The sequence below is a fragment of the Panicum hallii genome, chromosome 6 (assembly GCF_002211085.1).
Source record: "Panicum hallii strain FIL2 chromosome 6, PHallii_v3.1, whole genome shotgun sequence".
In the NCBI taxonomy this organism is placed as follows: Eukaryota; Viridiplantae; Streptophyta; class Magnoliopsida; order Poales; family Poaceae; genus Panicum; species Panicum hallii.
In genome coordinates this window covers 44,319,916-44,371,697 of record NC_038047.1, presented here as the reverse complement: position 1 = coordinate 44,371,697, position 51,782 = coordinate 44,319,916, and the positions used below count along the sequence as shown (strand labels likewise).

General features: G+C 46.8%; 8 protein-coding genes across 8 annotated transcripts; 5 read left to right on the top strand and 3 right to left on the bottom strand.

Moving 5' to 3' along the window:
• Positions 1 to 3,659: 3,659 nt before the first annotated feature.
• LOC112896787 (large proline-rich protein BAG6-like) lies at positions 3,660 to 10,887 on the bottom strand. The gene is made up of 17 exons (XM_025964919.1): positions 10,757 to 10,887; positions 10,221 to 10,350; positions 9,916 to 10,033; positions 9,241 to 9,336; positions 8,911 to 8,954; positions 8,409 to 8,477; positions 8,183 to 8,326; positions 8,032 to 8,101; positions 7,808 to 7,959; positions 6,979 to 7,143; positions 6,826 to 6,897; positions 6,601 to 6,742; positions 5,518 to 6,030; positions 5,145 to 5,398; positions 4,399 to 5,010; positions 4,155 to 4,310; positions 3,660 to 4,059 (listed from the first exon to the last, which is right to left on the bottom strand). Exons 2-17 carry the CDS (start codon positions 10,347 to 10,349, stop codon positions 3,985 to 3,987), a joined length of 2,811 nt encoding a protein of 936 aa, XP_025820704.1. The 5' UTR covers position 10,350; positions 10,757 to 10,887; the 3' UTR covers positions 3,660 to 3,984.
• Positions 10,888 to 13,984: 3,097 nt separating this feature from the next.
• On the top strand, positions 13,985 to 15,408 carry LOC112897326 (putative pentatricopeptide repeat-containing protein At5g59200, chloroplastic). The gene is made up of 2 exons (XM_025965603.1): positions 13,985 to 14,623; positions 14,727 to 15,408. Exons 1-2 carry the CDS (start codon positions 14,307 to 14,309, stop codon positions 14,752 to 14,754), a joined length of 345 nt encoding a protein of 114 aa, XP_025821388.1. The 5' UTR covers positions 13,985 to 14,306; the 3' UTR covers positions 14,755 to 15,408.
• A 607-nt stretch (positions 15,409 to 16,015) lies between these two features.
• Positions 16,016 to 18,560, bottom strand: LOC112897324. The gene is made up of 7 exons (XM_025965600.1): positions 18,355 to 18,560; positions 18,087 to 18,156; positions 17,830 to 17,989; positions 17,453 to 17,534; positions 17,162 to 17,378; positions 16,912 to 16,976; positions 16,016 to 16,490 (listed from the first exon to the last, which is right to left on the bottom strand). Exons 1-7 carry the CDS (start codon positions 18,430 to 18,432, stop codon positions 16,236 to 16,238), a joined length of 927 nt encoding a protein of 308 aa, XP_025821385.1. The 5' UTR covers positions 18,433 to 18,560; the 3' UTR covers positions 16,016 to 16,235.
• Positions 18,561 to 19,081: 521 nt separating this feature from the next.
• Positions 19,082 to 20,687, bottom strand: LOC112897325 (60S ribosomal protein L7-2-like). The gene is made up of 4 exons (XM_025965602.1): positions 20,271 to 20,687; positions 20,022 to 20,159; positions 19,819 to 19,921; positions 19,082 to 19,453 (listed from the first exon to the last, which is right to left on the bottom strand). Exons 1-4 carry the CDS (start codon positions 20,600 to 20,602, stop codon positions 19,238 to 19,240), a joined length of 789 nt encoding a protein of 262 aa, XP_025821387.1. The 5' UTR covers positions 20,603 to 20,687; the 3' UTR covers positions 19,082 to 19,237.
• Positions 20,688 to 20,930: 243 nt separating this feature from the next.
• LOC112897708 (methionine aminopeptidase 2B-like) lies at positions 20,931 to 25,797 on the top strand. The gene is made up of 13 exons (XM_025966098.1): positions 20,931 to 21,122; positions 21,923 to 22,019; positions 22,478 to 22,601; positions 22,728 to 22,767; positions 22,849 to 22,956; positions 23,481 to 23,580; positions 23,676 to 23,821; positions 23,931 to 24,022; positions 24,143 to 24,237; positions 24,617 to 24,713; positions 24,804 to 24,947; positions 25,158 to 25,375; positions 25,462 to 25,797. The coding sequence occupies exons 2-13, from the start codon at positions 21,951 to 21,953 to the stop codon at positions 25,570 to 25,572; spliced, it is 1,344 nt and encodes a 447-aa protein (XP_025821883.1). The 5' UTR covers positions 20,931 to 21,122; positions 21,923 to 21,950; the 3' UTR covers positions 25,573 to 25,797.
• Positions 25,798 to 26,146: 349 nt separating this feature from the next.
• On the top strand, positions 26,147 to 28,260 carry LOC112896289 (60S ribosomal protein L38). The gene is made up of 3 exons (XM_025964221.1): positions 26,147 to 26,317; positions 27,053 to 27,236; positions 28,009 to 28,260. The coding sequence occupies exons 1-3, from the start codon at positions 26,315 to 26,317 to the stop codon at positions 28,029 to 28,031; spliced, it is 210 nt and encodes a 69-aa protein (XP_025820006.1). The 5' UTR covers positions 26,147 to 26,314; the 3' UTR covers positions 28,032 to 28,260.
• A 3,925-nt stretch (positions 28,261 to 32,185) lies between these two features.
• On the top strand, positions 32,186 to 37,808 carry LOC112897968 (PHD finger protein rhinoceros-like). The gene is made up of 5 exons (XM_025966377.1): positions 32,186 to 32,548; positions 33,617 to 34,599; positions 34,835 to 35,107; positions 35,299 to 35,390; positions 36,639 to 37,808. Exons 2-5 carry the CDS (start codon positions 33,643 to 33,645, stop codon positions 37,552 to 37,554), a joined length of 2,238 nt encoding a protein of 745 aa, XP_025822162.1. The 5' UTR covers positions 32,186 to 32,548; positions 33,617 to 33,642; the 3' UTR covers positions 37,555 to 37,808.
• A 4,336-nt stretch (positions 37,809 to 42,144) lies between these two features.
• On the top strand, positions 42,145 to 50,532 carry LOC112898531. Its single transcript, XM_025966869.1, has 7 exons — positions 42,145 to 42,346; positions 42,426 to 42,628; positions 42,781 to 43,222; positions 43,303 to 43,662; positions 43,747 to 43,925; positions 44,091 to 47,360; positions 47,812 to 50,532. Exons 1-7 carry the CDS (start codon positions 42,145 to 42,147, stop codon positions 50,392 to 50,394), a joined length of 7,239 nt encoding a protein of 2,412 aa, XP_025822654.1. The 3' UTR covers positions 50,395 to 50,532.
• Positions 50,533 to 51,782: the final 1,250 nt, after the last annotated feature.

Below are 51,782 nucleotides of genomic sequence, written 5' to 3'. Positions count from 1 at the left end.
CAAGATGATTGCGACTAGTTGCATCCGGTGGAGGATGCATAGTGAGTGGAAATCATCAGAGTTTGAGAGTTCCATGAGCACTTTGCTTCCTCGATGGCTCTCCTCTCCTCTGCTCCATGCGAGGGAATTGAAGACATCATCACGAGCAGTCGAGTCGAGCATGCATGCTGCCACCTGCCAGTTATGGCTCCATGGAATTCCACGTACGGCTGCCTCGAATTCATTCCTCGATCATCTCATCTGGAAGCTAAGCTTACTGGCACGCAAAGCACGTGGGGAATACAGGATACAATCATACAAGGCCGTATTCTCCAGAGCAGAGCTTATTGTAAGTTATTTGTCACCGCTAAGCAAAGTCAAAGCTGCGCTGCTTCTTCGTTTGCTTCCCCGGTCGATCGATTGGCGAACGAACACTCACATAAACAGGCCCGAACCCAATCCAAGCCCAGTCCATCGAGCCCTGTGCCGAGGTCGTGTGCTCTCCGTGCACCTGCTGGGCTCGCCTACAGTCTTTTCTTTTGCTGCCAGCTCCAAACAATCGAAACGAATTCATCAAAGTTTGGGGCTCTTTCTTTTTCCACAAATATTATTCAAATTTCAATCCTGCGCGACTGAATAAGGCAGGCGGAAGTAACACTGAGGAATACAAACAGAATCAAAATTTTGTTGAAAATCCATATGGGGGGATAGGCACAATTTCAAAGCCCACCGGGAGTGTACCAAAACATTCTCCTGTGACGCGTCCGCGAGAGGCGCGAGGGCACCGGCGGCGCGGGGCCACCGCCGCCAGGGCCCGGCGCCAGGATCGCTGTCCCCGTCCTGATGCGTCGCATCCGAGCGCGACGGCGACGATCTGCTCAGCCCCGTCTCCTCCCCATTCCATTACTAACTCTCTTTTCTATTCCCCCCTTCCGCCAAGTCAACTTGCTTGCTGTTCGTTCCTCCGCTGGCAACTTTCAGGTTGATCAATCCATCTCACGATCTGGAGCAGAAGCTAATCTCGATGCCCTTCGCCGTGCAAGCGAGCTTATCCCCCACAATGCAGATATGACAGCCTTGTAACTTGTCTGCAATCTCAACTGGCGATGCCTCTGGGTCTCGGCCTCTCGAGTTGGGTGGCTTGATGATCTGCTGCACAAGTGCAGGTCACCATTTGGTTGCACACGAAAATGGTTCTTTCTTGTTGTCTGCTGGATTAGTATTGTTAGCGTGAGACGCAGCGCCCGGGCTAACGGCCTTGAGCGAGTCCTACGCTCGCCATGCACGCCACGGCGTCCACTCGCTGCGCTCGCCTCCGTATCGCTCGCCCGTAGAGCTTCCTGTACGTGTATAAGTATGTAAACTGATGATCAATAATACAAACCTGCGGTTTTGATCTCTCGATTGCTTACTCTCTACAAGTATGGCAAGGCGGACAGCATGCCATCAAGAAGCACGAAGCAGAATTAGAATTCTGTCAGTCATTATGGAAGAATTGGAGCTTTAGAAGAAATCTGTCCAACATTTAGATTGTGTTTGGCTTCCCGAATTTTGGTTGGGATCAGGCAGATTGTTTAGGTGATGTCCTTGCCTGATGGGGGGTAACCAAAATTTTTGACAGAAAAAGAAGGATGGAATATGGATAGTGAAGGTGAATGCTGAGACTTTATGGCTTCGAATCCGACTCGCCGTGACAGCCACCATGCTTGCCGGCGCGCCAAGAGAGGACGCAGGAACGGCGTCAGGGCCGTCGATGACGATGAGGAAACTTTTCTGGCGGCTAGTGGCTTCGTCGTGATCCGGCCGGGCCGGTACCTCCGGGGCGCTGCGCAGGTCATGTGTCTCATGAAGTGTAGCCAAGGCGGGGACGGAATGTCACGGCGGCGCAGGCGGCTTCGAGTTCGCGTGGCACCCGGCGCCACGCCATCAGCTCGAAGTGGCTCTCGGCTCTGGGTCGTCGAACACCGTCGTCGCCAGCGAGGACTTCCTTGGTCGGCCCTTCGTCGTCGTCCCGGCGGCGGCGATGAGCAGCATCCGCACGTTATTGTGCTGCTTTCACTGGTCGTCGCGTCGAGAAGCGCCCGCACCACCGCCTCCTTGTCCGCGTCGTCTCTGCCGCCGGGCATCTCCAGGCAGTGTCTACCGCTCACCAGCGAGCGGTTCTCCCGGCGGGGCAGCGTGGCGAAAGGGGGTGCTCGGTGGCAGCGTGGCGCCGTGACGGGAATGGGATCAATCGAGACTGACCACAGACGAACACGAAATCGACGTCGATGGACACTGGCGACGACAAGGATCGTGGACCGTGGCGCGGCTGCACTGCCACTACGTTTTTATTTTTTTAACCTACCAATGATTTTTTTCGCGAACGTGGCTCGTCACCTATTTCATTAAGAGAAAAGCAATACGAACAATACAAACCAACTTAATAGGCAGATGCTATAAGGCGGATACAACCACCAAGCAAGTGGGGTATCCGCCAAACGACGACCGATACAACCAATACGATGTAGATGAAACAAGCAAAGGCAGGCGCAGAGGTGGAAACTCTCCAAGGAGAGCAGATGACCACCGCCACCGCCAGGACCAGGTCAAAAGGATCGGTGCACGGTAATATCTTAAGAATGGCAACAACAACCAACAGAGCTTCCAAGACAACGTCTCCAGGGAGGGAGCGACACCACGGGCGCCATCATCGTCCGACCAACATGGTCAGGGTTTCCACCCGGAAGACTCACCGGGGGAGAGAAAAGGTGGAAGAATGACACCTTCAAAAAGGTGAACGATGCCTGAGAGCGTCATCATCATTGGCTCGCAAGCAGACCCTAGGATTCCGCCGTCACCCCAATCCCTCCCCAGAGCTGAAGAAACGGTTAGGCACCACCAATTGCCGCCACGGGCCGAAACACCACCACAGCGCAGGCACTCCCGCCGTAGAAGGCCACCAGAAGAGGGGTGACCGAAGGCCAGAGGCTGGCAACCGAGCGCCCCCCCCCCCCCCTCCCCAAATCCATGGAGAAGGAGCCAAGAGGGAGCACCCTTGAGCAGCGGCGCATCGTCTAACGCCTCGGGGCAGCAGCGCATGCGAGACGACGGACCGCCCTAGGGTCGCGGCGGTGGCTACGGCACAGCCACGCCCACCCAGGCCACTGGACACGCGCAAGACAACGGGCCACCCCAGGACAAACGGTGGCGGCGGCGCAGCCACAGGCCCACCCGGGCCGCCGAAGCCACCTAACGCGCGGGCCGCCCCGGGGCAAGCGGCGGTGGCGGCGTAGCCATGCGTCCACGCCCACCTAGGGCCACTAGCGCCACCCGGAGCAGGACCGACCGAGAAAGGGCACACATGACCCACCAGCGCCACCGGAGCAAGGCCACCGAGGGAGGGCGGCGACCCCCCACCGAGGGCGACCAGATCCAAACCAACCAGATCCGAACCAGGTGGGCCAGGTGGGCCCGGATCTGGCCTGGGCAGCTAGCGGCAGAGCGTCAACCAAGGCCTATGTTTGGAGGCCGGGGGAAGGGAGGGGAGGAAGGGAAACGCCGGACAGGGCCAGCTTCGACCGAGCCGTGGGCTGCCGCCGCCCACCTGACCGGCCAGCGGCGGGAGGTGAAGGTGACATGGAGTCAGGGAGGACCTACTAATAATTTTATATACAAGAGTCCAAGGAGCCATAAAATTAGGCACAACAGCAAAAACAAACAAATTTGCCTGAATATACAGATCCACCACCATTACATAGGTATCCATTGCCAAATTATCCACAGGATCTAGACAATTCCACCTTTGGAACTAGCTGTACGTACCACTAGCAAAATTGGTAAAAACCATTTTAACCACGGTATGCAATATGCTGCACCAATATCTCAGGGAAAATCATAATGCCACATTTACACCCACCGGGCGCCTCATCACGAAAACGCCGCCAACAACGCTTCAGTTCTGCTTTTCCATGTTAGCGAAAAAAATTAGCGGTGAATGGCTACACAACCTTGCCGGTCAATGCTTCAAGACTGGCTCCCTGGCTGCGATTCTGACTGTAACCTCTGCCGAACTTGTTCGACCAGGAGTTTCAGGTAGTCCTAACAAAAGCAGCGAGTTTGGGGGTTATTATATCCAGGTAACGTCAAATAGAAAACAGTGTGATAATGCAATCGAAGCAGAGCAGAATGCATACATTGGTAAGCTCGGGATCACTGGCAAGCTCTTCGAGCATGCTCTGAATGCTGTCATCTTCACCATAAGCCTGAGCAGCAGTCTCAAGGACGGCGCTGAAGATATTCTCTGGAGATTCATGTTGTTCAATGCTTTGTCGAGCTTGACGGAGATTAAGCTGCCCAAGGAATACAAAAGGTGAGGTTCATGTTATTCAATGCAAATAAAAGCTATTAATTTACTCAGCGCTCAACGGAATGACTTACCTGAGAGCTGCTGTTGTCTAATACATTTCCTCCTGCAGTGATACTTGACCGACGCTGTGATCTAGGTTGCCCATTATTTGCACCAGCAGGAGGGGCTCCTGCGCCACCAAGAACTTGGGATACAACGGGCATCATTTGCTGCAACATTCTAGACAAATCCATGCCACCTTGCCCCCTGCCTGAACCAAACATGGCCCCAAGGTCTTGCTCATCCACATTCTGCACAATATTGCTTATTGTATCTACAACAGCAGGGCTCTGTAATCCTTCCATCACGCTCCTCATGTCAGCACTTGAGCCCCCTGCTTGTGTTGCCACGTTTGACAATAGGTTGCCAAAAACTGGGTTGTTGAGCATACCAGATATCATGCTGCCAAAATCATGTTGTCCTTCACCACTCTGTCTTCTTGGAGGAACTCCAGTAGGCTGTGACCTAGAGGATGGAGGACCAGAGGTGGGGGTGTTGCTTCGGCTAGCGTTAGTATTTTGTGAAGCAAAACCTTGCAGAAACTGCTGGGCCACTGAAATAGCATCTTGGCTTTGGCTGACTGAAGATGAATCTCTACCAGAATCAGTTGTGCTCCCAGATGGCTTCGCTGCTCTGCTCCGTCTCTGCAAGTGTTGTTGAAAGAAGCAATTAAACAATAGCAAAACACAACAAACTCCTCAAACATATGACTTGTGGATATATTCAACATCAAAACGAAAACTGATAATAGAATCCCAACAGGCTAAAGAATTAATACCATTGGAATCAGACCTCCACCAAGACCTACAGGTTCTGAGCTACCACTTGCAGAATGCTCAAGAGATTGTGAACCCACTCCATCCGAGGATTTGTTCTTCAGCGCAGAATTTTCTGCTGATGTGCTCGAAGGAACATCAATACCACAGGGGCCTGTGGGGTCTCCTGATAGGTTGGTTCTACCTGCACTGGTATCTTCCAATTGTGGATGCTGATGTAAACCATCCTGAGATGGCAAAGTGGAACCGCACGTACCTAACCACAGGAATGGTGAATACCAGTAAGATGTCAAGAAAGAACTCACAACACCTTTGCCAAAAAGATCACTCATATCTAACTGCACTTTATTAATTAAGTCTGTCCGTGATTCTAACCTGAGGGATCATTCTGCTGTGGCGTAGTGGCTGGGGTTGAAGAACTCAGCACACCAGCTCTGCTGTCTGTGGTCTGGTTAAATCCCTGGTCCGCTGCACTTTGTGCTGATGAAGAAACCTGGCCTGGTGCATTGGCTACCTGTGCTGTCACCTGTGCTACTATAGGTGGAACACCACCTACAGAAGCTTGTGGAACAGCAGGTGTTGAATTTGGTTGAGCTCCATTGCCCGCTGCTGTCTGAGAACCTTGAAAGGAGGCTGACTGGTTAGGTACGGCAACTTGACCCCTCACTTGAACAGGCAGGAAAACACTTAGAACATGGTTTGGAGCCTCCACTGAGGACCGTGCTGGAATAGCTGCAACAACTGTTCTGGTTGGCAATCCACGTGTTCCAGCTGGGTGACCTGGTGGGTTACTTCCTTCAGTTCTTGCTGCATCTTGGCGGTTCCCGTTGGTAGCCCCTTCAGAAGTGGTGGTGGTACCAGCAGATGAACCACTTGTTGCAGATGCACCTAAGTTCGGGAATGAAAAAAGAAATAATAGTTAGGGGAAGCTGACTAGACACCGATGTGGAAGATCCAACAATCTGATAGAAACAAAATATAAATTTCCACGTGTGAATGAACTCCAGGATATACCAGAAGAAACTCAAGAACAGAGTACTGATCTAGCAAGTAGCAAGTACACTCATGACGCCTGTCAAATCTGACAGATACCGCACCCAACACTAATGTGAACTTCAAATATACATAATATTACACACTTCTGTCCAATTCATGCCAGCGGATCGGTAATATAGATTTACAAGGTAGATCCAATTCATGATATTAGGATATCAATTATGAGATGATAAATATCTAGCGTCTCAAACAAATTAGGAATAACTGTATAGTGTAATTAAGAAATACATTAAAACAGTTTTTAATGCTGTGAAGAGGCAAGTTTATTTTTAAACACAACTTATGATCATCTAACGATCCAATACAGAAACAATTTGTTCAGAGGAAAAAATTCTGGCAGCTTCCTGCTCTAGCTTGAGACCATAACAGGAGTGAAAAAAAATAGATGAAATGTGACCTTACCACTACTCTGGACATTAATATTCCGAAAAGGATCTCCGAAACCAGATGACCGAGAAGGATCAACTACACCAAAAGCACCAGAAACTCCTCCCAGAACTGGTATGTTCGAAACTCCAAAAGGCGGAGTGTTTTGAAAAGATGGCTGCACAAATAGAGAAATGTGTTGCTCTGATTAGAAGGCTCTGATCATCAAATTTAACATGGAAAAGGTGCAACAATTGTCACCTGAACCATGATTGGATTTGGTCCTGTGGAGTTTATATAAACAGCAGGCCCGGAATTCACAAAAGCTTCAGACTGCAAAATTAAAAAAAAATCAAAATGGTGACGACATACACAAAGTTACATAACACGAAGGAACGGAACAATTATGCATACAGGAGAAAGCCCTGTTCGAAGCATCATCATTGTCCGACCAAGCTCAAAAAACATAGCACCCAAATGTTGCATTGCAATTCCCAGCTGAACCGATTCAGTCTGGATCTCACGACGAATAGATGCATCCCCAGTGCTGCCATCTTGCCGAATACGTTGTGCGACGTGCTGAAATATAATATTATGTATACATAAATGTCACAAATATTTCCAAGGGAAAGTTTTCATCTATCATTCAGGAGTTCCTCAAAAAAAAAACAACTTAAAGATATCCAAAGAAAAGTTTGCATATATCAGTTAGGAAGTCCATAAGGCATCTTTCAGATAAATAAATAGTATCTAAAAATGTCCTAAAAACTGAACCGTGCTACACAACATCACCAAAGCATCCAAAAAGGAACAAACAAAGCCAACATGGAGAAAATGTTAAGGCATACTCAGAAAATCATGCAGACATTAAACGATAAATAGTCTTCGGGCTTCAAAATTTAACCTTGAAGCCCGGACATAGCTTATACCTTCACTATAAGCCAGGGTTGCTGTCCAAGGGTGGTCAAGAAGAGTTTTTTCACTAGTCCTTCAGTTTATATAGATTCCCACAGAATAGCACAAAAAGACAACAACCCAAAATATGTGAAAATTGTAGTAAATGTGTTTGCAACGACCACCCCAGAATAGAATGTGTAAAAAATGCAGAGTATAACTAGGGAGGCAAATATTTTAGATGAACAAGATATCAACCTCAAAGCGTCAAGAGGTAAATCATTTGATGATTGATTAACATTGCAAGGTAAAAAGTACATAGCACAGACACAGAAGAGAAGTAACATACAGAAAGAGCAGAAGATGCGCTGCCACTAAGAAGTTGTTGGGCTCGCTCAATAACTGAAGCCAAAACCTCAGGACTTGGAAATCTTGGGTTAACATTGGCATCATCTGCTGTTGGTCGTTGCTGGCCTTCTGAATCCCTGGATGGTGGAGTACCTTCACAGAAGAAAATATCAAGATCTTTGATGGCAAGGAATGAATTAACCAACTGTAAGAAAAATATGATACCATTATTCTGTAAGACTCGGTCTACGCGTTCCATGTACTCCGTAAGAGTTGTCAGAGAATCCGGAATAACCTGTTACCATTGGTTAAAGTCAACTTAATGCTACACAAACAGAAATACAGGAGCAAGAGCAAGAAAGCACAAAGTATCTACCATGCTGCGAGGAATAGCTCCTGGTTGAAGCTGTGTTACATGGATTTGATGATTCGGAACTAAGAACCCTGGTTGTGCTGGGTTTACTGGCTGAGTTCTTCCAGGGACATTATTCGCCCCTTCTGGTGCAGTAGCCAAAGGAACCTAATAAAGCAGCCATAAAATAACTAAACTCTGAGATGTCTCAGGTACCCAAATTAGATCATGAGAAGAACTGCCTTCTTACCGAAAATGACGTATTGGTAAGACCACCTGACATCGCAACACCCAAGGAACCAAGAAGATCCCGAACACTCTGCAAATAGGAGAAGAGTTAGAGGGCATTGTACCATTTGACAAGTCAAACAATTGGTTTATATTTTGGCAATATACAAAACGCTAGACCAAAGCATAAACCCTAGCCATGTCATCCATCATCCCATCAGAATGCAAAGCCTCTATGGTTTGTTACAAGAGAATTAATTAAAAAAAGGAATTAAAAAGGTACAGTACAAATGTAGACATAGGCCCCGTTTGCTTCAGCTTCTAGCTGCTTTTTAAAGGCTCAATTTTGAGAAATCCAAAAGTCCGATGACTCCTAGAATCCTGGACTCTCGATTCTCGGATTTGGATTTCTCAAAATCGAGCCTTCAAAATCGACCAGAAGCTGAAACAAACAAGGCCATAGCCATGAGCCAAGCAAATCAGGTAGTTTCATGGAGACAAACCCAACAATGAGAGAATCATACCCTGGAAATATCATCCAATAATCCTCCATTTGCAGCAAAATTTACTGCACAAAAAATGAAAAATGTTTTATCAGGCCCATGTCCAGCATCTTATTGTAGCTAAGCACTAACAGGGATCAATTAGGTTCAGCACCAACCTAAGCACTCACTATTCAACATTACTTAACACAACTAGCAAATTTTTGCAGCCCTTAGACTGAAGGTTTATTTTTCTAATGACAGATATGCAGAATAAGGCACCAAGTAGGCAACATATCATGGAAGCATATCCAAATTTTAGAACAGATGATGTAGCTCAGTAGCTGACACAGCAACTGTAGGATGACTTACCATTAGCATGTGTGTTTCCTTCAGAAGTCCCAGAAGAATTCTGGCCCTCAGCTGCACGACGAGCAACCAGATGCAATGTAAATCCATCTTCCAAATCTTGCGGTTGTCAAGGATACAGGTGACAGAATTCAGATAGAGAGAAACAAACACACAGGAAGGTAAACGACGCAACAAAGCATTTGAAAAGCTGGCAAGTAGGAAAATGGAAAAAAAAATGTTTTACACAAATCAAAATTTTCAATAGGAATTTATATGGAGGTAATCTCCTTTATGAAATAACAAATCCAACCACCAGATGATGGAAGACAATAATCTAGCACTAGCCTCCGCATAGTATGAAGCATTCTGCATAGGGTTGCATGAATTTCAGCTGAGAATGCACTTGATATGGCATTAAACAACCTACTAACCAGCTTACAAGCAAATATTCTGATTCTGCAGGTCAGCAAATCACCCTAACCTTACAGTTCAGAACAATAAATTATTTCATTACTAACCGATCATTGCACATAACTAGGCAATTAGGGGGGAAAGGGTAATAAGGAAACATGCACTCAGTACGGCTTACAAAGTACAACTCATCAAAACGATAAGGGTGACGGAAAAGAAGATGGTTCAAGTATATGCTTTATAGGCTTATAGCCTTGGTGCAAGATGCATAAGCTGAAAGGATACGGTATTCTGACAGGAGGTGATCATCCTTCAAGACCCTTCCTCTAAAAATCAACCGCTGCTGATCCAGAGGAACACCAGTTGCATCAACTATCTTCTCCTTAAGGACCGAAACAGGCGCCTAAAATTGTGACGGTAAGTTCTTCCGAAATATTGGCGCTCCTCTGATAAAAAGGAAGAAAGAAGCATCCTAATGCTAACTACATGAACTAAAGTTCAGCATGAAAGGTATGGCCTATTACTCCACAATAGTTCAAACAGACGGACAGACGCACACTAAAATGCCAAGCAGGTAGGAGAGTTCTCACATTCTTGTTCACGCGGAGCTTGTGGACTTGCGAATCCAGGGTCTTGATGTTGATCTCAACGGTGGTCTCCGGATCATCAGCTGGTTTCGCCGTCGAACTGCTGGCGCCATGGGGATTATCATCAGCCATCCTACACAGCAGGAGAGATGGACACACGGATCAGGCGCCGCAAAACCCACAAACAACTCGAATGCTCAGGCGTCCCGTGGAAAAGATCAAACTTTTCGCTAGGCTTCCCGTTCCCCCACGCTAACCTATGGAACCAGCTGCTCCCTGCTACGCGTGAGCGTGACCCCCCTCGAGCCTCGCCTAGATGTATCTAGAGCGCCGACGCAGAGCGACCCGATCGCACCACGGAGGAGCGGAACGGAGGAGATTCCCGGGGCGCCTCCGCGGCGGAAAACACAAAACCCAACGCAATGGAAGTGGAAGCGAGATTTGGATTTGGCCGCCCACGGACGCAGTGAAGAAGCGCGGCACCCTAGAACAAGCACGAGCTCCAGAACAACCCGTCCGAGAAAGGCAGGGCTACTCACCGAGGTGACGAGGGGTCGATCCCAGTCCGGCCGGACGGGGATGGGCGGCGGCGGGGAGGATGGCGACTCGTCTCGACGGGGGAGGACTTGGGCGGAGAGAGAAGAGACTGGGTTGAGACTTGTGAGGGAGAGGAGAGGAGTCAGCGAGAGGACATGTATTTGACAACAGCAGCTCTCAGGTAAGTCATTCCGTTGAGCGCTGAGTAAATAATAGCTTTTATTTGCATTGAATAACATGAATCTCACCTTTTGTATTCCTTGGGCAGCTTGATCTCCTTCAAGCTCGACAGAGCATTGAACAACATGAATCTCCAGAGAATATCTTCAGCGCCGTCCTTGAGACTGCTGCTCAGGCTTATGGTGAAGATGACAGCATTCAGAGCATGCTCGAAGAGCTTGCCGGTGATCCAGAGCTTACCAATGTATGCATTCTGGTCTGCTTCGATTGCATTATCACTCTGTTTTCTATTTGACGTTACCTTGATATAATAACCCCCAAACTCGCTGCTTTTGTTAGGACAACCTGAAACTCCTGGTCGAGCAAGTTCGCCAAAGGTTACAGTCTGAATCATAGTTGGGGAGATAGTCTTGAAGCATTGACCGGCAGGGTTGTGTAGCCATTCACCGCTAAATTTTTCGCTAACATGGAAAAGCAGAACTAAAGCTTTGTTGGGGGCATTTTCGTGATGAGGCGCAAATGTAGCATTATAGTTTTCCCTAAGATATTGGTGCAGCATATTGCATACCGTGGTTAAAATGGTTTTCACCAATTTTGCTAGTGGTACATACAGCTAGTTCCAAAGGTGGAATTGTCTCGATCCTATCGATAATTTGGCATTGTATACCTATGTAATGGTGATAGATCCAAATTTGTTTGATTTTCATGTTGTGCCCAATTTTATGCCTCCTTAGATTATTGTACATAAAATTATTGGTAGGTCCTCTCTAACTCCATGTCACCTCCGGCCGCTACCACCGGCGGCCCGCGGCTCGGTCGAAGCTGGCCTTGTCCGCCGTTTCCCTCCCTGCCCTCGCCACCCCCCCCCCCCCCCCCCCCCGCACCTCCCTCTCCGCAGCCTCCAAACCTAGGCCTTGGTCGACGCCTCTCCGCCGGCCGCCGAGGCCGGATCCGGCCTCCTCTTCACCGGATCCAGACCCCCTTGGTCCAGATCTAGTCGCCCTCGGTAGGGGTCGTCGCCCTCCCCTGGTGGCCTTGGTCCGGGGGCGCCGGTGGGTCATGTGTGCCCTTTCCCGGCCGGCCCTGCTCCGGGTGGTGCTGGTGGCCCGGGTGGCGTGGACGCGCGGCTGCGCCGCCACCGCCACTTGCCCCGGGGCTGCCCGTCATCTTGCGTGCGTCAGGTGGCTCCGGTGGCCGGGGTGGGCGTGGCCGCGCCGTTGCTGCCTCTGCTACCCCGGGGCGGTCCATCGTCTGGCATGCACCGCTACCCGGGTGCGCTCCCTCTTGGCTCCTTCGCCTCAGATCGTTGGGGGGGGGGCGCTCTCACGGCTCAGTTGCTGGCCTCTGGCCTCCGGTTGCCCGTCTTCTAGTGGCCTTCTGCAGCGGGGGTGCCTGCGCTGTGGTGGCGTTTCGGCCCCGTGGCGGCGCTCGGTGGTGCCTAATGGTTTCTTCGACCCTAGGGAGGGAACAGGGTGATGGTGAAATCTAGAGTCTGCTTGCGAGCCAATGACGACGCCGCTCTCGGGCGCCGTTCACCTTCTTGAAGGCGTTATTCTTCCATCTCTCCCCTCTCCCGGTGAGCCTTCCGGGTGTGTTGGTCGGACGACAACGGTGCCCGTGGCGTCGCTCCCTCCCTGGAGACATTGTCTTGGAAATTTGTTTGTTCTTGTTGCTTTGCCCAATTTTATGCAAATTTATTCTTGTTGCTTTGCCCAATTTTATGCCTCCTTAGATTGTTGTACTCTACATAAAATCTTTGGTAGGTTAACATAAACTTAAAAAGCTAGCGCTGTTGCCAGAGTCCATGGTTGGTCTCTGATCCCATTCCCGTCACGCTGCCACCAAGCACCCGTCCGCCTCGAACACCATAGCCACACACTGGAGCGCCGTTTGGTGGACCCGGACCTGGAGATCCTACGAGCCGGTGCCGAGAGGAAGGCCAGCACGAAGGGCAAGATTGACTGCGTCGAGCGGTGGGCGAGGCGAGCCGCGTCCTCGCTGACTTCCGGTGCCCACCTTATGTTCCTACTGTTGATTTACTTTCTAAATCTCAAAGAAGGTGACTTGACGTTCGCATATTACTATACATTTCCTCTCTAGGCGCTGTAGGGAGAACAGCCGCCAGGCGCCAACCCGGCGGAGAATAGCCGCCGGGTTGCGGAAGGGTGGGGGTGGAGGTGGTGGTCGGTATGGACGGCGAGGCGCCACTGCGCACATGGGCAGTGGTCGATGCTGGCGGCGGCGGGGCAGAAGGGATTAGGATTATGGATTTAGGTTTCCGGGGTCTGGGGCTCCAATCGACAGCGGGATTAGAGAGATGGTCGTCGGTGGCGGTATGCTCGGTGGTGGTGGCGAGTTGGGGGCGGCGAAGCCAGACGGCAACCCCGCCGCCGGCCGGGTGGCGGACGATAACCAGTGGCCGGGGTCGGCGGCGGGGGCGAGCGACCAGCAATATTAGCGGCGGTGAGCAAAGGATGAGGCGGTAGGAGGTGGGCGGCCAGCAAGGCGGAGCTGTAGATGCCAGCCGTGGTAGTGGTTCCATCAGCGGGGGCGAATCAGCTGCGCGAAGAAAGAAGACACTCCTGTTCACTCACCAATGTTAAGGCACTGCTCACCGATCTTTGCCCACGCGGGAAGGCTGCTATTAGGAAGGAGAGGTGATCGCAAGCAACGGGCACGATGTAACAACGTGAGACGTAAGCGGCTGGGCCTATAGCGATAGGATGCGGAGGGCTTCGCCAAAAAAATTGGCTTAAATGTTTTTTATTACAACTAGAGATACATTATGCAGATTTCGTACATGTATTCGTTAAAAAAAAACAATGCTCGCCAGCTCCACCTCCGCCGTCGCCGCTTCCACGCTCCTACCGCGGTGCCGCTCCCTCGCCACCGTCAAGCAGCTCCACGACCATTTCCTCTCCCACTCCAACCGCCCCTTTCCCTACTACCACTTCCTCTCCAAGCTCCTCTCTCTCTCCTCCGCCACGGTCGCCGTTACCAATGCCGCCTCCGACTATGCCCTCCTCCTCTCTTCCCACCCGCCCCCCACCGCCTTCTCATACAATGTCACGTTCCGCTTCTTTGCCACCTCGCGCCCGGGCACCACCCTTCGCCTGCTCCTCCGCATGCTCCGCTTCGGGCTCCGCCTCGACACCTACATGCTCCCCTTCTTGCTCCTCGCTGCGGCGCGCATCCCATCCCGAGCGCTCGCTCGCTCGCTCCGCCCACGCGCTTATTGAGAAGCTTGGGCTCAGGGACCATGACCACACCGTCCACTCCCTGATCACCATGTACTCCTACCTCGGTGATCATCTTGCTGCGCGCAGGGTGTTCGACGGAATTCCCCACCACTACGTCGTCTCGTGAAACTCTATGATCAAGGCATACGAGCGGGTAGTGATGGTGGCTGAGGTGGAAGCGATGTTCCGGTCGATGGTTGCAGAGGGTACGGTGGCGCCCAACGGGGTGACAGTGGCAGTTGTGCTCACGGCGTGCAGGGATGCCGGCAACATGGTTCTAGGGAGGTGGGTGGAGGAGTGGGTGAGGTCTGCAGGGATGGAGGTGGACTCGCTCATTGGCTCGGCGCTTGTGGGGATGTATGAGAAGTGTGGAGAGATGGCAGAGGCTAGGCGCGTGTTTGATGGCACCATTGACAAGGATGTTGTGACGTGGAATGCCTTGATCACCGGGCAAGTCTATGAAAACATGCTTATGTTCTTATTGCTAGCAAATATAAATCAATAATCACTTTTTTAGCTTGATAATTTACAAATGCCCTATCAGATGATGCAGGTATGCGGCAAAATGGCATGTCAAATGAAGCTGTTGCATTGTTTCATAGCACGAGGGAAGTGGGGATGATAAAGGAGATAGGGCTCCAGCCGGATAGGGATGGGGGAAACGAGGGGCTCTTTTCCCGGCCGTTTTGTCCCATGGGGAGGGGTGGGTTACGGCCTGGAAATGAGGTGTGCATCCGACGACATGCTTGAAGGCGTCCTCTGCTGCTCGTCGCTGCTGTTGGAGCTGTTCCTTTGCCGTCGGGGTCGGAGCTCACCGAGGCTATAACGCCGCTGCCTGCCGTCGGAGCAAGAGCTCGCGTGTGCATGGGGGCTGGCTCCGCTGCTTGAGGGCTTGGAGCTAGTGATATCCATTCCAACCCAAAATCGGTCGTGGGCGCTAGTGATTGCTGGACGACAAGATCGTATTGGGTTAACCATTAGAATTTAAATGTTGACGAGCGTAGGTGGTACTGGAGTTAGAGAAGGAGATAACCTCAGAAATGGCCGCAAGCTACGAACATAGGTGGTGGATTGAGGATAACGATGCGAGACGGTGCTTGTCAAATGGTACTGAACAAACGTAAAAGGAAAGGGAAAAAAACACATCACTTGTTGTCACTATATATTAGCGATGCGTGATCATTGTGCAATAGCCCTAAACCCTACCCCCACTCTTCTTTATAATAGATATATTATCAAAGTAAAATGACATAATTATATAGATATGCTGGAGTGTTTTTACATAATGAACTTACAATACCATGGGTCCATGTTTGAAGTGGACAAATCTCATTTACAGTAATTATAGTTAGCACAAATCTCAAAAAGCTCATTATTTAATCGCCTCTTTCATAACAACATTTTTGGTTTATCATTAACATTTTTCATCGTTTTCTGAAACAGAAGCAGATACCGTGATCATCACAATGCAAACAAGAAATCACCTGATGAAGGACAAACAGTGATTTTTAGTAATCTTAAACTTGTTTTGGCATTCAGTTTGGTCTTTTTTAATTTAAGCCATTAACCCATTTTCAGTTCAAATGAGACAATTTTAATTAGCATTGGCACTTGTTTAAGCTGTAGAGTTGCTAGGTCACATTCTTGAATCTTGAGAGACTGGAATACGAAAAGCTGCATGTTCGAGAGAAAAGAGACTACAAAGGAAAGTATAGGAAAATTTCCATCCTGGTTCCATTGTCCTGAAATTTATTCAGTGATCACATGCTAGTTGTCGTGCTGAACTGAAATAAGCAATGTTTCATTTGGATTATTCTTTCTTGAAAGTTTGACGAGAAACAATTAAATCTCCTTTCTCAAGCTCTTAACTTCATAGCATAAGTGCGTCCAGCTTCTATTGATCAAAATCAACGATTATCGAACAATCATGGCAATTATTAAGTACAGAAAGTAATGCCTCCAAGGGCTTTCATCCTCCTGCGACTCTTCCAGAACAGTATTTGCCTAAAATCACTTTCCGGTGTTAAGGGTGCACCCCAAAAGAAATAACTGGACCGCGTTTCTACCATGTAAATGAAGGCAAAACATATGAGGGATATGATCCATGCTTGCTACAGAGTGTATTGACGGCATCCTCCCCAGTAGTTTCTCCAGATTCACTGAGCCCAAGTTCAGCTGCATGAATCCCTCCAGTAATGAACGCAGATGCGATTCCTGATGCATTTGCCCCTTTGATGTCGTGGTGCAGTGAATCACCCACCATGACACATTCATGAGCATCAACTCCAGCTAGGGACATTGCTGAGTTATAGATCACCTGACAAAATCATAACACATTAATAGGTAACAAAAGTTTCTTCCCACCTACCACACAAAACTAAAATTTAACAGGGAAAAAACTATATGAGGCCACAATCATAAGTGCACTAGCTTGTGGTTCATCATATACTTTTGAGTGCCATTACAACTATGTATCATGCTGACAGTGGCTGAGCTTGATGACAGATGTAAGAGGGGGCCAAGCTATCATGTTATGTTTAACAAATTTGTTAACTTAAATCAAGTGATTTCTTAAGACATTTGAAGAATGAGGAGAGGTTGTGGTTTCCTTTGGCCAGGCTTAAGCTCCACTGCCGCATTCTGATATACTAGTTAATTTTTCGTTTTCTTTTTTCTCAAGTAGTTGAATTGTTCTTAATCTTCTACATAAAGTAGACATGCAATGATTAGTTGAATACCTCATCAGGCTTCCCCATCCATTTCACTTCACCACCAAGATTCTCATATTTAGCTGCCAGAGTGCCTAAAAGACAGAGTTTACCATTTGTGTGAATAACCAGAAATTTACGAGTGAAAGGCAACATAGGCTTACATAGTGAGCAAAAGCTTTATATAATACTCCAGAAATAAACAATATCTAAATTGGTAGCGCAGCCATACAGATCCATTTTAAGTTAAACAACCTAATACTTTATGTCATGATCATACCAGGCATGACACGTAGATCTCGAGCTTCGACAGTGACATAATCTGGATTAGCTACCACCATTGGAAGTCGCCTTTCTAGGCCAAGCATTAGAACCTGCTCAAGCTCCTCAAGACTTTTGGGAAGAGGGTCACCGGAAGGTGAACCAAGGGCTTCAGTACCATGGGCTAATATAAACTCTGCATCATCAACATTGTTCACAACTTGCAAACCAAGACCCTAGTAAGGGAAAAAGGAAATATTTATTAGATCGACCATTCCAATTCTGAAGGAGAAGTGGTAGGACAACACACCTCTAGAGAAATTGCGCCACGATTGCCCCAGGTGATATGGATACACTTTCTTCCAAGGGCAGCAAACCATGGATCATTCCTCCTATATTCATGTCATTGAATGAAAACATATTGTTTCAAGATCTAGTTTCCAACTAAGTAGAAGAAAAGAAACTCCTCTACTTGGTAGTACGCAATCATAAGCATTGCTTGCTCTGTGCAGTCCAAATAAAAAAAACCATAAAAAGACCAGTAAATGATAAAGTAACTCTAAGCATATCCCTTTCAAAAAAAAAACTCTAAGCATATCATGCTAATGTCATGTGTCGGATTTTACATTCATAGAGGAGACAGTGGGGAACAATGGTATCTGAAGATAGAGTCCACAGGAGGCTTACTTGAGAAGGTGTTGATGTGTGAGCTCCCCACTGGTGATGGTCGCAAGGAAACAAGATGTATCGAAACCCAGGCTCTTCAGCTTATCCATTGTCACAGACGACCGCCTAGAGGAATTGCTGATTATCACCATCTTCGCCCCATTCACCGCGAGCTTCTCCACTGCAACCACCAGCTAATAGTTCACGTAAGTAGCAGAACCTGAGCACAAAGGAGACAAACACGACAATACAAGCTGAAAATGCCTGTGCCAACATACATGCCAAAATGGCGCCGGGGTACGGCTTCTTGCCGTCGTGAAGGACGCCGAACTGGTCCAAGAACCAGGCCTACGAGACCGATTTAGCTGTAAGCAAATGAGTATGCGGCAGTAGCGAATCGCAAGTCACAGGTTCTAATTCCTACAATGATAAGGCGATTTCTATACCGAATTCGTGATCTGGCGATCGGAATCGGCGTCCCACAAAGGGCAAAATTTTGCGAATAAAGCCGGTAACCTGTTCCTGGGAAGTGGGGAAAGAGCTTGCCTTAAAGCGGCTGGACTCGGCGATGGCTCGGATCCCGGCCACCCTCTCGAACACCGGCGCCGACGCCGCGGAGGCCATTCTCTCCGCCCCGGCGGCGCCCGGACCTGGGGGGACAAAGCGGAGGGTGGGCTCGACTCGAGTACAGCCAATGTGAGGGTTCGTTTGGAAGTGGGGAGCTGGGTTAGGCAAAGACACCAGCCACGCAGGTAGATGCTGTGTTGAACACTGAACGGCACCCAGCGTCGCCGGCCATCTTCCCCGTTCGCGCATCAACCACCAACCTGGATCCATGCACAGGAACCAACCAACAATGGATCCATGCACAGGAATTTTGACAAGCCGGATGCAATGTAACATGTATGGTAGTGCGATGATATGCAGATAGGGCAGTATCACCTAGAGCAGAGGGATCAGGACACGCTCAATGCAACTAACACTAGCTCACTACAACATGCTCCCTCCGTTCCATTCCAAATTGTACGTCGTTTTAACAATTCTAGATATACGCTTCCTCCATTCCATTCCAAATTGTATAATATTTTGACAATTCTAGATATATAGTTTTTCATAAAAAATTATATATCTAGTTTTGCCAAAACAAAATTATATGTCTAGATTTATTAAAACGATCTACATTTTAAAACGAAAGAAGTAGCAAATATGATAATGAACCTTTTTTCAGTGCGATATACTGACACATCAAGGCACATATCAAGCAGAAGACAGGGGACGATGAAAGCAGCTTCTGCTATTTCACGATCTGATGGCACGAATTCAGATAACGTTGCAAAGTTAACGGTACATCCAGCTATGCTAGTACAAAACTGATAAGATAACAAATCCATCACTCATTCGCAAACGACAACTTGAAACAAGCTCCGTTTTAGTTCAACTTCTCAATTAGTTCGTTGATTTTGTCGCCTCGGTCGCCTGAGTCACCACCATCCTTGTAGGGCTTCTTCTTCATCTGCAGCCTCCTCTCTGGACACTTGAGCTTGAAGGGCATGAGGAACTTTGACGCGTCCCGGAAGTGTGGCCCAACAGTGGCAATTTCATGCACAAGGTCTTCCAAGCATATGATGCCGTGAGATCCAAGAGCCTGTTTGGTACCAAAAGTAAATTTCAATGTATAAGTTGCAACTCAAAAATAAGTCCAATATCTCTGGAAAAAAAACAATAACCATCTCTATGTTTATAACTTCTGAAGAAAAGACTAAAACCTATCATGTATTCAAAAGGTTTGACGTTGAGCATGAACATTTGTTTTCATAATTACTGGGGATCCACAAAAATAATATTGCCACAATGGTGAATATAAACATGAAGCTGATAATCTAAATCTAAGTGTTGCCATTTCAATTTGCAAATGCAATAAGAACCAGGAGACTCAAGTTCCATGTTGATGCCCGCTGTAGATAGTTTGTTGTACTCCATATAGTCTTTAAGGATGTTGCTAAAGAGTACCTTCTCAATTAGATCGTTGCTGGTAAGAGGGAAAGGTTCCTTGTCCAAGAACCCACGGCCCTTCTTGTAAATAAGCTCTTTCACATTCTTCAAGTTCGGGAACCTAAAATCACACAGCAGCAACCAAAGTGTTTAATATCGCAATACCACGAAACAAGAACAATGGAACACTGCCTTGAAAAAGGTTGCTTTCATTCAGTTACCCGTAGGTGACGAACGGTTCAACCACGAGAAGCCTCTTGAGCGTCAACTCGGTGGCCTTCAGAAACACGCCGGTGAGGACCTTCGTCATCCGTAGCTTCCTCAAGATCTTTCTGATGTGCGGATGCAAGTCCACAGAGCTACATCGAACAAACACCACTAGTTGTCAACCACCATTGCAAACCAGACAAATAAGGAAAAATTGAAAAAAAGGGGTGAAAAGAAAGCTTCTCCCGCTAGCAACTACCTACCCCGGGATGCGGATCGCAAAGATGAGCTTCGAGCTGAGCAACTCGGCGGGCGGCTGCTTGCGGACCTTGAGGCGGGTCCTCATCCGCAGGAAGTCGCGCTCCTTGTTCCGGAACGCCGTGACGAACTCCTCCGGCCGCTTGACGATGACCTTGTTCTCCTCGCGGATGCGCAGGCGCTTCTCCGCCTTGCGCTCCCGGTTCCGGATCGCCCAGTCCGCGTTCTCCTTGCGCTTCTTCAGCACCGTCTCCTTCACGAACGGCAGCTCCTCCCGGGTGCCCCCCAGCGCCAGCGGCGGGACTGTTCGCGAGGCCTCATCCCCGCCGCTACCCATCCTTCTCTCCGCTCGGGTGGGCTCGGCCGGCGGCGGCGAGGTCAGAGGAGGGGGAAGGCGGCTGCCGGGGGGGGGGGGGTGCAGGCGAGGGTTTGGGACTCGCGAGAATTTTTGCTGCTGCGGCATGGGTGTTAAGGCCACTTGCTGGGCTGGGCCGGTGAATATGGGCCCTTCGAGACACATCTGGCCTGGTCCGGCTAGCGCAGAGGGATTTGGGCTGTGCCTGGGCTTTGATGTGAGTCGGGCCAGATTATGGCAGGTGGGTCCCACGCGCCGCCGTAGCGCCGTTCCGTTCCGGTCGCAGACTGTGCGAAACGTATGAAGAAGCCTTCTCTTCTCGCAAGTCCCGGTCCAAATCCAACCTAGCCGACAAGGCGTCGAGCCGGAGCCGCCGCCGCCTCCGCCTCTCACGAAACGCGGCGGAGCCTCCCTGTCCCGCCCTCATCGCCGTCGTCCGCCGCTTCGCGTCTGCTGATTCGGCGACGCCAGCCAGTTCTCGCGGCCTTGAAACGGGAGGAAGGTATGGCTTTGTTGGACCCTGCTCGTGGCCCCGCGTGCTAGTCGTACCTGCGCAGCGATACGACAGGAGGTTTCTAAATTAAGCTGATAATAATCGGACTTTTGAGTTTCTGAGACACTTACCCGAGCAATTTGTTCCGTGTGAGTTTGCGGGTTCTACGAATTTCTCCATATGGAACGATATGATGTTCCTTTTAACGGTTTGCCGACACAAACTGGATGGCTGTAGATTGCAGAGTGCTTATGTTATGGGTTACTATAATAGTTGCAGCGAGCTTCTGATTAAGCATCCGGCTCTCTTGTCGTATGATGCTTAAAGGACATGTTTCTAAGGCAATATATACTATTCGTCTCACATCCAGTTTGCAAGGCAATGTCAAAACTTGCTAGGTAGACTAACAAATGAAAGAAAGCAATTCAACCAAGATTTTTATTCTGCTATGAGAGGTCAATTTGATTATTGGGTGGACACTAACATACAGGACACAGTTAGTTCCCTGTTCCCCTCTAGTATGCATATAGCTAAATGCTGTATTGAACAATTTGTGCATGACTCATTTTAATGAGCATTTTTAGCCTGACTCGGAATCTTTCTATTTACTTACTGATTGGATTCAGCAGTCCTGTTAATACAAACAGGATATCTTATTGAATTTATTCTTCATGAATGTCTCCAGTTTCTGTTGCACTGGTTAATTGATGATAAACTATCCATTTGCCTTACCATTGAGATACATTTTAACATGCAATTTTTCCTGAGCTATATTGGTGCTTATGGTTTTGTTTATTCTTCTCATTCAGGTTTGAACCTACTTTAGAAATATACAATATGGCTGCGGTTGATACAGCTACCAAGGAGATGGAGGCATTGCATGTTGGACAAAATGAGGAAACCGAAGTAAGTAACTGCAGCTCCGCAGTTTTCCATGGCCCATGAAATGAATCACTAGTGTTGCTTCTACGCAAACATAGAGCAGGTTTGCTTTGGCATCTATTTGAGAAAGGAGGGGGCTTTTTTTGCAGGGTTGATGTAGCCACGATAACTGCCTATTGTTGTTGCATCATGTTTAATGCAATATTTGCCTATTCGTTGTTCCATGTTGGAATCATGCTTTATCTTGTTTTACCATTTTAAGTAGAGGACAGAATTGTCCTTTATAATGGTCATTAATCTTTTGACTAGAGGACATGGGTAGCTTTTCTGGAACTTTATTTGAAAGTATTCCAGCAAGTGATAACAGCTACTATTTTTACATGGATTATCGAACCTTATATGACATTTCCCTTGCTTGACCCTTGTTTTGCTGTATATTTTGCTTTTATAGCAATAATTAAAGATTGCCATTTTTTTTGCAGGAGAATATGATTAAAGAAGGAAAAGCTGCAAACAGCAATGGTGCAGTTCCTGCAGCTCAGTCCTCACCACCAGAGGATGATGATGAAGCACAAGCTGATGGTGCATCTCAAGATGGAGCACCAGGTGGAAACTCTGCCTTGCAAGTTCTCTTTCCCAAATTTCTCATATAAAGCTGAAGATTCTTTTGTTCCATGTAGCATTTCGGGCTCAGTTAGTCTAACAGTTGTTTTTGAAATGGATATTCTTCAGAAGCTGAGAAGAAGAAGAAGAAGAAGAAAAACAAATCCAAGTGAGTTCTGCTGTTAAATGAAATACCTTTTTTCACGTTTGTTCTGTTTCCATTCATAAGGAAATTTCATGTCTACTGTAGAAAGAAGAAGGATCCTCTTCAGCAGACAGTTCCTCCATCAATACCTGTTGATGAGCTTTTCCCTTCAGGAGAATTTCCTGAGGGTGAAATCCAGCAATATAAGGATGAGTAAGTGCAAGTCTATCACCGCTAGTGGAAGTTTTATTGAATTAAATATCCTATGTCAGCATGTGTTGGTTTTTAATCGTATGAAGGCTTTCACTCACATCTGAAATGCATTTTGGGGCAAGTAAGACCCACACCCCCACCCCATTATGTACAACTGCTTACAAATTTATACTCTATTTGTTATGGTCGGCACCATGTACCAGAGGCGCCATAAGTGCGCACGTGGCTGATTAGTAGCGGGATTCTCGGTTTGTTAGCTCAGGAAAGGATTTGTTAGCCTAAGATTTGGTTTGTTAGCAGATTTGTAAGGGGCCATATATATGGCCAAGACCCTATGAGATATTCTTAAGCAAGGTAACAGATTGTTACCCCTTGCCTCATCCCATTCTCTCTCCCTCGCGATCCCATCTACACCGTGCGACAGCACGGCGCCGCCTCCACGCCGCCGTAGCTTCGAGCCCCGGCCTCCTCTCCAGCACCGCTACAACCTACGCAGCCTAAGCTCTATCACTATTTCTACTCAGTAATTTATGGAGAACAACTAGCGAGGAAAAGAGGGAGCTGGAACGGCTGCAAAAACCAATATACAACTCTGTACGCCGAGCAGCAGAAGTTCATAGACAGGTTAAAACTATACCCCTCTCTAATATGTTTGCAGCATAATTTGAATCTTATGTGTTGTTGGTTGCAATTCTGCAACGTATTTTCTGATTTTCTAGGTGCGGAAATATATGAGAAGCATTATTAAGCCTGGAATGTTAATGATTGATCTATGTGAAACATTGGAAAATATGGTCCGGAAACTTATCAAGGAAAATGGACTCCAAGCTGGCATTGCCTTTCCAACCGGATGCTCCTTGAATTGGTACGCTATTCTTCTTCTGTGTTTGTCTTTCCATTAGTATGGTATACATCTATCTTGTTTCCAAGTCTTCATTCCATTCACAAATTGATGAAGAAAACCCGATTCTTAGGGTTGCAGCTCATTGGACCCCAAATGCTGGTGACAAAACTGTGTTACAATATGATGATGTGATGAAGCTGGATTTTGGAACACATATAGATGGTCCGCTAACTTTTGCCCTGTTATCTTATATGGTTTTTTGTTGTGCCTACTTGTGTGGGTTTCTTATTGCAATTATAAATTGATGTCATCTGATTGGGAAAACTAACTTATTTGTTCCAGGGCACATTGTTGATTGTGCATTTACTGTTGCATTTAATCCAATGTATGATCCATTGCTTCAAGCAACAAGAGATGCCACAAATACTGGGATCAAGGTAATTTCAACATGTTTCTCTGCACTCTTTCTTTAGGCTGCGCTTATATGTTAATAGACCGCTGCAGGGTGGTGGTGGTGGTGTTATAGGAATGCATGTTTTTTTGTTTTTCTTAAAAGGATGCATGATTTCAAGTGCAACACATTCATATGTGCGTGGCTCTACCTGCTCCTTTGCTCAAGTGCAACACATTCATATGTTCATTGACTGATTTCCATTGGACAATATAGCGTGGCTCTACCTGCTCCCATATATTGTTTTATGTCTTGGCCTAATTTGAATTTCTACTGTTAATGGTCTATGTGGTGGTCTGGATTGTTTTTTCTTTTGTATCATGCACTCATTGAAGTTAAATAATGATTTGATTAGTTCATTTCAGGAAGCTGGAATAGATGCAAGGCTTTGTGATGTTGGTGCTGCAATCCAAGAAGTAATGGAGTCATATGAGGTTGAAATCAATGGAAAAGTTTTCCAAGGTGCTACAGCTTTATATATTTTGTCCTGCAAAATAATGTAATGTGAAAAGGGAAATGACAATCAAAACTACTCTTTTTGCTTGTTGACAGTAAAAAGTATTCGGAACCTCAATGGACACAGCATTGCGCCATATCAGATCCATGCTGGAAAATCAGTTCCGATTGTGAAAGGTGGAGAGCAGACAAAAATGGAGGAGGGCGAGTTTTATGCCATTGAAACTTTTGGATCTACTGGTATGTTACTCTTTGTTGTCAACTGACTCATAAAAATATAGGAGGTACTATAATATGTCATCATTAATAGTTTGGCAAAAAAGGTAAAAGTCACTTCACTTATATAGCTGGAATGACCCTGATTAGATTCACAGCATAAATTTGTTGTCCGAGACATATTTTTAAATCCTTGAAGACTTTTACATGTCCTAAGATTCATGACATTTGCAGGAAGGGGAATTGTCAGGGAGGACTTGGAATGCAGCCATTACATGAAGAACTTTGATGTTGGACATGTGCCTTTGAGGATGGCAAAGGCTAAGCAGCTACTTGGGACCATCAATAACAACTTTGGAACACTTGCTTTCTGCCGCCGGTACTTGGACCGCCTTGGTGAGACGAAGTACCTCATGGCTCTGAAAAATCTATGTGACAATAATATTGTTCAGGTATGTGATAAGCTCCATCTCCACCCCATCATCCTCCAAACTTTGTTGTGAACATGGCGATTCACCGTTTCCTGCTCTGTTCGCAGCCATACCCTCCATTGTGCGACGTGAAAGGGAGCTATGTCTCACAGTTCGAGCACACCATCTTACTCCGGCCAACCTGCAAAGAGGTCATTTCCAGAGGCGACGACTACTGACTGCGGCTGCAGCGGATCCTCTTGTACCGCTTGTTTATGCAACTGAGCACACGCCGTTTTTGCGCAACCTGTGTACCATCTGTTTATGGACCAAAAGGGCATATCACACTTGGATAAATAACTTGGCAGTCTTGCTATAATATTTTGAGTTTGGAATATATGGAAACGTGTATTTTCATTGAGCTGACATTGATTCCCTCGAATTATGTTTGAAAACCATTGAAACGATGATCTCCGTTGTCCTGGATTCTTGCTGCAATCTTTGTCTAGAATTGGATGCGAAATTGTTTGTTATGGTTGCCTTATAGATGCGTTCCGCTTCTGTGTTCTTGGATGTGCTACTGTTACCCTCAAATGACCAATTGATCTACTAAAATTTGAATAAAAAATCGAATTGGCTACTTTTAATTGGTTTGAACGAAACTGCCCGTTGCAGCGCAAAAAGATGAATGAACTCCGTGCAATACTTCGAGCCCACATGACCCATAAGGCCCAACTGGCCTATCCGTATGCGGCCTTCTTCCACCGTGGGCGAGCCCTCCCGACCTCCAGGGCCCACCTGCAGCGAGCGAGGACGAGGGCATTTCCGGAACCGCTCCTTCCTAGGGTTTTATCTAGCGGGTGCTATATAATCTTCTCCCCTCCCGCCCGCCGCCGTCTCTGCATTTCCTTCTTCCCGTGGGATCCCAGCCGCCGCCGCCGCGAGAAGAAGAGCTCGGCGACTCCCCGGTCTCACGAGAAGATGGTAACTCTCCCTCTGCTCCGTCCCTCTTCCCTTCCCCTCGGTCCTAGATCCGCCAGTAGCAAGTCAGTTCGGCCCACCTGATGTTCTCTACAAGTCAGTAGCTGTGTAATGATTTGCTGGGAAGCAAGTTGCTTGTGTTCGTAGAGGCGATGAAAGTTTTACACCCATGTCTTTGCTGTGACCTTAAGGTGGATCATCGTTCAATATATTGGTCAGATTACGGTTATGCGCTGCTAATGATGTTTCGTGACCTCCCTGTGATCGATTGGTATATGCAGTGGCACTTGTGCTCTTGTTTTGTTTACCAGCACTATGCCGTTTTCTTGTGGCTTGCCATGAGCGCGATTTGTTCTTACCTCCACCCATAGGTTGCATTGCTGCCAACATGGAAATCTTGTAGCTTTAGTTGCTGTATTTTGATGTCACCGTGGTTGCCATTCTATTTCATCATTTTTGTGTGCTGTATCAACTGCTTTGGATGTTAATAGGATGGCTTGTGGCTGTTGGAATGAATGTTGTGCTTTTGACAGTATTCAGCGATTGTATATATCAGAATTGGAAGTAAGCCACCATTGAAATTACAACTGTATATGAACAACCATAATAATCATAGCGTGTATGCGGGAGTCTGCTTGGTTGCTAGTTGCAATAAGTCTTTTGCTGTCCAGTTAGTAGTGCATTGTCATCATATGTCTATGCTTTGTCTAATGGTTTGTGAAACAAATCTGACTGCAGCCGAAGCAGATCCATGAGATCAAGGACTTCCTTCTCACCGCGAGGAGGAAGGATGCCCGTTCTGTGAAGATCAAGAGGAGCAAGGATGTTGTCAAGTTCAAGGTGCGCTGCTCCAAGTACTTGTACACCCTCTGCGTCTTCGATGCTGAGAAGGCAAACAAGTTGAAGCAATCTCTTCCCCCAGGTTAGCACAGCTTTAATTCATATGGTATTGTTTCTGTTATTTTATATGAAAACTCAATGCTTATTTGCTGGAATTGATCATTCATGCTGATGATGAGCATCTCCTAAATTGTGTTAGGGTTTCTTCTTTTTACTTTGAATTGATGCCATTTTCTTAATTGTGTAATTTTGGTCAAGTAGCTGTCCCGGTGAAGATAAAGTTTTGGTCCAAAGATGGTTGAAGATTGGTTTTAGCTTCAAGCCATTGACATGTCTTCTAGATTAATGTGTGGCTTGTGGCTAAAACTAGTTTTTGGAAACCATCAATGATGGCCAATAATAGCTATGAGATCCGAGGGACAGCTGTTCTACGGTTTTATGGTGAATTTGTTCAATATTTTTGTTGTTGTAGTTACAATTTATCGGGCTCAATTAGGGGTGTCCCCTTGAAGATAATATCATTGGACCATAGATGAATGCTTGATTAGTTTTAGCTTCAAGCCTTCATTGTCTCTACTCCTTTTGACGTGTAGGCTTGTGGTTAAAACTATTCTGTTCTTATTTCATTGATGATGGGCAATAGCTATGAGATCTGAGGGACAGGATTATGTCAGTCTCCTATTAATTTGTGATCTGGACTCTTTGAATGTTCTTTTCTCCGATTACAATTTGGTCTTTCAAGTGTTCAAAGCGTTGCCTATTTAGTCTACCAATTTTTGCATTCGTCTATTGATCGATACAGCATTCCACCAGAAGTTCTGCATTTTTTGACGGCATAATGTCCATTGATGCAGGTTTGAGCGTCCAGGAGGTTTGAAGGGACACAAGACAACATCTATGAACTACCAAAGCTTCCTTATCATTAGCAGAGCATGCTCTTCTATGTACCTTTGGAACCTAAGCTTTTAGACCTGTCAGTCATGGATTTGTAGATCTTGGATTTTTGGAGAAAAATACCATTTTACGGTGTTCCAGGATGCAGCTTTTCAGTTTGTTTCTTTTTGTGAACCGCGTACTGCTTGAGAATTTGTCTGCCCTACTTCCTACATACGTCCCCTCTGCAATCTAGATGTATCTCAGAAGCTACGCATTGAGCAGTAGCTAGAGGAGGCATGAACAGGGTTGCAACTCAATTTCCTTTGGGCGGTTGCGACTCAAAACATCTTTTTGCGTGTTCTGTTGTGTTGTCTCGGAGCCCTGCCATCACAGTAGAAGATTCATGGCATCGTCTGTTGATGCGTTGTGTGTTATAACGGCAGGTCGGCAGCCAGGAGCCCATGACTGACAATAGCTATGCGTTGATGCGTCGAGCAGGCAGCCATGGATTTGGCAGGCGTCCTTGGCCATGTCCAGCTATGAGTTCTGGCCTAGCAGGAGTTCACAAGATTGTATTAACAGAGAAGACGTGTACAAAGAATTTGCCCTAGCCTGTAGCCTACAAAGTACAATTTGAACAATTAGATCTCGTCGAGAACGATGAACGGGGCGGAGTACAAAAAGGGGAAATTTGGGTGTTGACGAGAGAAGAATAGAAGATGCCCATATATAATATAGGAGTAGCAATTACATGTAATTCAAATTGCCCTTGAAATAATTCGCATACGTTTTGAAAATCAATATTCAGGCTAGGCACGTTGATAGGCGGTGAAAAGGATAGTTCCTGGTGGAAGGAATGCAACTGCCCCATTGCAATCTTACAAATGGGAAATATATGAAGATTTGTGTAGCAATTCGCGAAAGCGTAATGCATGAGAATCGGGCGCCCTTGCTAGAATCATGTAGTGTAGGTACGATCGTTCTTTCCAAAGAGTTCACCTGCACAGCAAAAATTAACCTCTAACTGCTGAATAGCAGGCAACCAGTGGCGACTCATGTTCAGTTCAGACTTCAGAGCTTGCACAAATCGATCGAGAGCCATCAGAAACCTTCTGTCCTTCTCATGCGGCGCTGCAGAAGCGATCGCAGTATTAGCATCGTCACCGGAAGGCTTTGTCCTGTCGGGCGCACTATCAGAACTTCTGAGCATGCAGAGAGATGGATCTTGTTCTGGAGTGCGTGGAAGAGCTAGGATGATCCAGGCCGGGACACGCACATGCTGACACGCGCAGCCATCAAGCATGATTCAACTGACGATGCAGCCATGCTGCCCATCATCTAACCCTGGCAAATCACACGGGGCCATGCCCATGGCTGGCATCGCATCATTCGCAAGAGGCAAAGATTGGCCTCCGTACCCTGTCATGCCGTGGCCCGGCGGCCTTGGCACACAAGCACGACAGATAGTGCTCGGAAAGCCAGGAGCCCGGCAGGCCCCCTACACATGCACACGCATGTGGGATGTAGCCGGCCCTAGCAATGATCCATGCATGCATATCCTGCGTACACTACTGGACTGTTGCTGACTAATCCTGCAGTTTCTTGTCGAAGATTATTGATTCCAAAATTGTGTAGGAATTTTACATGAAACCGGGTTCGTTCCAACATGATTGACTCCTTAAGGATGCAGAATTTACGGACACTTCCTCCAGGTTCCATCCCAAAATATACCCAATTCTAACTTTGTTTTAAGTCAAAACATCTTCAATTTGGCTAAACTTATATGAAAAAATATGCCATGTATAGTATTAAGTTACTATTACTGGGTCCATTATTAAATATTTTTTTTTCCAAATAATGTACTCTTTTAATACGACAGATGCTGATAATCTTCTAGGTATGCATGGTTAAACTTCATGTAGTTTGACTTAGATCTTCGCATAAGAGCAAGTTTACTGCTGGTATCATCTGGTTAATTATCGCCATCTCTTGTTCCTTGCGATGCGATTCTTCGTCATGATGCCATCCATCTCCGGCAGACTGCAGATGGCGATGGATGGCGAACCTGAGGCTCATCGATCTGCTCCGCCCACGTTGGCGCCGACATCCTGTTCAGCTGCCACATGCGCACGAAAACTAAAGAAATTAAGAGGCGATTTGTATAACCAAAAAATGCCAAAAATAATTCCTTTTGCAAGTCTCCAGGACAGGGGCGACTGTGCGAAAGCACATGCTCACCAACTGTTTTCAGTTGCATCGCCGCTCTGTGCCCCGTGATGATCTGTCTGGACCATAATAAGCACCTTGGTGACAGTTTGCAGATCTGAACTGGGTTATTACTAATCAGAAAGCTTTGGGTCTCAGTCTCACTGTCACCATGATGGATGATGGGTGCGTTTTACCGAGTTTTTACAGGAAATTATGCATGCTAGCCACTCTGAAGCTCCCTGTATTATTCCAAGTTAAAGAATGTATTCAGATACTACAACTTGAACAACATCAATGGAGGAGATGCTACGAAAGAGAATACTACATTGATAAGAATGCCCTTTTTAATTAAGAGAAGAAAAAAAGAAGAAAGAGCATTACCAGGCATCAACATTGATAAATCAAAGAGTTAACTTTTGAATAGAAAGAATAGATAGAAAAAGAAAGAGCTAGCATTATGAGGCATCAACATTGATGAAACAAAAGGTTTAGCTTTTTCTAAGCGAGTTACTAATGCAATAAAGCAGTAGTAGTGGGTGGATTTTTTTTTCTCTGAATAGTTCCCTGCAAATTGAGCAAAGGCAGGAAGTACCCTGAGCTCCTTAAAATGGAATGCGACAGTACCAATTCGAGGGTCGAGACCATTTTAAATACCCCGCCTTTTGATCTTCGAGACCTTGGGTCTACTGCCGCATGTTTTTGTTTTCCCAGTTCGAGAAAAAAGTAGATGCCTCTAGCTTCCTTTCCAAGTTATTTTTTAAAATAATATCATTTGAGTTCTTGCCCATGTACCTCTCACCTTTCTTGTTCTAGTACTTTACATAGGACCTAAATAAACAATAATCCAAAATCAAAAGAAGAAGAATATGATGAAACTATGTAAATGTTTCATTTGGAGATATAGCAACATGATGAATCTTATGAACCACTAGCTGCTGCTACCACATGCATGCATTGTACTGTGTGTGAACCAGGTCAACTGAACCAAGATACTTCTGAACCCTAACTTTCTTTCTTATCCATATGGATTGTTTGCTTCATATACCTACAATTGTTCTTGTTCGATGCAGTTGCCGGTACCGACAGCTCTAGCTAATACGCGATGATAGCAGGCATAATAAAAAGAAAAAAGAAGCAGAATGTATACTCTGGCAGCTGGTTTACCAACCGGCAATACATACATTATAGAGCTAGCAGTTACGAGATCCCTATCAATTATTCATCGGCAGCGACTGCATTATCATCCCGACGCTGACGGAATTGCCTGTACAACCAATCATATCTTGGATTATGCAGCCATCTAGATCATGTTCAAATCGTTTATTTTTCTAAAAAAAAGAAAATTGGTCGGAATTATAACCCATTTTTTTAACGTGCAAAAGAAAGAAAAGAGCTGGAGAGATTATTACAGTATGTAGGAACTCGCTGTTTGTTTAAAATTTGTGAAGTCAAAACGCTGCAGAGTGAAGTGTTGGCAGGTAATCCAGTTCGTGGTTCTCCGTGCAGCCGTTGACCAAACTAGGTTTGACCCTACGTTTTGGTTGCTCCAGGCAAGCAAAGCTTCGAGGCTTCGACAGGGGCTCACGTTCGTTCAGCTGCTCTGACCCATGGATCTCTTACTCAATCTCTCTTTCGACAAGGCGATCTCGAAACAAACCTCCACTATTTCGCCATGATCACGGATAAACATAGCAAAATTAGCAGTAATGAGTCTCGATCACTCAAGAACACGCGCTCATCAAAAGATAGAAAAAGGTTTTTGCCTCTCCTCCACCTCGTCATCGGAACTCCGCTTTGCCCCATGGAAAGCGACGCCGCACCTCAGCACACTCCACCCGCGGCCACTGACTCCACGGGCCCCACCCTTCGCTTTCCACGCAGCCTTTCCACGGCACAGTAGCATCTGTCCTCGTAGCTCGCTGCCCCCCCGCGTGCGCTCTCCTCCCACTCTAGCCTCTTCTCGGCTCTCTTTTAGAGAGAGAGAGAGAGAAGGGCAGAGCAGAGGCGAGAGGAGAGAGAAGCGCAAGGCGCCAGGGCACCGTCTCCTGGCTCGTCTCGCCACCGGTCACCGGTCACCGGTCACCGCCTCCCGGAGCCAACCGGCGGGATTCCGGATGCGACAAGCAGGGCGAGGAGGCCGCTCCTCTTTTTATAGGATCGCAGGCTGCTGAAGCGGTAGCCGCCTCGGGGCGAGTGTTCGGAGGAAGAAGAAGAGACAAGAACCGTCTCCTCCCCGCAGCGAGTGTTCAGACTCCAGAGCAAGGAGCGCGGAGGAGGGGATCGGCCTCGCGGGACTCGGTGGTTTTAGAGGTGCTTGTGTTCTCCACTTCTCCTCAATGCTTCTGCTGCTGCTGCTTCTTCTTCATCGCCTTCTCGATTCCCCCTCTCTAGATTCGTCTTCTTCTGGTCTCCGCTCATTAAAGTGTATCGGAATTTATGACGTTGGTTGGGGCCGTCACAGATTTCGGTTTGTTCCGTCTCTCCTCGATTCCTGCTGCCAAAAATCTTGGCTTCCTGAACAGTTTGGTCTCTGAAGAAGAGAGGTGGTGATTGCTTTGGTTGCTGTCAAGATTGTTTCTTTACTCTCCCTGATGAGTGCAAAGTCTAACATGAGCTCTTGCCCAAGATTTGATTCAGTTCTCAGCCATCTCCATCTGGCAATGTTCGTGTGCATTTTTTTCTTTCGAAAAATAAAACAATTCTAGTACGGAGCCAGCTCGTCGATTCTAGAATGCATGAGATTGGGCATCCGATGTTGTTGGTCCTCGCTGCATCCGCTCGTACTCATCATATATCTTGTTCCGGACTGAATTCAATGTCTTGCAACGAACAACGCCGTCCTTACCCATTGTAGCCACCGTTTCTAGTACACCTATTTATGTTCTGCTTTACTTCACTTCCTTTCAGGTAGTAATGCGTCGTACCGACACTGTATATCGTCTCTTTTCTGGACATCACAACCATCCCCTTTTGCGTTGCTTGGATTTGTCTTGCCTTCTCTGGTTCACAATTGTGTCCTTTTGTTTTTAAAAAATCAATTTTGTTTTCAGATATTCTCTTGTTTTGTATGAGTTCTAGTTCATTTCCTAGCTATTTATCACTGGGTTGCATTTGGTGACAAATGCAACTTTTTTTCTATTCATTGTGACTCAACAAAAATGGTTTGCGACGACATGTTCATTTGGATTTAGTTTGGTGTAAAGCTGCAACCTTTATTTCATTATAGGTAGTTGGGAGATTCACTTTTGCCACGGCTAGCCCAGGTTGTCCACCGTTAGCTCATCATTGTTTTTTTCCCTTTTTTTTTTGACTCCAATGCTTTATGTCCTCTATATGATAAGTGATCACAGTTTCTGAATCGTGCTCAACAATGCGCAGGTAAATGTGCTTTGGGAGCTACAGAAATGGCGTCACTGGTACCCGGGGTCCTTCTCAAGCTCCTCCAGCACATGAACAGCGATGTCAAGGTCGCAGGCGAGCACCGGTCATCCCTTCTTCAGGTTATCAGCATCGTTCCGGCACTTGCAGGGAGTGATCTGTTCACCAACCAGGGGTTCTACCTCAAGGTGTCTGATTCGTCGCATGCAACATATGTTTCCCTCCCGGACGAGCAGCATGACCTCATTTTGAGCGACACAATTCAGCTGGGGCAGTTCATCCATGTAGACCGTTTCGAGGCAGCCACTCCGGTACCAATCTTGAGGGGAGTCAGGCCAGTTCCAGGCCGGCATGCTTGTGTCGGCAATCCAGAGGATCTTGTGGTGACCAGCTCCTCTAGTTTTCTTGGCAGCAAGAAGGCCCAACCATCCATCAATGGCAATTCAAAGGATGGTGGTGCTTTGTCACTGGAGAAAGAGCAGAGCAAGTTAGAGAAGATAAATGCTTCTGTCAAGAACAATGGGACAGAAAGCAAGAAACCCCAGCTCACCAAGTCGAACTCTTCACTCTCGAAACAAGCACTCAATAGCCTTACATCAGATAAGAAAGACGTAGTTAGCTCAAAGCCAAAATCTACCACCGTGAGGTCCATGCCGTCATCTCCGACCAGCGTCCATTCTCTGCCTGCATCATTTGATAAATTCTCAAATGACATGAAACAAAGAACAAAAACGAAAGGAGCAGAGAAACCGTCACCATCTAGGCTATCCTTGTTAGAAAAGGCTGCTTCCGTTTTGAAGGCTACTACGGCAGGGAGAAAGTCCTCCGTAAGTAATTCACTTAGTAACACCATACTGAGCATTGAATCAGGACCAAAGGCCTTGAGAAGAAGCTGGGAAGGGAATCCAGATGCAAAAGGCAAAGGCAATTCAGATTCAAAGCCTGCCAAAGTTGAGAAGAAGTCTGAGAACAGGAGCTCTTCGGTATGTGTGGACAATGCTTTGTCATATATGGGTATATAAATGTGTTGTTGTTAAATATTTGTCAAGTTTTTACCAGTATATAGGATCTACAACTAACCTGAAAATATTTGTTGCATTTTTGGAACATGTAGATCATAGTATTACTTAAACTCATCATTGATCCTATTAATGTCCGTCACCAATTCACCATACAGTTTCTTTGATAAATGATCTTTGTCAATTCTTCTGTGACCAGACTCCAAGACGGAAACCAGTAGTAGAAGAGAAGCCATTGCATAAGGATGACAGTAAGATTCAGACTCCACCCAGGAAGAGTTCAGCAAGTGCTCCTGCAGATGATTCTGACAAAATTGTGAATAAGCATTCTTCTCCTATAAGGAGGACATCTGGTGTTTTAAGCAACCCAAATATCACAAATCTAGTGAAGGTTGCTGTGAATAGCAAAAAATTGACAGATGCTAACACTTCATGGACAGCGCTTCCTCCATCACTTGCTAAATTAGGAAAGGTAGGAGTGAACTCCCTTTTTGTTTGCCGCTTAGTCCATTTGTTGCTGTTAACAGTTGTATCCATTTTAAAAGCAAATAAGCTCTAGCAATACATTATGTTAGCCAAAGAAGAGAGGATGATATATCTTTTAGCCTGTGGTAGTTGAATGCTTCATATTTATTCGTGCTTAATGAGATATTGTTGTAACAGGAGCTTTTGAAGTACAGGGATGCGGCACAAATGGCTGCTGTTGAAGCCATGCAAGAAGCTTCTGCGGCAGAGAGCCTTCTTCGCTGTTTAAGGTAATTTTCCATGCACATTAACCAGTATGATCATGCCATTACAGAATTTGTATGTAGTTTAAGGCGTCTGAAACTGCATTTCAAGGCACTGTTGGCACAATTGCTTCTGAGATCACAAAATGTGGGTAAACAATGACGAATGGTTCTTGTTACTCTGAATGACTCAGAAATATTCCTGCCCTGAGCTGCTCCCTTTTTCCTTCAGCTGATTATACCTTAGTAATTTTTATTTTCAATGGCACTTCTTCTGTATTTAGATATACAAGAAAGTAATAATTGTCGAATAATTATTGGATTCATGCTTTGAGATACCACTACAGCATGCTATTTTGTATGGTAGTCAAATAGTACTGTAAAAATATAGAGGCAAGGATCCTGGATTTTATTGGAACATGCCATGTACCTAGCAGCCTGGCACCTGATGTTAACACCTTTTAAAATAGATATTGATTACAGAAAAGTGCTAAGTGTTGATATGTGTGCTCTAAGAGTATGTCATAACCCTGGCCAGAGTGTTGTAAATATTATCCATTGAGAAGTATATAGCCATGCTTTACATGGCTTATAATAGCCGACAGTTTGGATAGTGGTTGGTTCTCTTGATGTCTATTTCAATTCTCACATGGCTCCTAAATTATTTTTCCACGATATTCCGCTGGTATCACACTCCAAGTGTCATAGCTCTAGCTGTCATGCATGATTTGATGATGCTATCACCTACTCCCATCTTTGTTTCGTCTCCCTTTGACCAGGAATGGACTTGCCATTATGCCCATGCACATGTTTATATTTCAGACTGCTCATTGCACCCGTGTTCCTTTGCTCTGCCGACAATCTAAACAATTTTACTGAATGGCTGAACCACCGAACATTGGAGTCCGTGCTTTGTACGGATGGCCAGCTGACCAGCATCTCTTGTCACAATATTTTGCCAAGGAAAGAGTGATCCAATTTGTACTGGCCACTGCAATGTCTGTCCTATTGACAGCAGTATGAAACTGTTAAGTGGAAAGCAGTATGAAACCAACAGTTTTTTACTTCACTTCTAGTTCTGATCAGTGGTAATTGTGAATCTGTCCTGTTCTAGCCTTGATCAAAATCTGAATTTTACTGATGCACGTTAGCTGTTGTTATGTTCTTACAGAACAGTAATGCAAAATTCAGGTTTCTGCAATTTAATTTTGCTGTTACTCATATCAATAGCACTGTTGCAGTGGGAATTTGACCTCATCTTGTTGCTCTGAGCAGCTCATATGCGGAGGTGAGCTCGTCGGCGGAGGAGCAGAATCCACAACCAGCCGTGGAGCAGTTCCTTGCTCTGCATGGAGCTCTCTCCCGCGCCACCGTCGTTACTGAGTCGCTAACCAAGGCCACAACCACGGCCTCCACCTCGACGTCACCAGACCGATCAGCAGCCGGCGACACATCCACCGCTGACGAGGAGACCCTGGCTGTCGCTGCGGAGCGCCGTCGCCGGGCAGCTTCCTGGGTGGGCGCCGGGCTCGCCACCGACCTCTCCGCCTTCTCCCTCTATAACCTCAAACCGGCCCCCGCCAACATCGTCTCCCCGCTGGCCGTCGTGCTTGTCGACGAGTCAGCGAAACCGGCGGCGGCGGCGGCGAAGGCGTCGCCGCCCGCAAAGTCGCGGCTGTCACCGGCAAAGGGGAAGGTGAGGTCGGGTTCTGCCGCCGCGGCCGCGGCCGCTGCTGCGGCTGCTGCTCTAGTGCCACCGCCGGAGTGGGAGCGGGGTGGCGGCGCGGAGGAGCGGGGCGAGCTGGCGCGGCGGCTCGGGGAGGAAGCCCGGGGGTGGTTCCTGTCGTTCGTGGAGCGGTTCCTGGACGCGGACGTCGCGGCGGCCGCGCCGTGGGACCGCGACCGCGCGGCCCGGATGCTCCCGCAGCTGAAGCGCGTCAACGACTGGCTTAGTGAGATCGGGAAGCCCGCGGAGACGCCATCGCAACAGCACCCGCCCTCGGACGCGGACGGCGAGGCCGCGGCGCCCGCCCCGAACGGCGGCGCGGCCAGCGGCGTGCCGGAGGAGACGATAGAGCGGCTGAGGAAGAAGATCTACGAGTACCTCCTCACCAACGTGGACTCCGCCGCCGCCGTGCTGGGCGGCGGCGAGGCCGCGCCGGCGCCGGTGGCGAACGGGAAGAAGGGGTGACGTGCGTCCTGCGGTCCTAGTGTTCAGGCGGGCAGTGCCGCGAAGGCTCAATTTGGCCGTTAACTTGGATGGGCTGGCCGAAACATGGGCCGGTATGGATTCAAATGTACAAAATGGGCTGGATTGACATTGTAGTGGTGTTTTTTTTGGTGTGTTTTTTCTTGGTGGGTGCTTGAAAATATTACAGAAAACTTAGAAATGAAAATGGATGGTGACTAAGATGATATGCAGATATAGAAAAATGTTTTCTGTCATCTAAAAGAGGATATGTGTTGCTGCACTGTTTTGCCTAAAATCTTTTATCTCTACTATATGAAAATGATTCCTTGATCCGTTAATGGAAGTTCTAATCGAAGTCCAGGTGATGTATATTAAGTTAAGGGTCCGAAACTATTTAAAATTCGTATTTGGCGAGTAAAAATAGAAAAAGATCGAAGTGCTCAACCGACGTATACTTATGTTAAAAAAATATATATGGTGTATAATATATATATATATTTACATACTATTCAATATATGGTTATATGTATGGTGTATAATATATATATATATATTTACATACTATTTAATATATGGTTTTTGTAGCAACGTACGGATATATTTGCTAGTATCGTGAAAAATACGGTTAGTTTGGCGCGCTAGACTCGGAGACTTTGATCGAACCATTGCTCCATAGAAAGGACTCATCATCAAGCAAAGCGAGGACAAACACAACACAAGCAAAGTAGGAGGCCGGATCGGAGAGGATGATCCCAGCGATTAATCCCTTTGGGCAGACCGCCCGGCCGGAAGCCAAGCCAGAGCATGTCGCCGTCCCGTCCGACACGGCCAACGCCGCCGGGCGTCTCCGCCTCGTAGGATACGCGGGGGATCCGAGTCACCCGCCCCGCATATACCGGCATATCTCCCCCCGGCTTCGTCGCGCTGCGGCGCCTCCCCGGCGTCGCGTCCAAGCGGCGCCCGGCCGAGCGCCGCCGCCGGATGCCGGGACGATGCCCGTAATATGCTCTGGCTCACGCGTTCCTCTGCCTGGAACCTTTCGGTCGGCAGCAGATTAGCTCGGCGCGTCTTTGTTCCCCTTCTCTTTGATCTCTTTGTTAGCAAGGGTCAACGACAGCGTCGGCTACACTGACTGTATCAACGGAGGGGAACAGGCCAATCGGAGCATGATCTTTGTCGCATCCTAGCTGTCCCTGCAATGGAGAACAAATGGAAAAAACATCTGATCCGAGGTCGGGGAAGACGCAAACTACAAACATGATCTCTTTGGAAGAATAATGCAAGGCTTTGATAAATAATAACTTCTGCTCCCTCCATTCAAAATTCAAATTATTAGTCGTTTTGGTTTTTCTAGATTTATAAACTTTTATATTAAAATTTTATATATGACGTTTCGGCAAAGCAATGGTTGATAAAGTCATGTTTCTTATATTAGCGAGACAAAAGTATTAGGGGCGAAGAAGCTGGTGGCAAAACTGCACTATTTTGTTTCATTGGACACAGAGAGCTGAGAACATGTTTTACCGTGGTGCACCTGCACCAGGAAGCATAACGTAGCTTCTTCCTCTCATTCGAATTTGTTCTTAAATTCTCAGAATGAAGTCTTGATATCTAACGATAATTAGAGAAGCAGTATCATTGCGTCGTAACATAAAGTAAAGAATGTTTAGGTTGCTAACTGCCTAAGCAAGATCGTGTCTGCCTCTTCTTTATCCCGGCGATGCATCAGCCTCTTTTGCTTGCATAAAAGAAAAGGTGCAGATAAATTAAACTGTGAGGTGCTCCGTAGAGTACGGCGAACGTCCGAAGCCACGCCTTCGCACCAGGATGTTCTTGCTGGTGCTTCGGTTTTAACACGTCCAGCACTTCGCTTCTGATGTTCACGAGGTCACTTTAGTTTCTTTCCCTTTTTTTTTTGTACTTTTCATCCGTTTGCAACCTTACTGATGAGCATGCTACTACCTTTTTTGTATGCTTGGTCTTCTTTGGGATATCCATGGATCTAGTACCGGCTCACCAATCATGGTTTCTTGTTTCTTGTAAAATATAAGTGGCAATTGTAAAGCTAATCTTCTACGGCATTAAGCTAGAGATTGTTTTATGAATACAATGCACTAGATGTGTAAAAAAGGCTTTGTATGTGCGTCTTTGTTGTCTAAGAAAAGCACAAACGTGATACTCACGTAGGCACTTGTGTAAGAACTTGTTGATTCTTTTTTTTCATAAAAAGGGGAGCAGTACAAAGACACTACTTGTGAGGTGTCAGTACGATATGATGAGGACTTGCAAAGTACAGAGACCAACAGCACAAGACCAACAAATTTTCTTTTCGTTGCTTGAGCCACATGTTTCTTTTTCACTGCGCACCCCATAAGCCAATATAATACATGTGTGCCCGTCCCCTCAAAGCCATGCAACTAATAACTTTCTACGTCATTTACCAGCGATAGTTTCAAAGGACGGGGATCGACATTGGGCAAAATAAGGTCAATTTGGCGAACCTGATGTGACGTTGCTAGTAAAATCGGGTCAAAAATACTCGTCAAATGCTCCCCAAATAACCGTGAAATTTCCGAAAAGGACATGAGGAAACGATATTCAAAACTTTCGAACGGATCTCTGTATAAATGGACTGGACCTCTTTGGATATCTACCATTTCTAGTGTACCCCCGAATTGGAGAAGAAAAATTCAAAAATTTACCGTGCCGGGCCCCACTCTCCTTCCTCCTCCTCCCACCCGTTCGTTGCCAGGCCGGAAAGCTACGTTGCGGCCGGCCGGCGGAGGCCACAACCCCGCACCCGCCGGTAACTTCCGCGGGGCGGGAGCGAGTTCACCACGAATATGCCCGCCAGCCCCCTTGGCCGTAACTCCGCGGCCGCGGGGTCGCCATCGCCGCCGGGTCGCGGTGCGACCCCCCCGTCCCCGCTTGTCGCGACGCCCTTGGCGCGGCGGGGGAATCTGCGCGGGCTTAAATACACCGCCCTGAGGTCACCCCGCCCATGCCACCACCACGCACCCGGACGACCACGACGCCGCCCTTCGCCAAGGGAGCAGACATTTGGCGCCAACCCGCCTTTCCCTTCGCCTCAGGGAGCTGCCATTTGGCGCCAACCCGCCGCGCTTCCTCGCCACTCCGGCAGAGAGGTACGGGTCCCTGCTCCCTCCTTGGAGACGAGGGACGACGACCCGTCGACCCCTGCTCCGCCCTCCTTGCTATACCTATATTTGCTCTAGCCATTGCGCTTGCTTGTTCGCGTATGTGCTCGAACCTGGGGATGTGACCGAGGCACGCCGTCTGCATCGCGCAGGCGGGGGGTCTCAGCGGCCTGGCAGGCACCATCTTCATCGGGTCAGTCATCGATTATCCCAAGTAATTAGGTTTTCATGTCATTAGGACGTTAGTTCCTACGGGGTGTTGATGTAAGATGTAGCATTTGGTAATCAGAGCAGCTAGCCTAATGCTTGAAGCCTAGTGACTCTTGTTAATTGATTATGCCTCGGTTAGTGATGGATCAGCACTGTTTTGGCCCTTAACTGATTAAGGGTCGAATTATCCTCTGCTCCACCTGGCGATATGATCGCACATTCAAGTGTGCACCATGTGTCTTTTACTTCTGAATTTGTACTAGTAATTTAATAGGTTATTCTGATTAGCCTTTTTCATTTGTTCTTTCAGTTATTTTATTTTGGGTTTAATTTTAGAATATCTTTCCTTTTTTTGGATTGGGGTTGCAAATGTGCAATACCATAGTAATGTGATATGGAAGTGCTGTACATGGCATATCTCATCCCTTGTTCTGTTCTTCGTGTTCTTCCTTGGCGGTCTGCTTTTTTGTTGCATTTGCTCAATGCTCTTCTTGGCTGCTACTGGTACCTGAGGCATGCTAGCAATGATCTGTTTTCCCCTTGATTTGCTGATATTGTTTAATTGAATAGAACTCTGTTGTTGGTGCAGTTGTCTGAATGGAGATGAGCGTGGAATTTTTAGTCTGAACAACACCGTGCTTAGTTTCATTCGGTATGGTCACACATATTGAATAAGTACGTTTGTCAAAGTTGAATCCCATTTGATGGCTTCTGCTACAGCGCTGATTCACCTTGCAATGCCCTTGCCGGTTATCTTAGCCTAATTGCATCATATTGATATGAGCTAGTACATTATGCTTGATGTTATTCTTGACAGTACAATTTGATGATTTATGCCTGCATTGGCTTTAGCTAATCATCATGTCATATTAAAGTGACACCACAACCACTTCACAATAGTTATTTGGCAATTGCATGCTGGTCAACAAGCTGCTGTTTCATGCAGTAACATTTCTATTCACTATCATAGGATAGACATTTCACATGAGGAAACAAATTAACAATGTCCTATTGGCTCCTTGATATGTTAATTACAATGGGAGCTGACATATCCTGAAGTTATAGTTTTGAAGTAATAATTTGTTAAGAGGAATGCAAGTCAGCTTGTCCAAAGTTCCTCTGTTCATAAGTGGATATCCCAGAAATGAATGAGTGCTAATGTTGCATTGTTTTTCTATATAAATTTCACAGGTGATTTATTAAGGACCACAATAGGTCAAAAATGGATCCAGGAAAATCAGTTGATGAGAAATTCAGCAAGTTGCATACAAGATTACCTGTAGACACTAGGATTGGCATAGTTGGAGCAGGGCCAAGTGGCTTATCAGCAGCATATGCACTAGCTAAGCTAGGATATCACAATGTAACTGTGTTTGAGAAATGCCAGAATGTTTCAGGGATGTGCGAGTCCATTGACATCGAAGGTGAGGAACTTAATTATTGCACTCTTATTCAATTTTCCTGTTGTCTGAATATTCACTCATCAATGGCATTGATATTCAGGAAGGACGTATGATTTGGGAGGACAAGTTATAGCAGCAAACAGTGCCCCTGTTATAACTCACCTGGCAAAGGAACTAGGTTCTGAATTTGAAGAGATGGATTCACACAAGCTTGCTCTGATTGACAGCAAAACAGGAAACATAAGAGATCTTGAAGTGGCTGAGGACTATGTATCCATGGTATCTCTGACGCTAAAATTACAGGTAAGTTGTTCTAGAATAAGTTCTACTAGTTGTAACTGGGTCAAAAGGAACATGATTTTCAGTGCCAAAAACTCTATTTGCTTAGTCGACCTCACTGTTGGGTAGCCTTTCTTTCTTTTGCTGATATGTGTGTTCCTTGGTAATTCTTATAGGATGAGGCAAATAGGTCAGGGCGAGTGGGAATTCATGCTGTCAGTGGATTGGCCTCAGATCCAACTCTTGAGTTCTTGAAGCAACATGGATTGAGTTCAGTGCCAAAATCTGTAGCATACGGTTACACTGCTTCTGGCTATGGTTTTGTTCAAGACATGCCATATGCTTTCATACAGGAGTTTACTAGAACCTCTATGGCTGGCAAGATCCGGCGTTTCAAGCATGGTTACATGAGCTTATGGGAGAAACTTAGTCAGTCATTACCGTTTGAAGTTCTTTGTGGCACGGAGATTCTGAGAGTCAAGCGTGACAGCTGCGGCGCAAGTGTACATATCAAGAACAACAATAATGACATAGAAGTTAGGGAGTTTGACAAAATCATATTGTCAGGTTCTATTGCTTTCAAGAATGGTAAAACATATCGATCTTTGAGTCTGACCGGTAAGCATGATTTAAATTCACCTTGCCTTTGATTGGAGCTAGTATTCCAAATATCTGAATTTATATGCCTTCTTGTTCAGATGGAGAAAATGAAGTGGTAGAATTGAATGATCTTGAAAGAGAACTATTCAGTAAGGTACAGACAATTGACTACTATACTACTGTTGTTAAGATTGAAGGATTTGAGCACATGCCAAAGGGCTTTTACTACTTTGGAGAATACATGGAGGATCCAACAACAATAGGGCATCCAGTGGCAATGCAAAGATTCTTTGCTGACACAAATGTTTTCTTGTTCTGGTCTTATGGGAATTCAGCAGACATCAAGGGGTCATATGTGGCTAAGTGTGTAACTAATGTTGTGACTTCTATGGGGGGAACTGTGCAAAATGTGCTTTTACAGCGGCGATTCAAGTATTTCCCTCATGTCAGCAGTGAAGGTATAGGTCGACAAGGTGTTGCCTCTGATTACCAAATAATTTAATTTTCCTGCATTCCAACAGCAATGATTTCCTGCATTGCAGACATGAAAAATGGATTCTACGAGAGGGTGGAGTCTCAGTTGCAAGGCTTTCAGAACACTTACTATGTTGGAGGTCTGCTGGCATTTGAGCTAACTGAAAGAAATGCATTATACTCCATTTCGTCTGTTTGTAAACACTTTGCCATTGGCAGTGAGCTACCCCCGATTCCTTATGTTAAGGTGAGCTAGAAATACTGTCCTGATATACTTCAAGTATTTTTGAACTTCTATTGCCAAAAGGAGTTGTTCTTCCGAAACATTATATGCTTTCTATAAAAGCAGGGTTGATCCTTCTTCAAAAAAAAAAGGAATTGTGCTTACGTTTGTCAATACTTGTTTATGCAGAGATTGTTTCCTCTGTCCATAAGAAATCCTTCACCTCCTAGAGATATTGGTGAGCTTGAAGGGGTTGAATTCCCCGATCTTCCATCCCTGGATGGATATTTGCAATACTGGGGAACTCATAAAGTCACTGCAAAGAAGGTTATCTACACTTGGATCAATGAAGAAGGGAAGATCATGAATCGTAGAACCTACCAAGAGCTTCATGATAATGCATCTCACATTGCGTATAAACTATTGACAAGCACGAAGCCTATTATAAAGCCTGGTGACAGAGTTCTCCTTATTCATCTACCTGGTTTGGAGTTTGTTGATGCATTCTTCGGATGCATTAGAGCAGGAGTTATACCAGTCCCAGTTTTGCCCCCTGACCCAATGCAAAGGGGTGGTCAAGCGCTTCTGAAAGTTGAGAATGTCTCTAAGGTGTGCAATGCTGTGGCAATTCTATCCACCTCTTCATACCATGCTGCAGTACGCGCAGGCTATGTCAAGAATATTGTCACTCTAGCAAAGAGTGCTCAGAAATGCTCAGCTCAGTGGCCTGACCTCCCATGGATTCACACTGACTCATGGATAAAGAACTACCGGCGAAGTCCAGACAGCTACAACTTAGAAAGTGCTGAATCTATGATTACCAAGCCCCAGCCAAGTGAATTGTGCTTTCTACAATTCACTTCGGGTTCCACTGGTGATGCCAAGGGTGTGATGATAACACATGGTGGACTAATCCACAATGTGAAGATGATGAAGAAGCGATATAGAAGTACCTCAAAAACTGTCCTTATCAGTTGGCTTCCACAGTACCATGACATGGGTCTCATAGGGGGTCTTTTCACTTCTCTTGTGAGTGGAGGAACTTCCATTCTGTTTTCACCAATGACATTTATCAGAAACCCCCTCCTGTGGCTGCAAACAATAAATGACTACCATGGAACACACAGTGCAGGTCCAAACTTTGCATTTGAACTGGTGATAAGACGGCTTGAGGCCGAGAAGAACAAAACTTATGACCTTTCTTCAATGATCTTTATCATGATTGCAGCAGAGCCAGTAAGGCAAAAGACCATCAAAAGGTTCGTAGAGTTGACCCAACCTTTCGGCTTTTCTGAAGGTGTACTTGCTCCTGGATACGGCCTGGCTGAGAACTGTGTCTTTGTTAGCTGTGCCTTTGGTGAATGCAAGCCCATTTTCATAGATTGGCAAGGAAGAGTTTGTTGTGGGTATGTTGATCCAGATGATACAGATATTGTCATCAAAATTGTTGACGTAGACTCTTTGACAGAGCATCAGGAGGATGGTGCTGAGGGTGAGATATGGATCAGCAGTCCTAGTTCTGGAGTTGGTTATTGGAACAATAAGGAAATAAGCCAGAAAACCTTTTGCAATCAGCTTAAGAATTACCCTAACAAAAATTTCACAAGAACTGGTGATTTAGGACGGATCATCGGTGGTAAACTTTTTATTACAGGAAGGATCAAAGATCTTATCATTGTTGCTGGTAGAAATATTTATTCTGCAGATGTGGAGAAGACAGTGGAAGGTTCTTCTGATGTCCTTCGACCGGGCTGTTGTGCTGTTGTTGGTGTTCCTGAGGAAGTTTTAACCCAGAAAGGCATCTCAGTTCCTGATTCTTCTGATCAGGTTGGACTTGTCGTGATCGCTGAGGTTAGGGAGGGTAAAGCAGTCTCTGAAGATATCGCAGATAACATCAAAACACGTGTAGCGGAGGAGCATGGAGTAACTATTGCATCTGTCAAGCTTATCAAACCTAGAACCATATCCAAGACAACATCCGGGAAAATACGGAGATTTGAGTGCATGAAGCAGTTTGTTGATAATACTCTTAGCTTGGCAAATAGTAACCATATATCTAAGAGGAAGTCTCTTTTTCGTTCTCTCACTACAGGAACTGGCATGGAAATCAGGAGGCCCTCCTTGAAGCAGACTGTTGATCCCACTGTTCGCCCTCAGACCAGAAGCAAAGTGAAAAACTTCATGGAGATTATTGAGTTTTTAATACAATTAGTATCAGATCAAACAGGCATTCCAAAGGAGAAAATTTCCCCAACTGACAGCCTACCTTCCTATGGCTTTGATTCGATTGCAGTGGTCCGAGCAGCACAGAAGCTCTCAGATTTTCTTGGTACACCTGTTGGAGCAATTGACATCTTTACTGCAAGCTGCATTTCAGAGCTTGCTAACTTCTTGGAGAATCTGGTGCATAAGTCGCAACCACAGCTGGCACCTCAGCCCATAGGCAAAGTGAAAATGTCCAAGGAGATTATTGAGTTTTTGAAACAGATAGTATCAGATCAAACAGGCATTCCAAAGGACAAAATTTCTCCAACTGACAGTCTACCTTCTTATGGTTTTGATTCAATCACAGTGGTCCGAGCAGCACAGAAACTCTCAGATTTTCTTGGTATTCCTGTTGGAGCCATTGACATTTTTACAGCAAGCTGTATTGATGAGCTTGCTACCTTCTTGGAGAATTTGGTGCACAAGTCACAACCACAGTTGGAACCTGATGTATCTTGCTCCGCTGAGGATGAGAATCTAGTGATTATAGATGCCAGTAGTTCAGATCTCAGTGTGTTTGCTACTGGGACCCTCCAGCTCTTGGCTCTTACCTATGTATGTTTTATCCTGTTACTCCCAGCATATATTGCAAGTTCGATGTATATGGGCATGCTATCTTCGGTCAGTCTGGTGAAATTACCACTGCTGAGCTATCTTAGTTCTTTGGTCCTGGCACCCATTGCATGGATATGTTATGCCTTGTTCACCTCATTATCCCTGTCTATCTTGGGGAAGTCATTCCTTCAGCCAAATTATGTTCTAACCCCTGATGTTTCGATATGGTCAGTTGATTTTGTGAAATGGTGGGCACTAAACAAGGCGCAATCATTAGCAGCAAACATGCTAGCTGTGCATCTAAAGGGTACAATCTTCTTGAATTACTGGTTCAAGATGCAAGGAGCTCGGATTGGGTCATCTGTTGTCATTGACACAATAGACATCACTGACCCATCCTTACTAGCAGTCGCAGATGGTGCAGTGGTTGCAGAAGGTGTTCTCATTCTGGGCCATGAAGTCCGTAATGAAGTGCTGAGTTTTAGGCATGTCAAGATTGGCCAGAAGGCATCAATCGGCCCTTATGCTGTTCTCCAGAAGGGCACCATTGTGCACAATGGTGTTGTGGTTCCACCGTTGCAAAAGACGGAACAAGGGAAATTGACATATCTGGCTAGCAAAACTTCTGCATGCATGAAGGTAACTAGAAATAGTTGAATTTATACACTAAGTACTTGTTCTAATAACCTAATATATTAAGGAATAAAACAAGTAGAATTTTAGTTGGTTTTTTCTACGCATAGATCTTGTGAACCTTTCCTCACCTCTTGTGTCATTGATGAAGTTACTGGCAATTTGCGTTGCCTACTGCCCAGTACAACAACTAGAGGTAATATTTTTGAGACATAACAAGGGACAGATAAATTTTATAACAAAGGCCATAGAAAATAAAGACAATGTAAAGGTGTACTGTTGTGCACAAACGAGATCTTTTTCTCTGTTTTTTTATCTTGATATCTGATGATATTGGAAATTCTCTTCTGCATCTGCAAAACATGCTCTGCCATTTTCAGCACCATTTTCCTCATATCTGTGTCTGTACAACTGAAGAATATTTTTTGTTATGTTATTTTTTGTCCATCTATTGCAGGAAGAAGCAAGGATAGCAGACATGGCATTTGAACACCTTGTTAGCATCTATGCAGTAGGCTTCCTGGGTGCTCTTTCAAGTGCAACAGTCTTCATGCTGTACAGCCACTTCTCTGGTACCACGACTTCACTTCAGAACTTCTCCTTTGCATGTATTGCTGGTGCCTTCCACTGGTTACCAGCTGTCATTGCTGCTTATGCTGTGATTGTCCGGGAGACAACCATGAGCCCAGTGTCATCTGCTCTCCTCCTCGCCTTCGCCTACTTGAGCTATGGGATCATCCTCAGCCTTCTCACCAGTATCACCAAGAAAGCTCTTGCTACAAGGTCAGGGGCCAAGAATAAGGATATTGCAAGTTTGATCCAGCGGCGCATAACCATCGCTGCGCACCTCAGATTTGCAAAGATGCTATCTGGAACAGAAGCCTTCTGCATGTATTTGAGGCTTCTCGGAGCAAATATTGGCAGGCATTGCTCTATCCGAGCCATCAATCCAGTGGCAAATCCTGAGCTGATCAGCATCGGCGATGGGGTCCATCTAGGTGATTTCTGCAATATTGTTCCAGGGTTCTACTCGAAAGGGTTTGCCAGTGCGGTGATAAAGGTCCAGGACAACACTGTGGTTGGCAGTGGCAGCTTGCTCCTCCCTGGCTCAGTCCTCCAAGAGAATGTCATCCTGGGAGCACTCTCTGTCGCACCACAGGGTTCGGTTCTCCAGCAAGGCGGCGTCTATGTCGGCGCACAGTCTCTGACCTTGGTGAAGAACACCTTGATCGAAGAAGATGAGCGGATTGAAGAGATGGACCCGGTGTACAAGAAGATTGTTGGGAACCTTGCGGCCAACCTGGCCATCACTACCATGAACGTCAAGTCAAGATACTTCCACCGCATTGGCGTCAGTGGGCGGGGCGTCCTGAGGATGTACCAAGACATCCCTTCCCTGCCCAAGCACAAGATATTTGGCGCCGGCAAGTCTTTCCCGGTGATCGTCCGGCACAGCAACAGCCTCAGCGCAGACGACGACGCAAGGCTCGACGCACGCGGTGCGGCGGTGCGGATCCTCTCGGACGACGGCGAGGTGCCTCTTCTTGACCTTACCCTGAAGAGCGGGAAGGCGTTCTACGCGCGCACCATCGCCGACTTCGCCACCTGGCTCGTCTGCGGCCTGCCGGCGAGGGAGGAGCAGGTGAAGCAGGCGCCGCACATCCGCGACGCCGTCTGGGGCTCCCTGCGGAACACCCACTCGTACACCGTGCTGCACTACTACTCCAACATCTGCCGGCTGCTGCGGTTCGAGGACGGCAAAGAGATGTATGCCAAGTTCAAGCTTCGCCCGGCGGACAAAGACGTATCGGAGGACTCCGGCCAAGTGGTGCCGCGGGGCATCCTGCCGCCAGAGACCGGCGCCATCCCGAGGGACGCCGACGACACGCGCCCGCTGCTCTTCCTCGCCGACGACTTCCGGCGCAAGGTGGAGGCCCCCGAGGGCGTGCGCTACGTCTTCCAGCTGCAGCTCAGGGATGTCCCCGCCGACAGCGCCGCCCGTGACGCCGCCCTCGACTGCACACAGCCGTGGGACGAGGCCGAGTTCCCGTACATCGAAGTCGGGGAGATCAGACTCGCTAGCAATGTCCCGACGGAGGAGACGGAGAAGCTAGAGTTCAACCCGTTCCTGCGGTGCCCGGAGGTGGACGTGATTCCGGCGACGTCGTGCACGCAGAGCGCGTCCATCGACCACGGGCGCTCGCTGGTCTACGAGATCTGCCAACGCCTGCGGAACGGCGAGCCGCTGCCGGCGTCGTGGCGGGCGTTCCTGGACCAGTCGGACACCAAGATCGACCTGTCAGGCTGCCCGGTCATGGCGGCGACGCGCTCGAGCTCGAACGTCCGCCATGCCGCCACCAAGGTGACGCTGGCGAGGACATGGTACCAGGCGCTCTGGGCCACGCTGTGCCAGCCACTTCTGCAGACGCTCGTGCCGTACTTCACCATGGGCCTGGTCATCTTCCTGCCCCTCCGGGGCCTCCTCGCCGTGTCCACGGCCGTCGGCACGCCACTGTACTGGTCCCTGCCCGTCTTCTGGGTCACGTCGGGCGTCGCCGCGATGGCCACCTGCGCCGCAGCGAAGTGGGCCCTGGTCGGCCGCAGGGCCGACGGCGACGCGGTGCACATCTGGGCGCCGGCCGTGTTCCTGGACACGGTCTGGCAGGCCGTGCGCACGGCCGCCGGGGAGTACTTCGCGGAGCTGACGCCCGGGTCCGTGCTGTTCGCGGCGTGGATGCGGGCGATGGGCGCGTCCGTGGCGGCGGGCGACGGCGTGTACGTGGACTCCATGGGCGCGCTGCTGAACCCGGAGATGGTGCGGCTGGAGCGCGGCGCGAGCGTGGGGCGGGACGCGCTGCTGTTCGGGCACGTCTACGAGGGCGAGGGCGGGGAGGTGAAGTTCGGCGCGGTGCACGTGGGCGAGGACGGCTTCGTGGGCAGCCGCGCCGTGGCGATGCCGGGCGTCAGGGTCGACGACGGCGGCTGCCTCGGCGCCCTGGGGCTGGCCATGAAGGAGGAGATCGTGAGGAACAGGATGTAGCAGGGCAGCGATTGAGGAAGGCCACGGGCATCATCGGTGATGCATGCATTTCTTTCTCTTTGGGTTTGAGCTGCAGCGCTGCTGCTGTTCTGCGCTTCTATAGTTTTTTATTACTACTATGTCTCTGATAGTTATACACGTAGGATCGTATATACTAGTGATGGTATGATCAATAAGTGGCCACAAATAATCGAATGTGAGCTACAAGTGTACTCCGAGTTTTTTTTCCAAGCCTACTTATCTCCTAATAAGAATTGGCTCTTTTCGAATGCACGCTACGTCCATGTATCATCGACAAATTACAGTCTACACACATACTGTAGTGTTTGTGGCACATTACGATTCAATGAAAATTGAACAAATTCCATTTAGATAATCGTATCATTTATTAGCAAACATGTCCAGATCAAACATCAAATAGAAGTAAAGTGATTGCCAGCAACTCACCCTCGCAGCATTCAGAGTTCACCTAATAATAAACACATAAATCTCCTCCTGTGTAGTCCTTCTGATATCAGTGAGTTTAGGATGGAAGTGATTAGAATCATTCGATCATAAGTTGTACTTAAAGTACACAAAAAAAATTTAGAAGGGAAAGTACACAAATTGTTGTACATATAGCAAAATTCACACATGCCAGAAGCGAATAACCATTGGCGAATTTGCACTACATAAGGTTAGATATCTTGGAGTAACGTAGTGAGATCATATACGATCCAAGATTAGCATTAGCATGCATGATCAAGGGTTCATATCGTGTTGTAAATTCGTGATTGGAATAATTAAGTATTGATTTGGGCATTATTGCAATACAAGTGGCTCCATTGATTTCATATGAATAAAATATATAAATATCAAGAGGACGATAATCAAATATTACGCAGCATTATTTCACACTTTTGGAAAAGCTTGATTAGTCTTTTATCATTTACTTCTAAGAGAAGTATTACGTCAGGCGTAGTTAAGATTTCGATTATCTTCATAAATCACCAGGTTATCACAACCTTGTGGGCCAAAACAATCCTTTAATTCTTTATTTTTTTTTACACTCACCACTTGTCATAAGCTATATACAATACAAGAAAAAGGGGCTATGTACAATGCGGGTTTAATGAGCGCTCAAAGAGAGAGAATGTTGCATAAAAGTTATCTATACGCAACAAAATTAAACATCTCGTTCTCCTTACAAACATAGCCTATGACGTGCCCAAAAAGAAACAGGATTGGAAAAAAAAGGTCTTTGGGTAACCACTATGTATAAGCGCCTTAAAATTAAAAAGGTGAATATATTTGCGACTTGAGAGTAAATGTGTTTTTATAATAACAGATAATTGTGTTTTGCATCCCCGCCTTCTCTTTTCTTTTTGGAAAATATGTTATCTTATTAC

Bases quoted from the DNA above. Each gene is read 5' to 3' on its own strand.
- LOC112896787 (XM_025964919.1), bottom strand. From the start codon at position 10,349: ATGGCTGATGATAATCCCCATGGCGCCAGCAGTTCGACGGCGAAACCA. The intron at 8,955-9,240 runs GTAAGTCATCCT...TTTTTTGTGCAG, and splicing joins AGGAAACACACATGCTAATG to TAAATTTTGCTGCAAATGGA. The intron at 7,960-8,031 runs GTATCATATTTT...TCTTCTGTGAAG, and splicing joins CCGAGTCTTACAGAATAATG to GTACTCCACCATCCAGGGAT.
- LOC112897326 (XM_025965603.1), top strand. From the start codon at position 14,307: ATGATCAAGGCATACGAGCGGGTAGTGATGGTGGCTGAGGTGGAAGCG. The intron at 14,624-14,726 runs GCAAGTCTATGA...CAGATGATGCAG, and splicing joins TGGAATGCCTTGATCACCGG to GTATGCGGCAAAATGGCATG.
- LOC112897324 (XM_025965600.1), bottom strand. From the start codon at position 18,432: ATGGCCTCCGCGGCGTCGGCGCCGGTGTTCGAGAGGGTGGCCGGGATC. The intron at 17,535-17,829 runs GTAAGCCTCCTG...ACATGAATATAG, and splicing joins ACACATCAACACCTTCTCAA to GAGGAATGATCCATGGTTTG. The intron at 16,977-17,161 runs GTATGATCATGA...TCTGTCTTTTAG, and splicing joins AGATCTACGTGTCATGCCTG to GCACTCTGGCAGCTAAATAT.
- LOC112897325 (XM_025965602.1), bottom strand. From the start codon at position 20,602: ATGGGTAGCGGCGGGGATGAGGCCTCGCGAACAGTCCCGCCGCTGGCG. The intron at 20,160-20,270 runs GTAGGTAGTTGC...TGTTCGATGTAG, and splicing joins TTTGCGATCCGCATCCCGGG to CTCTGTGGACTTGCATCCGC. The intron at 19,922-20,021 runs GTAACTGAATGA...GTGTGATTTTAG, and splicing joins GAACCGTTCGTCACCTACGG to GTTCCCGAACTTGAAGAATG.
- LOC112897708 (XM_025966098.1), top strand. From the start codon at position 21,951: ATGGCTGCGGTTGATACAGCTACCAAGGAGATGGAGGCATTGCATGTT. The intron at 22,957-23,480 runs GTAAGTGCAAGT...ATTTCTACTCAG, and splicing joins ATCCAGCAATATAAGGATGA to TAATTTATGGAGAACAACTA. The intron at 24,714-24,803 runs GTGCTACAGCTT...GCTTGTTGACAG, and splicing joins CAATGGAAAAGTTTTCCAAG to TAAAAAGTATTCGGAACCTC.
- LOC112896289 (XM_025964221.1), top strand. The intron at 27,237-28,008 runs GTTAGCACAGCT...CCATTGATGCAG, and splicing joins GAAGCAATCTCTTCCCCCAG to GTTTGAGCGTCCAGGAGGTT.
- LOC112897968 (XM_025966377.1), top strand. From the start codon at position 33,643: ATGGCGTCACTGGTACCCGGGGTCCTTCTCAAGCTCCTCCAGCACATG. The intron at 34,600-34,834 runs GTATGTGTGGAC...TTCTGTGACCAG, and splicing joins CTGAGAACAGGAGCTCTTCG to ACTCCAAGACGGAAACCAGT. The intron at 35,108-35,298 runs GTAGGAGTGAAC...TTGTTGTAACAG, and splicing joins CACTTGCTAAATTAGGAAAG to GAGCTTTTGAAGTACAGGGA.
- LOC112898531 (XM_025966869.1), top strand. From the start codon at position 42,145: ATGGATCCAGGAAAATCAGTTGATGAGAAATTCAGCAAGTTGCATACA. The intron at 43,223-43,302 runs GTAAGCATGATT...CTTCTTGTTCAG, and splicing joins TCGATCTTTGAGTCTGACCG to ATGGAGAAAATGAAGTGGTA. The intron at 43,663-43,746 runs GTATAGGTCGAC...CCTGCATTGCAG, and splicing joins CCCTCATGTCAGCAGTGAAG to ACATGAAAAATGGATTCTAC.